The sequence below is a fragment of the Phocoena sinus genome, chromosome 7 (assembly GCF_008692025.1).
Source record: "Phocoena sinus isolate mPhoSin1 chromosome 7, mPhoSin1.pri, whole genome shotgun sequence".
NCBI lineage: Eukaryota > Metazoa > Chordata > Mammalia > Artiodactyla > Phocoenidae > Phocoena > Phocoena sinus.
The window spans coordinates 3601989-3674077 of NC_045769.1; the positions used below are offsets into that span (position 1 = coordinate 3601989).

The following is a 72089-nucleotide window of genomic DNA, read 5'->3' on the forward strand; positions in this document are numbered from 1 at the left end:
TTGAGGAGGGCTGTGGTCCCGAGGTTCCAGTTAGGGACACTCAGCACATTCTCCCACCCAGCCGAATCCACTGGAGCCTATGTGTCAGGAGACCCACAGACGATACAGTATTTTTGGAACAGCAAGGAGGTCTCCAGGGACTGACATGACGTTTCTGGGGCCATGGTCTGCTCTGCGGAGTCCTAGTGCAAAGGGGACCAGATCTCTACACTGGCCAATCCAGTCTACCCTGGTGCGTGACCTGAGGCTGCATCCTGACCTGATGATCAAGCCCTACTGTTCTAAACATCTGCTGCTTCTCCCACCCCTGGTCTCCTCAGCCACACAGGGAGACCCCAGCAGCACCAGGGTCAGCTCAAAGGGCCATGGGAGGTCTGGCCTCGGTAGCTCTCTGAACAATGTGTAGTTGGGTCCACCGCAGGTCTTGCCATGACCATGTTGGACAAATGGCTGGTTTGGAGGCCTGGAGGCTGGGTCCATGCTCCCCGGCCCTTTTACAGCTCAAACCCCAGAGCCCAGACAAGGGATTCTGGAGCTGGATCCCTCGGCACGACCTCTGTTGTGTGCCATCCCCTGAGCCCAACCACTTATTCTTACTAGAAATGAAAAACCTTATTTTCTCCACATGTTATCAAAGTAATTTGTGCTCATTCAGGAAGATTTACAAGACGCAAAGAAGTGGAAAGAAAAAAATACACAAAGTACCATCACCACTATGTATACTTTGGTATATTTCCTCTTGGTCTTTTAAACATGCATAAACAATGTATGTGTGTTCTGTACAAATGTCTAACTAACCCAGGATCTTCCTTTTAAAATGTATTATGTGATAATCCTTTTTAATGTTACGAATTTATTGGGGAATCTGCTTAATGGCTCTTTAATATTCTATCAAGAGTATTCGTAATAATTTTTTCACATTTCCTATGATTGGATATTTTGGAGTTTTTTCCCCCCTCAAGTTTATTATCGCAAAAATGCTGAAATGAACCTCTGCCTATTTTTTTTTAATTGTTTTGGTCCCCAGAATAGATTTCCAGAGAAGAAATTAAGAAGTAAAAGAATATGAACATTTTTCAGTCTCAAAATGTGTTGCAAAATTTATTTCAAAAATTCTTGAAATGATTTATTTTCCCTCCAGCAGTGCATTAAAGTGCCTATTTACACACATCCTCTCTGGTTTTGGGTTATCTGAAGCACAGGGGAAAAAACCCAACAACAACTTGCTATTTTAAAAACAACTCCACATACAAGATGCACATTGTGGATCAGAACATCCATCCACATATTTCAACAGGAAATCTCCCTCCCAAGCCAGAGTTAGAGTATTTCAATCAGGTGAACTGAAGCAAATCTGGGGGAAAAAAAACCAAAAAAAAACTAAGTTGAGGTGGTATTTGAAAGATACTAAATTTGATTGAGGAAAACTGTTTTCTCTCTGCATGACTAATCCCTTCCATCCCTAAAAGGTGTGTTTGAGACAGAGCTGAACTGCAAGCACAAGGTCAGATGGACTACAGGCCTCTCAGACCCGAACCTGAGGTCACCTGGGGACATCATTCAGGCTGCCTGCCAGCCAGGCTCTAGGACAGATGCTCCTATCCAGCTCCCTTAGGAAGTATGTCAAATTTGTCAAACATTCTATACTCTTAACATGTAAAGAAAGAAAGGGGGAAACGAGGTAGGAAAGTAGTTAGAAGTATTGAGCTCTGGCCTCCAACGGGAGGAGGTAAAACACAACTTCAGTGAAGGAAACTGAGACCATCTTACTTTTTTTCGACAAACAGAATGTGGGGGGAAACCAAAATGGAACACAAGTAAACACAAGTGACAAGTAAACCTAAATGAAAAATGAGAGGGCTGAGAAGAAGTGACATCCCAGTAGCAATGAACACACCCAGTACCCAGATCTTGGTTTCTAAATAAAATTGTCCAATTAAAGGAACAGGGCTCCTTGGAGAGACAGTTGACACCAGAGCTGGCCCAGGGAATGTACAAGACTAGCCGGGAACATTCTGTAGTGCCAGAAAATATGACAGTGATCCAAAAATGATGGGGTCACTGTCAAAAGAGGAGCTAACTCGAAGGATCACCAATGACTAAATCTGGGACAAGTCGAGCAATTAAAACACTCATCATATGATAGCCACGGATTATAACTCCTAGAATAAACTAAATACCCAAGAGGTCATATTAATACAAATAAATAATTGAACATATAAAATAAGAGAAAGAACAGTTCTCACAATAAAATTTCAGTTAATACATGTAGAAAGAATGATGAAAATAATAAATCATTATTTGGGTAACACATACTAATAATTGTTGTAGGCAAAAAGCATTCAATGGATGGTAAAATTGGTGAGTGAAAAGTCTGATGAGAAATGGGAGGTTTACCTAGTCTCATAGTATCTCCCCAGCAGATACTTATTAAGTACAAAGGGAAATATGCTAACATGACAGTAAAGAAACCTGGCAGAGATCACTTTAGGCAAATCATCAAAGTGACCATTAGCAGTAATAAGACATGGACCTCATGTACCCACAGCTATGATGCACTGAGAAGGGAGCAGCAGTTTCTGGGGTATCCTTGGCAAAAAATGCATAACCTCAGTCTCACCATGAGAAAATATCAGGCAAATACAAACTGAGAGACAGTCTGCAAAGTAATGGCTGATGTCCTTCACTCACACTGAGGTCGTAAAAGACAGACTGAGGAACGGTCCCAGATGGAGGAGACCAGGGAGACAGGACTACCAAATGCAGTGTGGGATTCAGAATCAGATCCTAGACCAGAAAAGGACATGGGTGGGATAATTGAAGTGAAATGTGAATAAGGTTTGTAGATTAGTTAATAGTGTTATATCAACATTAATCTCTTGGTGTTGATAACTGTACTATTGGTTATGTTAGAAGTTAATATTGAAGACGCTGGAAGAAAAGTGTATAGTGGAATTTCTGTACTATTTTTGCAATTGTAAGTCTGAAATTATTTCAAAATAAAAAGCAAGAAAAAAGATGGCATACTTTTATAGGGTTTCAAAGCTTTTCATTGGGAATTTCATTTATTAATCACTTTGGGGAAAATTGAAATTTTAAATATACTTAAACTTTCATTAGGTCATGTGACTTGATCTGTTGAACAACATAGAGCTTATGGAAGTAAAATTAGTTAGGAAAGGGACTGTATTTCATTTTACTTTTTAATTGAAATATAGTTGATTTACAATGTTGTGTTAGTTTCAGGTGTACAGCAAATTGATTCAGTTATAGATATATTCTTTTTCGGATTAAGGGACTGTATTTTAGTGTTGAGCAGTAGAACTAATAGCAAATAGTCATCCAAAAATAAACATGCTGACTATCAAGAGGTCAAGTTGAACTAATTATAGAAATCATTGACATGTTATCTATCTTGATTTAAAAAGAATTCAAACTAGCATTTATGGGAACACTTGGTAAAGATTAATTGTGAATCTCTCCAAAGTATGTATGTAATCAAGGCATTTTCAGAGACATACCTTGGATTTCCTGCAGCTGAATTAAGAAGCAGGTCAGTTAGCTCTTCTAGCTGAAGGCTACCTTCAGTTTCATGGATAATTAAGCCAGAGCTGTTGGATCACTCGAGTAAGATGTAAACTGCTGATGATTTCAGAATGAGCTAATAAGGGAGACCCTCCAATTGGCTGTGGGTTTTACTAGAAACTGAAGGAATAGTCAAAAGTCTGGGTTTTAATCACATTTAATCCTTAAATCTCTGAATTTGCTCTTTGGCATGCATTTAAATCTACAGATGGTTTCCATCACAAAGCTTCTACTAGATCTTCTCATTCAGGGTGATATTCTAACCTTTAGTAGTTTTTATATCCTTTACTCTACCAAATCCCCACTGAGATGACCTAACAGAATAATAAGGAAAATTCTCCATAATCACTGGGAATTGGAAAAGGCACCATCTAAATTCCTAAATTCCTGATGCTCTGAAATAAGAAATGGTACCAGAAAAAAAAAGAGATGAAAGGAAAATGTGGACCATCCCACCATTTACATCTTCCAGAGGGGGCTGCAGATTATGGTGGCTGAGTGCATAGGGGTTGAATTTCAGTCCTGCTGCAGCCAGTCTGGGGCAACCTCAGCCTATAATACCTGCTTAGAGAGAGAGGTGGGGAAGGCAGCTCTCTGCATGGAGCAGAAAATTCTGTTGCATCAGCTCCTGCTGACCTCTCTCAGGTGGCAATGGGAGTTAAAGGCTAAGTACTCCCAGCCAGCTGAAGACTGCCACAGCAGATGGCCCACTGGGAGGGGAAACTGTTCCCCCCCGAAGACTTCCCAGGTGTGTGCCACCTTCCATTACCTGCCTTGCACATCAAATTACATTAAATCTACCAAAAAGAGATGCCAAAATTTTCCATTCTTTTACCTGGAATAGATTTCCCTCTGTAAGGGTTTAAAAGAAAAGAAAAAAAAGCATCTAAAACTCAGTAGTTTCTGCAGATGAAAAAATGAAGACCAGTTGGCCCATTCAGGGAAATTGAATCTCTATGAAACAGGTATTTTAAGAAACAAGAAAACTTACCAGAAAGAAACCAAGGTTAAGAAATTTGAAATAGGCCGGGGGACCTTGAAGATGGCGGAAGAGTAAGACGCGGAGATCGCCTTCCTCCCCACGGATACACCAGAAATACATCCACACGTGGAACAACTCCTACAGAACTCCTACTGAAGGCTGGCAGAAGACCTCAGACCTCCCAAAAGGCAAGAAACTCCCCACGTAACTGGGTAGGGCAAAAGAAAAAACAGAGACAAAAGAATAAGGACGGCACCTGCACCAGTGGGAGGGAGCTGTGAAGGAGGAAAAGTTTCCACACACTAGGAAGCCCCTCCGCGGGCGGAGACTGCGGGAGGCGGAGGGGGGAGCTTCGGGACCGCGGAGTAGTGCACAGCGACGGGTGCGGAGGGCAAAGCGGGGAGATTCCTGCACAGACGATCGGTGCCGACCGGCACTCACCAACCCGAGAGGCTTGTCTGCTCACCCGCCGGGGCGGGCGGGGCTGCGAGCTGAGGCTCGGGTTTCGGTTTTGGACGGAGCTCAGGGAGAGGACTGGGGTTGGCGGCTTGAACATAGCCTGAAGGGGTTAGTGCACCACGACTAGCCGGGAGGGAGTTCGGGGAAAAGCCTGCACCGGCCGAAGAGGCAAGAGACTTTTTCTTCCCTCTTTGTTTCCTGGTGCGCGAGGAGAGGGGTTTAAGAGCGCTGCTTAAAGGAACTCCAGAGACGGGCGCGAGCCGCGGCTAAAAGCGCAAACCCCAGAGACGGGCGCGAGCCGCGGCTAAAACCGCGGACCCCAGAGACGGGCGGGAGACGCTAAGGCTGCTGCTGCCGCCACCAAGGGGCCTGTGTGCGAGCACAGGTCACTCTCCACACCCCTCTTCCGCGGAGCCTGTGCAGCCCGCCACTGCCAGGTTCCCGGGATCCAGGGACAACTTCCCCGGGAGTACGCACGGCGGGTCTCAGGCTGGTGCAACATCACGCCGGCCTCTGCCGCAACGTCACGCTGCCTCTGCAGCCGCAGGCCCACCCCGCACGCAGTGCCCCTCCTACCCCCATCCCCCAACCCCCGGCCTGAGTGAGCCGGAGGCCCCGAATCAGCGGCTCCTTTAACCCCGTCCTGTCTGAGTGAAAAAACAGACGCCCTCCAGCGACCTACACGCAGAGGCAGGGCCAAATCCAAAGCTGAGCTCCTGTGAGCTGTGAGAACAAAGAAGAGAAAGGGAAATCTCTCCCAGCAGCCACAGAAGCAGCGGATTAAAGCTCCACAATCAACTTGATATACCCTGCATCTGTGGAATACCTGAATAGACAAGGAATGATCCCAAATTGAAGAGGTGGAATTTAGGAGCGAGATCTATGATTTTTTTCCCTTTTCCTCTTTTTGTGAATGTGTACGTGTATGCTTCTGTGTGAGATCCTGTCTGTATACTCTTGCTTCCACCATTTGTCCTAGGGCTCTATCCGTCCATGACTTTTTTTTAAAAATTCTTTTTCTTAATAATTAAGTTTAACTGTGATAACTTTATTATACTTTACCTTCGTTCTTTCTTTCTTTCTTTCCTTCCTTCCTTCCCTCCTTTAGACAACGAATCACCCCAAATTGAGGAGGTGGTCTCAGGGAGCAGGATTTATGATTTTTCCCCCTTTACCTCTTTTTGTGAAGGTGTATGTGTATGCTTCTGTGTAAGATTTTCTCTGTATAGCTTTGCTTCCAACATTTGTCCTAAGGTTCTATCCGTCCCTTTTTTTTTTTCTAAATATTTTTTAATTCAATAACTATATTATACTTTATTTTATTTTTACTGTATCATCTTTCTTTCTGTCTTTTTTTCCTTCTTTCCCTCCTTCCTTCCTTCCTCCCTCCCTCCCTCCCTCCCTCCTTTCTTTCCTTCTTTGCTTCTTTCTTCCTTCCTTCCTTTCCTCCTTTCCTTCTTTCTTTCCTCATACTTCTACTAATTCTCTCTACTTTTTCTCCCTTTTATTCTGAGCCGTGTGGATGAAAGGCTCTTGGTGCTCCAGCCAGGAGTCAGGGCTCTGCCTCTGAGGTAGGAGAGCCAACTTCAGGTCACTGGTCAACAAGAGACCTCCCAGCTCCACATAATATTAAACAGCGGAAATCTCCCAGAGACCTCCATCTTAACACCAGCACCCAGCTTCACTCAACGGCCAGCAAGCCACAGTGCTGGACAACCTATGCCAAACAACTAGCAAAACAGGAACACAACCCCACCCATTAGCAGAGAGGCTGCCTAAAATCATAATAAGGCCACAGACACCCCAAAACACACCACCAGACGTGAACCTGCCCACTAGAGAGACAAGATCCAGCCTCATCCAGCACAACACAGGCACTAGTCCCCTCCACCAGGAAGCCTACACAACCCACTGAAACAACCTTAGCCACTGGAGACAGACATCAAAAACAACAGGAACTACGAACCTGCAGCCTGCAAAAAGGAGACCCCAAACACAGTAAGATAAGCAAAATGAGAAGACAGAAAAACACACAGCAGATGAAGGAGCAAGATAAAAACCCACCAGACCTAACAAATGAAGAGGAAATAGGCAATCTACCTGAAAAAGAATTCAGAATAATGATAGTAAGGATGATCCGAAATCTTGGAAGTAGAATGGACAAAATGCAAGAAACAGTTAACAAGGACCTACAAGAACTAAAGATGAAACAAGCAACGATGAACAATGCAATAAATGAAATTAAAATCACTCTAGATAGGATCAATAGCAGAATAACTGAGGCAGAAGAACGGATAAGTGACCTGGAAGATAAAGTAGTGGAAATAACTACTGCAGAGCAGAATAAAGAAAAAAGAATGAAAAGAACTGAGGACAGTCTCAGAGACCTCTGGGACAACATGAAACGCACCAACACTCGAATTATAGGCGTTCCAGAAGAAGAAGAAAGAAAGAAAGGGACTGAGAAAATATTTGAAGAGATTATAGTTGAAAACTTCCCTAATATGGGAAAGGAAATAGTTAATCAAGTCCAGGAAGCACAGAGGGTCCCATACAGGATAAATACAAGGAGAAACACGCCAAGACACATATTAATCAAACTGTCAAAAATTAAATACAAAGAAAGCATATTAAAAGCAGCAAGGGAAAAACAACAAATAACACACAAGGGAATCCCCATAAGGTTAACAGCGGATCTCTCAGCAGAAACCCTACAAGCCAGAAGGGAGTGGCAGGACATACTGAAAGTGATGAAGGAGAATAGCCTGAAACCAAGACTACTCTACCCAGCAAGGATCTCATTCACATTTGATGGAGAAATTAAAACCTTTACAGACAAGCAAAAGCTGAGAGAGTTCAGCACCACCAAACCAGCTTTACAACAAATGCTAAAGGAACTTCTCTAGACATGAAACACAAGAGAAGGAAATGACCTATAGTAGCGAACCCAAAACAATATATAAAATGGAAATAGGAACATACATATCAATAATTACCTTAAATGTAAATGGACTAAATGCTCCCACCAAAAGACACAGATTGGCTGAATGGATACAAAAACAAGACCCTTATATATGCTGTCTACAAGAGACCCACTTCAGAACTAGAGACACATACAGACTGAAAGTAAGGGGATGGAAAAAGATATTCCATGCAAATGGAAACCAAAAGAAAGCTGGAGTAGCAATTCTCATATCAGACAAAATAGACTTTAAAATAAGGACTATTAAAAGGGACAAAGAAGGACACTACATAATGATCAAGGGATCGATCCAAGAAGAAGATATAACAATTGTAAATATTTATGCACCCAACATAGGAGCACCTCAATACATAAGGCAAATACTAACAACCATAAAAGGGGAGATCAACAGTAACACATTCATAGTAGGGGACTTTAACACCCCACTTTCACCCATGGACAGATCATCCAAAATGAAAATAAATAAGGAAACACAAGCTTTAAATGATACATTAAACAAGATGGACTTAATTGATATTTATAGGACACTCCATCCAAAAACAACAGAATACACATTTTTCTCAAGTGCTCATGGAACATTCTCCAGGATAGATCATATCTTGGGTCACAAATCAAGCCTTGGTAAATTTAAGAAAACTGAAATTGTATCAAGTATCTTTTCCGACCACAACGCCATGAGACTAGATATCAATTACAGGAAAAGATCTGTAAAAAATACAAACACATGGAGGCTAAACAATACACTACTTAATAATGAAGTGATCACTGAAGAAATCAAAGAGGAAATAAAAAAATACCTAGAAACAAATGACAATGGAGACACAACGACCCAAAACCTATGGGATGCAGCAAAAGCAGTTCTAAGGGGGAAGTTTATAGCAATACAAGCCCACCTTAAGAAGCAGGAAACATCTCGAATAAACAACCTAACCTTGCACCTCAAGCAATTAGAGAAAGAAGAACAAAAAAACCCCAAAGCTAGCAGAAAGAAAGAAATCATAAAAATCAGATCAGAAATAAATGAAAAAGAAATGAAGGAAACAATAGCAAAGATCAATAAAACTAAAAGCTGGTTCTTTGAGAAGATAAACAAAATAGATAAACCACTAGCCAGACTCATCAAGAAAAAAAGGGAGAAGACTCAAATCAATAGAATTAGAAATGAAAAAGGAGAAGTAACAACTGACACTGCAGAAATAAAAAAAATCATGAGAGATTACTACAAGCAACTCTATGCCAATAAAATGGACAATCTGGAAGAAATGGACAAATTCTTAGAAATGCACAACCTGCCAAGACTGAATCAGGAAGAAATAGAAAATATGAACAGACCAATCACAAGCACTGAAATTGAAACTGTGATTAAAAACCTTCCAACAAACAAAAGCCCAGGACCAGATGGCTTCACAGGTGAATTCTATCAAACGTTTAGAGAAGAGCTAACACCTATCCTTCTCAAACTCTTCCAAAATATAGCAGAGGGAGGAACACTCCCAAATTCCTTCTACGAAGCCACCATCACCTTGATACCAAAACCAGACAAGGATGTCACAAAGAAAGAAAACTACAGGCCAATATCACTGATGAACATAGATGCAAAAATCCTCAACAAAATACTAGCAAACAGAATCCAACAGCACATTAAAAGGATCATACACCATGATCAAGTGGGGTTTATTCCAGGAATGCAAGGATTCTTCAATATACGCAAATCTATCAATGTGATAAACTATATTAACAAATTGAAGGAGAAAAACCATATGATCATCTCAATAGATGCAGAGAAAGCTTTCGACAAAATTCAACACCCATTTATGATAAAAACCCTCCAGAAAGTAGGCATAGAGGGAACTTTCCTAAACATAATAAAAGCCATATATGACAAGCCCACAGCAAACATCATCCTCAATGGTGAAAAACTGAAAGCATTTCCACTAAAATCAGGAACAAGACAAGGTTGCCCACTCTCACCACTCTTATTCAACATAGTTTTGGAAGTTTTAGCCACAGCAATCAGAGAAGAAAAGGAAATAAAAGGAATCCAAATCAGAAAAGAAGAAGTAAAGCTGTCACTGTTTGCAGATGACATGATACTATACATAGAGAATCCTAAAGATGCTACCAGAAAACTACTAGAGCTAATCAATGAATTTGGTAAAGTAGCAGGATACAAAATTAATGCACAGAAATCTCTGGCATTCCTATATACTAATGATGAAAAATCTGAAAGTGAAATCAAGAAAACACTCCCATTTACCATTGCAACAAAAAGAATAAAATATCTAGGAATAAACCTACCTAAGGATACGAAAGACCTGTATGCAGAAAATTATAAGACACTGATGAAAGAAATTAAAGATGATACAAATAGATGGAGAGATATACCATGTTCTTGGATGGGAAGAATCAACATTGTGAAAATGACTCTACTACCCAAAGCAATCTACAGATTCAATGCAATCCCTATCAAACTACCACTGGCATTTTTCACAGAACTAGAACAAAAAATTTCGCAATTTGTATGGAAACACAAAAGACCCCGAATAGCCAAAGCAATCTTGAGAACGAAAAAAGGAGCTGGAGGAATAAGGCTCCCTGACTTCAGACTATATTACAAAGCAACAGTAATCAAGACAGTATGGTACTGGCACAAAAACAGAAAGATAGATCAGTGGAACAGGATAGAAAGCCCAGAGATAAACCCACGCACATATGGACACCTTATCTTTGATAAAGGAGGCAGGAATGTACAGTGGAGAAAGGACAGCCTCTTCAATAAATGGTGCTGGGAAAACTGGACAGGTACATGTAAAAGTATGAGATTAGATCACTCCCTAACACCATACACAAAAATAAGCTCAAAATGGATTAAAGACCTAAATGTAAGGCCAGAAACTATCAAACTCTTAGAAGAAAACATAGGAAGAACACTCTATGACATAAATCACAGCAAGATCCTTTCTGACCCACCTCCTAGAGTAATGGAAATAAAAACAAAAATAAACAAATGGGACCTAATGAAACTTCAAAGCTTTTGCACAGCAAAGGAAACCATAACCAAGACCAAAAGACAACCCTCAGAATGGGAGAAAACATTTGCAAATGAAGCAACTGACAAAGGATTAATCTCCAAAATTTACAAGCAGCTCATGCAGCTCAATAACAAAAATACAAACAACCCCATCCAAAAATGGGCAGAAGACCTAAATAGACATTTCTCCAAAGAAGATATACAGAATGCCAACAAACACATGAAAGAATGCTCAACATCATTAATCATTAGAGAAATGCAAATCAAAACTACAATGAGATATCATCTCACACCAGTCAGAATGGCCATCATCAAAAAATCAAGAAACAATAAATGCTGGAGAGGGTGTGGAGAAAAGGGGACACTCTTGCACTGCTGGTGGGAATGTGAATTGGTTCAGCCACTGTGGAGAACAGTATGGAGGTTCCTTAAAAAACTACAAATAGAATTACCATATGACCCAGCAATCCCACTACTTGGCATATACCCTGAGAAAACCAAAATTCAAAGAGAGTCATGTACCAAAATGTTCATTGCAGCTCTATTTACAATAGCCAGGACATGGAAACAACCTAAGCGCCCATCATCGGATGAATGGATAAAGAAGATGTGGCACATATACACAATGGAATATTACTCAGCCTTAAAAAGAAATGAAATTGAGCTATTTGTAATGAGATGGATAGACCTAGAATCTGTCATACAGAGTGAAGTAAGTCAGAAAGAAAAAGACAAATACCGTATGCTAACACATATATATGGAATTTAAGGGAAAAAAATGTCATGAAGAACCTAGGGGTAAGATAGGAATAAAGACGCAGACCTACTGGAGAACGGACTTAAGGATATGGGGAGGGGGAAGGGTGAGTTTTGACAGGGCGAGAGAGAGTCATGGACATATACACACTAACAAACGTAGTAAGGTAGATAGCTGGGGGGAAGCAGCCGCAAGGCACAGGGATATTAGCTCGGTGCTTTGTGACAGCCTGGAAGGGTGGGATGGGGAGAGTGGGAGGGAGGGAGACGCAAGAGGGAAGACATATGGGAACATATGTATATGTATAGCTGATTCACTTTGTTGTAAATCAGAAACTAACACACCATTGTAAAGCAATTATACCCCAATAAAGATGTTTAAAAAAAAAAAAAAAAAAGAAATTTGAAATATATATTGTAAATGAGACATAAGGAAGTATTGTTTTCTTCATAACCGTTTCACTGGTGCAGTCGTAGAAAAAGAGCATTCTCCAAGTATTATATACCCAGCTAAACTACCAATAAAGAATAAAGGCAAAATAAAGACCTGTTAACATTCAAGAAATCAAAATGTTATCTTCTATATGTCCCAAAATGTGCTTTGGAATAAAATTCAGCAAAATCAAAGAAGAATCCAAGGAAAAAGAAACAATTCAAGAATCAGTGGGCATAAACAAGTGCAATGAAAAGAAACTCCAGGTACTAACATCAAGACAAATGACATATGGAGGGTGAAAAGGCAGCCCATAGAGTGGAGGAAGATACATATGCATTACACATATCTAACAAAAGGCTCATCTTCGGAACATATGCAGAGCTCCTAAAGTCAATAGTAAAGTAAGAAAACCAATCCAACAGTAAAATGGTCAAAAGACTTGGCAAAAAATGATATCCAATGACCAACAAACATATGAAAAAATGCTCAACTTCATTGGTCCTTAGAGTGGCGCAAATTAAAACCACTGTGAAGTTTCTTTATGCACCCATCAGAGTGACTCAAGTAATAAATTTTTGAAAAACACACAATACTGTTGATCAGGATGTACAACAACTGTGACTTTCACACACTGCTCATGGGAGTGTGAACTGGGATAACCACTCTGGAAAACTCCCTAAGTTAAACAGAAACCCTGGGATCAGGAATGCAGAATTCCAGGTCTGGGCTCTTCCTGCTGTTTACCAGGAGTGTGCATCGGGAGCTACTCTGCAAGGAGCTTGGTGTAGTGACAGTCAGGGTGCCAGCGAGAAACAGAGGGCACACTCAGGCTGGGGAGCGTGAGAGGGTTTAATAAAGGAACAGTGAGCAAGGCAGGGCCTGACTCACAGGCTGCCGCACATGGGCTAAGCCTTTAGCGGAAACCCGGTGCCCTGTGCTCAGCAGCGTGTCTCGTCACCCCCAGGGAATTTGCGCTGCCCATTGAAGTCCCAGCTTTAGGCTCCACTGCAGTATGGTCCTGAGTTTGCTAGGAGGTGCTGTAATGGGTCCACTGGGGTTGAGGCTACCATCACTTGTGTCCTCATGCCAGTGGCCAGTAGGTAAATAAAGGAATCGCTCTAGTGATATTTTGAGTCACATCATTCTTTGTGGTGGGGCTGTTCCGGGCCCTGTGGGGGGCATAGCAGCATCCCTGGACCCTGTGACCTCCACCACCAACTGTGACAACCAAAATACCTCCAGACATTGCCAAATGAACCTTGGGGGCCAGAATTGCTCCCGGTTGAGAACCACTGATTGAGGTTATCATCTTCAGCCACGGGGACATCCCAGGATCTGCACAAATACATTTTAGTTCTGACAGTCACACAGTTTCTTTGGATTTGCTTTATGATCTTCTCCCCTGCCGAGCATCTAATGCAGGCGAGGTCAGGGTTCTGGGTCAAAGTTCTCATAAGGGCTTTCACTGTCCAAGGCTACCTTCTCAGACAACCTCAGGCCCTCCCCAGCTCCAAAGATGGTTCTTCCTGTAAAATAGATAAAAAAGACAAGGTTTATGTTTTCTAATACCTTTTAAAATATTTGTTATTGGTATCCACTTGGCATTGCGGAAAGGATGGGCTACAATCAGAGGGAGTTTAGGATCTGGGCTGCACCATTCCCACCGTGTAGGGTCCAGCTTGCTCCTTGGGGTGGGGGGCAATTTCCTCAGGCTGTAAAACTGTACCGGACCCACAGCCTTCCCTGCGGGAGTGAATGGTCTCAACGTGTAAAGCATTCAGTAAGGCCTCACCTGACGCTTCTTTCCTGGTTGAGGTTGGGTTTCTAGTTTCCCCTCTTCTCCTTTTCATGGGCTGTTTCTCCCCCTGATTATCCTAGTGGGTGAGAAACGTCGTGAGAAGCGGCGAGCCTGCCCAGCTGCTGCATTAAGTCTTGCTTCTCCTTATGAACCGGGCAGAACCGACAGCGCCACGCCACTGAAACAGAACATGAGACCTTTATCAGCTTCCGAGTTACCACAGAATCACCCCTAAGGATACGGATTAGTGGGATGCGCTGAAGAAGAAGGCTTTGTGAAGCCTCAGAATCCACTGAGCCCAGGCTGGCCAAGGAGCAGGGGTAGGGAGGTTGACTTAAGTCAGCAGCCAATGGAAGAACCTTGTTTCAAGGCCTGTTCCTGAGAAAACAGTCTGGGGAAGGCTAAGGGGAATCAGGGAAATGTGTGTGCAGGTCACACATACACAGATATACATAGGAACACACACGAAGACAGTCCCACGTACACACCGCTTCTCACGCATGCACATTTGCTTACACGTACCTGTACACACAAGCTCACACACAGACTTAGTTTCTCAGTCTCACACACAGGCTAACACACATTCACATACTCCTGCACACACGCCCTCTCACACACACTCACTGACCCCCACACAGACTCTCACACGGTTGGGCCGCAGCCCGCAGCCCTGTAGGCCTGTAATCGCCTGGCCGCCAGGCGGAGGAAAGAGTCCAGAGACAGCAACAAGGACATCAAGTGTTTATTGGACTGGGGACCTTAAACGTCCGAAACTAAGGTCCTGGAGCGACACTCCACCATGGATGGCAGTAACCTTCCCTGCTCGGGGGAGAAGAAGGCTGCCATTTATACGAGGATTGATGTCGGATGGCCTTCTCAGTTACCATGGAAACCAGTCTTGGGTGGGGGGGCACATCCCTCAGCTTAACAAGCATCTCAGGGTTAGAGGTTTCCCTTTAGTGAACTAGCAGGTGGAGTGTTAGAACCGGCCGCCGGGGGGACTGGCGGGGGGGGGCAGGCAAACTTCTGTGCGTAGGTTCAGGTGGCGCAGGGGCTGGGCAAGCACAGGTGCAGAGAGCAGATCAGCCGTCTCGAGTGGCCTGACCGCGCACGCGCACACTGCCGCTCAGCTCTCGCCCCATCCATGCCCAGCTCCCGCTTCCCGCTTCCCGCTCTGAGTCAGGGTTCCCGTCATGGGTTTGGCAGTGGGTTCACTCCATCCTCCAGCCGCCTCATCCCGTGATGAGTCACAAGCTTCTTGTTTATTTAGCCACTTGGAGAACCTGGGTTTCTTCCAGGTGGTTTCTTGGGCGGCGGGAGACGTGAGGGAGGAGAGGCTGGGAGAGAAAAGCAGGGTCATTCTGGACCGGGGACTGAGGAAGGAGATGTGAGCCGAGGGAGTGCCAGCTGGTGCCCGGCCTGCTTTCCCTCTGTGGGTGCCAGGCCTCCAGGGCCCCCCACCTGCCCGGGGAACAGAGGCTAGAGGCCGGCCTATTGCTCTGCAACTGAGGAGGGAGCGGCCTGGCTCCTGCCAGAGCTGGAGCGGATGCCGTGCGGAACCCAAGAGGGAAGGGTGCCTGCCCCGAACCCGGGAAAATAAGAGCCCGCCACCCATCTCACCCCCGACACAGCTGAGCGAGCTCAGAATCAAAGCAGCTTTAGAAATGTTCTGCCTTGAGCTGATACGGCGTTCAGAGAAATCCCAGGAAACAGGAGGTTTTAGTAAAGATGCTGTCCTGAGACTTTGGCAGGCCCTTATCTGAAAGCCGTTGATAAGGATCAGGGAGGAACGGCTGGGTAACAACGATGCTTTCTGTCTTTGCTTCTTCAGGGCATTGGTTAACATTTTTTTAAGAGAAAAGGGAAAGTAGGACATTTTAGCCGCCAGAAATGTATGAACTTAGCAAACTTAACTGCTTCTCCAAGGAGCTTAAATCCAGTGATTTACAGAGGCCCAAATGCAACTCTAAAATTTCCTTCTAACCAGACCAGCCCTCCTGCATTTTGAGGCATTAGGAGTGAATCTGGCAGGCATTCATTAGCATAATGAATGCTAATTAGTGCTGGCGGCCCTGCAGGAAGGCTTCGTACCAGGTTCCGGGGGAAGTAGCCCAGCCCCGCATAGGAGCCTCTTTGGAGGAGTGTGGGAACGAGCTCCATAGCCTCGCCTTTCCTTCGGAAACTACAGAAAGCAAAACCCAAGTTGCTCGGAACACGGCTTGGCTCAAAGCGTGAATCTGAGGCCGGTGGAGTCGAGGCCGCTGCTCGCCCGGCAGTGACCCCCGCACAAGAGGCAGGGCTCCAGGCACTGACGAGGCCTGCCGCTGTCCAAGAGGCCCGGGAAACCCTCCCGTCACAGCCTCAGCTTCCCTTTATCAGTGGGGGAGACACTGGTTTCAAGGAAAGGGCCTTGTAGGCTGAATTTTACAAAACGTGGTTCCAGCTCAAAGGGAAACGGAGAAAGAAAAAGAAGAGGGGGTGGAGAGGGGCAATGGGGTTGGAAAGTAAGCATCAAAGAGAGGGAAATAGGTCCGAGTAGGGCAGTGGGGTGTGGAGGACGGAGAGGGGAGAGAGATGCTGTGATCCTCGGGCGGTGCCGGGGAGGGTGGCCCGGTGGCCTTGAGGAGGGGCCTTCGTGGGACCTTGGGCTCAGACTTCACACAGGGAGGGTCTGAAGACCAGATTCAGGCTTGACCCAGGAGAAGGTGGGATGTGAGGAACCCAGAGGGTCCTGGACCAGCCTCGGGTCTCCCCCGGTAGAGAGGGTTGGGTGGGGAGCCGGGCTGAGGGCTGACCCTCCGGGTGGCGGGAAGGTGCAGGGGCACGGCTGGCCTGGGCCCAAGTGCTCCATGCCTGTGTCCCCTGAGGATGTGGAGGGAGGTCACGTGCCCTGCTCCCATGGTTGCATGCATTTGCGGACCCGCAGAGACCCTGCAGCCCATGCCTGGACCCTGGTTCAAAGCCTGGGTCCACACGCGAAACTTTTAGCAATCCTTAAAGTGAAGCTCAGGCAGTGGCCTCGACTGGGCGCAGGAGGGAAGCTGGTGGGGACCTTGCGGCCGGGCTCCAGCACTACCCGTTCCCCTGCCCTGCACGCTGACCCACCCCTGCACCCCTCCTGAGAGGGATTCTGTCCAGAGAGGGTGCCCATGCGGCTGTGCTTTGGGGGACAGACAGCAGGGGTGCACGGGAAAGGGAGAGAACGTGTAGGGGAGGAAGAAGACAAGTGAGGTGGGTTTTGGTGACTTATTTCTGCTATGCTTGAACTTTAGTGGATGATCTGGTGCTTCGGTGTATGTACACACATCCATATATATATGTCTGTACGTGATAATGTATTTGTATTTGAACTCATTTTAAATTTGGACAATGCCAGAGCGGCTCAGGTTTACACTTCAAACTTGAAAGAAACAAAATCCTATTCCTGGTAGAAAGATTTAGTCAGTTAGACGAAAATGCTGGTTCTTTTTTTTTGAAAGGCTGAGGAGATGCATTTCTAGACTTGGGCCTTTTTAATTCTCAATTTTTGAAGTGCTGCAAATTCCTTTTCAGGGATTGACGATGTGGAGAGCCACCTGAAGAGTATTGCTGGGTCTCAGCAAGGCTGAGACCCCTGAAAAGTACTGCTGGGCCTCAGCAAGGCTGAGACCCTGAAAAGTGCTGCTGTGCCTCAGCAAGGCTGAGACCCTGAAAAGTGCTGTTGTGCCTCAGCAAGGCTGAGAACAATAGTGCCTGCATGGCAGGCACGGGTATGTACGTCATGGGAAAGCAAAGCTTCCCACAGCGTGGATTCTCTCAATTTCCCATGTATATAATAAAAGCTCTGAGTATTTGCTTGTATTAGTACTAATATTCCCATTACTCATGGGGGATTTTAAGAAAGGCTTCAATATAGAGTAAAGTGGGAAAAACCTAAAAATCCCCCTCCAACTACACCAGCTGTTCCTACTTGTTGACCTGCATATTGGATTAAAAGTAATGTTATAGGAATGTTTATATTGCAACAGCCTACGTTAATGGAAAAGTTAGATGATATATGACCAAAATGGGGAGTGTAAGATATATTTGGAGTACATTGGTATTGGCACAAGGGAAGTTTAATAAGAAATAAAGTTATGATGAAACACTTTTTAATGGAACATACAGCTGCAACGTTAAAGTTAAACTGTAAACCTGGGTTTACAGTATAAGGGACAATAGATCTATTGTAAATATTTTTAGGAAGATCTAAAGTCTAGATTAAAGATTCAATGTTTACCACCATGGCCCCCAAACCCACCGCTTTGGCTTCCCTGTACCTGTAGTGAGTGGCCACATAAATTGTGTCCACCTGTTAGTATATATTTTCGTGTTTTATGAAAATGTATATAAATAAAATTAAGAAGTTTTAAGAATGCTTTGATGAAATGCTTTTGATTTAATGATGATTAAATATTAAAAAGCTTTAAGAGTCTTTAGGTTAAGCCAAGAGTGAGACGTGACAAGGCTTTTTACCTGCACCACTGAGGCGAAACGTACAAAGAAAAGGGCGCTGACGCAGAGTATGTGGGAGTAAAGCACTGAAGCAAAGCGAACCAAGGAAAAGGACATGACGACTTTTGAGAATTTTGAGGAAACCACAAAGGACGTTTTTTAGCCACAAGGGACAATTGCTTTCAATCACAAGGGACAATTACAGACATAATAAGAAAATTATGTAAACTGCGTGTGTGAAATGCTTATGTAAAAGGTTCTTTTTGGTTTGAGAAAATGATGGTGATGATTGATAAAGTAATAAACTAAAATCAGTTTATTGTTTTGAAAGTATAAAAAAGTATAGTGTATGCAATAAAGCTTGTCAGAATTCCTGCATCCTAAGAGGTGTTGTGTCTTCTGTCCTAGCCGACTCCGTCTCCCCTCAGGCAATCCTGTTCTGCTGAGGCTGGACCTCGGTATGACATTAAGGATATTTAGTCTGTTAAAATTCACAATCTTATTATGATGTTAGAAAACAGACTGAGCATTTAATGCCCCCCTTAATTTTTGTCTACACCAAACTGGACACAGAAAATGACAGCATAGCAATTCAGTTAGTCTACACTGATGCTTTTTAACAATGGAAAAACCTTCAGTTCTTTGTGTTTTTAATTACAGGATGGGTTTGTAAATGCCAAAGTTTCTAAATATATTTTGAAGTTAATTGAATGACTAATTTCTCCAAGAAAGCTTCCAGTTCCCTGGCAGAAAAGAGGCAGAGGGAGGCTGAGGACCTTGGTCATGACCAGTGCTGGTGTCTGGGAACAGTTTCTGTTCTGTCATTGGGGTCTGGTTTCTCTTATAAATGAAGGATTAGTGGGTCACAGAGAGAAAGGGAGGAAGGGTGCCGTACCAGGAGCCCGGTTGTGGTGACTTGGGCGGACACTATTAAGGTTGGTTTTAGCCAAGCTCCATAGAAAGTGGACCCCTGGAGTCAGGGAAAGGGGTGCATGAGTCCCTCAAAACTCCTTTCAGAACACCAGCTCTATTCTGCAAATGTGCCCCCAAAAACACTCACCCAGCATCATGACACTCTTAGACGGAAAAACAGAGTTCTCACTCCAAAGGGCGCCCCTCTCTCTCCTGTGCTATCAGAGGGGGAAGCTGTTTCTGGCTCAGACGAGGGTGCACAGGCCGGGGCCCCCGGTGTGATGGGCAGACAGCCCAGGAGGACTAGGGAGTGTGTGTCTGTCCTGTAACGACTTGGTGACTCTCTGAAAGGACCTCCATTTTCACCAGTGTGAACTTTTGACCACTCATTGCCCTTCTCCAGATACTTATCAGGCCCTTACCCTAAAATAACTTGTGATTCCTTAAGGACAAGTATTTCCTGGTTTGTGTCATCGTCAGTCACCACTCTGTCCAGGCAACTTTAACAACTTTGTGGCTTTTGTCTTTGTAAACCCCTGACTCTTTTTCCTCCCCAGAACACTCTTGGGGATTTAGCCAAATCCGTGTCTCCTGAATTGCAATTCTTAAGACCCCAAATCAAGCTCTCTGTTCTTTGCAGCCCTGACAGTTGTCTGACGCCAGGAAAAGTCACTCACTTCAATGCATTTTTCTACCACATCCTTACACTGTTAGCAAGATGTATTAAAACGTGTAGACTGGTCTCTGCTATGCTGTGGAGGGGGAGATTAGGGAAGGCGGAGATGGGGTAGAGCAGGGTCCCCAGCTAAGCCCAGGGTGACAGCAGCGACAACGTGACTGGGGTGGACAGCTTCCCAGCAGAGCACGACTGCATGGCTGGGAAGGTCCAGGCAGCAGGGGCGTTGTGAACGCCGCTGTGAGACCCCTCGGTCATGGTCGGCCAGCTTTAAGGCAGGTTAACTAGGACAGTTAGGGGTAGCCCTTCAAGCAAAAGTGATTCTTCTCTTAAAAATGTTGACAGCAATGGGTTTCTTTTTCTAATCATTTTTCTTACCACTTGAAGCTGGATTTGAAACACCAAAGAATGATTTCGGTTAGAGAAGTGTACAACAAATAATGAGCACATAACTGTTCAGACGTCTGGAACGTGATGGGAGATCAGGATTCTGGGGCAGGGGGATCAACGGGAAAGCACGCTGAGGACTCATCAGGTGTTGGAGGCTGTTTGTCTAAAACCATGAAGACTTGTGCTCCCAAAGCTGGTTTTGGAAGTTGGAGTGAAAACCAGCCATGGCTGTTAGAAGCGTGTTTCAGTGACTGGGAGACACTGTGACTTTTCTGCATCACTATGTAAACCAGGAAGCAGAACGCTGATCATCAGGGCTGACATGGTGGTGCTGGACAGTGGCGAGAGCCAATGTCCCCAAGCCCGAAAGCCAGCTCTTCACGGAGGCAGCCACCCAGCCTGCAGGACAGGGTGCTCTGTCCACACCAGGAGCAAGCCTGCCCCCATGACCCCCAGGGGCCGAGCACGGAAGCACCCTTTGGGACTTTGAGACCATTAATTAATTTTAGTCCTTGCTTGTGTTCTTCACCCCAAGACGCATCTCCAAAGGAAGAAGAGCCTGCCCCGTTCAGCCAAACTGCAGCACAAGTGTGAGAACAGAGCCTTTTGCTTAAGCCATTCTTAACAATATATTCGCTTCCTTTGGAAATGCCATTTTAATTTTCTAAATAATGTAGTGGTAAATATTATCATTCCCAGAATCTTTAGCCACATCTGAGATGACTTCTTTAGAAAGAAATGATGAGAAAAATTACTGGATCACGTGGATAAGAAATTCTTGGGGTGTTTACATCTGCTGCCTTAATCTGAACATTTGATACTAAGGATTTCAAGATATCTCAGTTTTCTCTCTGAAACTTCCTGTCGAATCAATCGTCATCATCTGTGGCCTCAGAAGGACTCTGGCCAACCCTTTGGTCTCCTTCCTTTGGGACAGTGTGAAAGTTGAGATGACCAGCTCCATCACTGCTGTGTGACCTTGGGCTCACTGAAGCCACGCTCTTACCATTTACAAAATGGAGACACAGAGGTCAGCCCCATAATTTTGTGGGAATTAAACAATGTATATGGAGAACATGGCAGTGTGCTAAACTAAAATAACAAACCTTAGTCAAACACTAAATATATAAAAACTAACGGCAAAAGTTAACATCAATTCTGAGAGCTAGAGTGTCTTCCCCTTCTGATGACAAAAGGACAGAGGATCACAAATCCCATCTATTGTTTTGCACGTTCACGCCTGGCTCCCAGAAGCAGCTGCCGTGGTGGATGTAAGGCCAAATGTTGGGGTCAAGAAACTTGGCAAGTGGTCCTTTGAAAAATATCACGAAGGCTTCCTTTATCCATTGAGGAAACATCACCATCAGAGAAGACCATTTTCATGAATAATATTAATTTACTAATGGATTCCCCCCTTGTTCTAGAAAAAAATATGGAGGGCATTTAGAGGAATTCATTCAGGATAAAGAGAATTAAGTAAAAAAAATCAGGGTGTGTGGCAGTAAACAGAGGGATAGAAAGAGCAAGTTTAGGAAGAAAACCCAGTGTCATACGGAAACAGCTCTGAGCTCCCCGTGGGCCAAGGCGAAATGGCAGGTGTGTTGATTTCAGGATCACAGGATCCACCAGCTTCCCTCTCTGGACGCAGAGGTCTGGCAGAATTTCGCACTTGAGAAGCGTCTCATGTAGGCACGTTACTTGGTGATATGGGTGCTGCCTTCTCCCTAGTTTGACAAGGAAACACAAAAGCCGTGTCCCAAGGCTCCTCTTTATAGATTGTCTCAACGAGGGCAGGGCCAGCACGAGGGTAGAGCGAGGGTCTAGAACGAAGACTGCAAGTCCTTGGAGCCACCACCCTGGCTTTCCTTGCAGAGGATCACCTGCAGAGCTGGCTGAGGGCAGGTTTCCATTTAGTATGTCGGGACTGGGGCTCCTAGGTGATGCCCAACTTGTGGTCCAGGGAACACACTTTGAGAATCAGGGCTTTCGGGACTCCCTCTATGAATGTGATTTTTCACAACTGAAAATATGATGAAACCTGGATAGCAGAGCACTTGGAGTTAATTTCCTGATGAGAGCAAAGTGCTTTCACACCCTGGGTTGCAGTCAAAGGCAGGGCCACACACTTGAATGTGCAGGACCGATGCTGCCTGCCTGTTGGTGCTGACAGCCTGACCAGCACTGGACCTGCAGGCACGGCTGCTGCACTTCCCCCCCCGGGGGGGGCATGTCCTCAGTCGGCCCCCGGCTGGCGCTCCCTGTGCGGACTCTGCAGATGACCTCTCTTAGCGAACATCCAGGGTAATTTGATTTGGTTTTGTCTATTTTCTTTTTTGAGATTAAAACAATTATTTTTATTTTTAAAAATTGTTAGTTTTATTATTATTAATTTTTTATTATTATATTTTAATTTTTAAATTTAGCCTACATTTGGATTTGGTCTTCCAAATTTATGAATTCAGGTATATGACCACTGCCCCCCACCCTGTCCCCCAAGAATTACACCGTGGCTGGGTCTTTTAATTTTTTTCCCTATTAGGGATTCAGCTCTAAATTCGCCACAGATTTTCTATCTTGCCAAGTCTTAGTAAACTCATCCATTCCACTTCTATGACAAAAGGACTGACATCTCAAGGGCTGATCGAAAAAATTAAAAACTTCTCTTTGTCAAAAATATCTAGTATCTAAGGGCACTTTCTCCAACCTTTAGATAAGGTTTATTTCTCTAGGAGACTATGTTTTCAGCTAGGAGTGAGTGATAGTGACCTGATATCCACAAAGCCTGGAGCCACAGGAATGACCCTGCCCACCAAGTGAATTACAGCAGCATTTTTCTGACAATTAGAAGACCCAGTGACAGCAAGGGGAGGGGTAAGAATTAAGCAGACGTCTGGCTCTGCCTAAACCACGTGCTTCAGGCCATTCAGCGTGGACCCTGTGTGTCTGGCTGCCCTGGTTGGAGCCCCAGGCTGCCCCGAGGAGGGCGCGGGTGGACATGAAGAAACGCTTCCCTGCAGGGGATCCCGCATCGACAGCAGCAGCTCTGGGCACAGGGAAGACATCAGGTGCAGCATCAAAACAACCACTGAGCCGAGTTAACCTGCATCCTGGAAGACAGGGTGGAGGACAAAAGCCTCCTGCCCTTTTGAAATCAGTCCCTGTCAAAGCGTCTCTGGCAAGACGCAAGCGGCTTCTCCCGTATTTCCATCCATGTTCTTTGTGTTTTATGGTGACGTGGGCTCAGAAACCTGTGTAGCAGTTCTCTGGAAATCCAGATTTTACAGGAAGCCATCCAATCGGCTTAAGGCTGCCAGATGGATTTGGAAGTTCTTAGACCATTCTCCTTTGACATCACTCACCACACAACCTCACAAGCAACCTACTCCAGTTTTTAAACTGTTATTTAACTGACATGGGACACCTGAAAATAGGTTTTTATCACCATATGGATTATTACACGTGGGGCATTTTGCTGGCTGTCCTGAGTGGCTCTTCTTAGCATCTAGGCACTGGCACACAATCAGGAGAATGTTACTAAGTCAAAACTGACTTTTGGCGATTCCTCCCATCGTGTGACTCACGTGGAAAATGGCCTGGCTCCTCTTTTATTCAGAATGAAACCTCTGCCTACAGCTCCACCCAGGAGAAATCCTGTGATTCACATTCAGGGTTTACATGCTTGGGTCAGGTGGCTGCACACACGTGATCAGTGAAGTTCACTCGTTTTTTGTTTTGTATTTTTTACATATATCCACTTTTATAAAAAAATTTTTTTAAACATCTTTATTGGAGTATAATTGCTTTACAATGGTGTGTTAGTTTCTGCTTTATAACAAAGTGAATCAGCTATACGTATACATATGTCCCCCTATCCCCTCCCTCTTGCGTCTCCCTCCCACCCACCCCCATCCCACTCCTCTAGGTGGACACAAAGCACTGAGCTGATTTCCCTGTGCTATGCGGCTGCTTCCCACTAGCTATCTGTTTTACATCTGGTAGTGTATTTATGTCCATGCCACTCTCTCACTTCGCCCCAGCTTACCCTTCCCCCTCCACGTGTCCTTAAGTCCATTCTCTACGTCTGCGTCTTTATTCCTGCCCTGCCCCTAGATTCTTCAGAACCATTTTTTTTTTTTAGATTCCATATATATGTGTTAGCATACGGTATTTGTTTTTCTCTTTCTGACTTACTTCGCTCTGTATGACAGACTCTAGGTCCATCCACCTCACTGCAAATAACTCAATTTCATTTCTTTTTATGGCTAATATTACATTGTATATACGTGCCACATCTTCTTTATCCATTCATCTGTCGATGGACACTTAGGTTGCTTCCATGTCCTGGCTATTGTAAATAGAGCTGCAATGAACATTGTGGTACATGACTCTTTTTGAATTATGGTTTTCTCAGAGTATATACCAGTAGTGGGATTGCTGGGTCATATGGTAGTTCTATTTTTAGTTTTCTAAGGAACCTCCATACTGTTCTCCACAGTGGCTGTATCAATTTACATGCCCACCAACAGTGCAGGAGGGTTCCCTTTTCTCCACACCCTCTCCAGCATTTATTGTTTGTAGACTTTTTGATGATGCCCATTCTAACTGGTGTGAGATGATATCTCATTGTAGTTTGGATTTGCATTTCTCTAATGATTAGTGATGTAGAGCATCCTTTCATGTGTTGGTTGGCAGTCTGTATATCTTCTTTGGAGAAATATCTATTTAGGTCTTCTGCCCATTTTTGGATTGGGTTGTTTGCTTTTTTGTTATTGAGCTGCATGAGCTGCTTGTATATTTTGGAGATTAATCCTTTGTCAGTTGCTTCGTTTGCAAAATTTTTCTCCCAGTCTCAGGGTTGTCTTTTCTTCTTGTTTATGGTTTCCTTTGCTGTGCAAAAGCTTTGGAGTTTCATTAGGTCCCATTTGTTTATTTTTGGTTTTATTCCCATTTCTCTAGGAGGTGCGTCAAAAAGGACCTTGCTGTGATTTATGTCAAAGGGTGTTCTGCCTGTGTTTTCCTCTAAGAGTTTTATAGTATCTGGCCTTACATTTAGGTCTTTAATTCATTTTGAGTTTATTTTTGTGTATGGTGTTAGGAAGTATTCTGATCTCATTCGTTTACATGTAGCTGTCCAGTTTTCCCAGCACCACTTATTGAAGGGCTGTCTTTTCTCCATTGTATATTCTTGCCTCCTTTATCAAAGATAAGGTGACCATATGTGCGTGGGTTTATCTCTGGGCTTTCTATCCTGTTCCATTGATCTATATTTCTGTTTTTGTGCCCGTACCATACTGTCTTGATTACAAGTTCACTCGTTTCTTGAAAAGATGTTGGAAGAACTGGTTTCCCACTGTCTCGACTGACCCAGGAGAATGTCGTCCATCACTTAAATGAAGAACATTTCCACCCTAGTTTTAGCTTGTCTTTACATATTTAGATAAAATTAACCTGTCTTTTCCACCGGGTTCTGAAAAGTTCCTTTCCTTAGAGAAGCAACAAAATCACAGGAGTGTTATTACTTTGCTGGACCTTAAAAGGTGATCAGATTACCCGAGGTTATCAACTCCGTCAAAAAGGCAAGCCTCCATCTTCCTCAAATTGCAGTGTTATCAGTGGTTTGCAAGTGAGGGGATACCCAGGCATAGCATTTGCTTAAAAGGAGGTACAGTTGACCTTTGAACAACTTGGAGGTTAGGGGTGCCAGCCCCCCTGCCAGTGCAGTTGAAAATCCACATATAACTTTTGATTTCCCCAAGTTAACTACTAATACCCTACAGTTGACCAGAAGCCTTATCGATAACAGAAACAGTTAATACGTGTTTTGTATGTTTATATATATTATATATGTATCTACAATAGAGGAATCTAGAGAAAAGAAGATGTTACTTAGGAAAGAGAAAATACATTTTTAGTAAAATACTGTGTTTATCAATACCCTAAGTTTATGGCATCTGTTTACAAGATGAACTGTCTGTCTGTCAGGACCTACATCAACATTGTCTAATATGACACAAAACACTGTAGATGTTATACATATTACTAACATTAGACATCAAAAATTAAAAGCTAATGTGAAAAAATTCCTATTTATTTATAGGTACGACGATTGCATTGATCTGAAGCAGCAATGTGATTGCTTTATGGTTGCCTAGTGTAATCGATCTGATTGCTTCACAGCAGACTAGCCTATATCCTAATGAATGCATCATCATAAAACTTTTATAGCACGGGGTATCACAGTGACATTCACAATACAGTATCGGAAATATTGTTCTACTTGAAAAAAAACCACCTCTGATGATAGACTGACATGCAGTGTCCCCAGTTAGGAGAGAGGGACATATTGTACACTGATGTAATTCTTTGAAAGCGTAGTCATAAAATAGTAAGAAAACTAACATATTATTAATTTTATCCTAAATATCACTTACCTTACACCTATATAAGGACAAACTAGTACATATGTATATTTTATGCATTCATAACTTTTATTTTATCGATATTTCTAGGCTACGTGTGATTCATCTGCAAGTTTTTTCAAATTTTTGAAGAATCTCTTAACGTTTTTCCAATCTATTTATTGAAAAAAATCTACGTATAAGTGGACCCGTGTAGTTCAAACCCGTGTTGTTCAATGGTCAACCGTACTTACTCCTCATGAGCTGTCAAGAGTCGATAGATGCTTTTGTTTCCCTGCTTTTCAATGCAGTGTTGACTGCAGGTTGTTTTAAAAATCCTCCAAACTCACTGGAAGCTAGGAGACTTCTGGAAAACCGCTAATCCTTCCCAGAAGGCCTAACAGCCCTCACTGCCATAACTTGGGTGGACGGGGGCAGAGAAGATGCATGCTGTTAGGTGGGGTTCTGTTCTTCCTGTTTTTGCTACATAAAGTGGAGATGAGGCAAGTGGGGAGGAGAGACCAGGAAACGGCCCCTTTCATAACCAGTACATTCCTCTAAACGTCCTTAATGAGTGGTTACCTAACTTGGTTCCAATGATACCTGATTGACAGGACTCTCTTGGTCTCTGAGACAGTCCAGACCACTGCTGTGTAATACGCACTGGGCACATGTGGCCGGCTGGTGAACACTTGGGTGGTCCAGACTGAGATGTGCTGTGAGTATAGAATCCACATGGGATTTCAGAGACTTACTATGAAGAAAACAATGTAAAACATCTCATTAATATTTTTTGATATCGTTGACATTGTTTAACTGATAACACTTTGGACTGGGCTGAATAAAATATGTTAAAATTAATTTCATATGTTTTCCTTTGTCACTTTTTTTTTTTTTTTTTTTTTTTTTTTGCGGTATGCGGGCCTCTCACTGTTGTGACCTCTCCCGTTGCAGAGCACAGGTTCCAGATGCACAGGCTCAGCGGCCATGGCTCACGGGCCCAGCCACTCCGCGGCATGTGGGATCTTCCCGGACCGGGGCACGAACCCGTGTCCCCTTCATCGGCAGGCGGACTCTCAACCACTGCACCACCAGGGAAGCCCTCCTCTGTCACTTTTTTACAGTGGCTACTAGAAGATTTAATATTACATGTGTGACTCACCTTCTATTTCTATTGGATAGGGCTCGTCTAGACAGTTTGGGTTGAGTCCAAACTGGCCTTCTCTAACCTTCAATCAATTTTGCTTTTGGAAGCAATAAAACTTTTCCACATGGAAGTCCAATATTTGAGGATTCTCATCATCCCCACCCCATCTTTTCTTCTCATGCTGTACAGCCCCTCCTCGAAAACATTCCTTCTACGGCATGTGTTAAAGATTATTTATCCAAAATTTGGAAAATGATTGCTGCTATCTTGCTTAAGCCTAGTGGACTTTCACTGGGCTCTTCCAGGGAATGTAACTTGGATTTTACAGTGCTGTGAAACATCTGGGTCCTTATCAGTTGTGGACCATTACTCAAGAGCTTAACCTGCAGAAACTAGAGAATGAGTGATGTTCTTACAACCTTAAGAGAAAAGCAAAAAAATCTGGACATGTATCTCCTGGAGTTATGGGGACGGTACCCAATGATGCTCTGTTCTCATGCTCCTGCCTTCCAGCTGTTGAGGACACAGCTTCACATTAGTCGTGGTTCGGTTCGGTAAATGCTCCACCTCTTGCAGGGAAGCCTCCCGATCGGCAAGTTGTTGTCCCGAAGCTGGCACACTAGCTGAGCCTTGACTAGGACATGCCACCATTCTATTAGGCTGGGTACTCTCAGGTAAGGATTTAGAATCAATGGAATAGCTTAAAGTCAATGGATCACGTGGTCATGTACCCAGCGTCACATCTTCTTTTGTATATAACAGACTAGGCAGTGTTCGGCAGGATTTTTATCAACATCAGGTATTTTGGATGTTCTTGGAATGTGATGCTAGAGAAGACACTGTCAGCATGGAAGGCGAACCACACCTGGACTAGACGTCACTTCCAACAAGGATGCAACACTGCCCTTTGCTGCACGGTGGAAAGGGCCAAGATAATCAACTTGCCACCGGCCGGTTATCTGCTTTCTTTCAGGAACGGTGCTCTTTGGAGGGCTCAATGTCACTTTCTGCTGAGGCCAGGTCAGCCTTGGTGATAGAGACCTCAGACTGCCTAGCTCACGCGTGATCTCCATTCCTGCCGCCGTGGTGGCTCCATACAGGGGCCCATTGTGCCAGCAGTAGGGTGACTGAACAGAGCCCGGCTTACATCCAAAAGAAAAGTTATCTTGTCACCTTGGTAGTTGAGATTGTCCTCTCTGGTGGGTGCTCTCTGGTGGGCATTAACATTGAAACCCAGGGATTTACCTGCTATGTGTCTACTCCCTTGAGTTTAACCATCTTTCCCAGATGTCTGTATCTCCAGTTTTCCAATCTTGCTTTCAGGACCCTGACAACCAGCCTAGCCATTTGCTACTGTCTTTAAGTCTGTAACATAGGCTCCTAACTTTGCTCAAAGTGAATCGCCAAAAGCATTGCTCAGAAATTTGCCCACTGGGACTATTCCCCTCACTGCTGTCCTTTATGGTCACCACTAAATGGTCTGTAATACAGCAGCCATGCATTTTTGGCTTGTATCAACACATCAAGCTGACCTAAACATGAACCAGGCATGGGGTTTTGCCTCTTTCATCCGCTTATCAGAAGACACCTCCCATAAAACTACAGGCATGAGTTGAGGGAGAGGAGCTGGTACCATAGAGGCAGGAACTATCCGAGTCTGGGTTACCTGTTTGTGTAATTTCTCTCTACCTCTTGGACCTGCTATCACATTTACCATTTTCATTGAACAGCAAAGGACTGCTGTACACCTTTTAATCTGACAGTACCAAGCTATAGCCCATCCACTGAGATTCTAACTATTGTGCTTTTCTTTTTGCGAGATTCTAGCTCTTTTTCATATATGCCAGGTATTTTTTGATGTCTCGTTCGTTCTTCACACTTTCTGTACCTTGACTTCCGTGCATACATTTAAGAAATATAATGTAATAAATTTAAGTAAACTGTTTCATAAACATTTTAACATATATGTATACTTGTAATATTTTTATATGGTTATAATTTTGATAGCTAGTGTAATGTCTTTGCGAATTTAATCCTCTAGTTTTCAGTTTATGCTGATTCTTTCTCCCCTCCCTCCCTCCCTCCCTCCCTCCCTTCCTATCAGTGGCCAAAAGTAACTCGGGTTCTAGGGCATCAAGATTGGCAGGTGCCCCAAGAACAAATGCAGCTCCAGCACTGGAGTCCAGTTGTTTCTGGCCTTTGAGGATTTGCATGCGAGCTCATGAATGTATATTAAAAAATAATTTTAATACTCTAAACCACACTTTAGTTGTTCTAGACTTAGAGGTTTTCTCCATTTAGACAAGTATATCGGCAGAAGCAGACGTTAACCCTAGAGTTTAACGTCTAAAATTAATCTGTATCTTTCCTCCTCCTTGAACACTTCAATGATTTAGGATTAACATACTGGACAATAATAGTTTATAAGTTTGGAGACATTTTGTTTTTAGATGTCTTTATTTTAATAATTCTCAATTAGAGGCTGGGAGTATCAAAATCTTCAGGAGACCTTTCCAAGTATTACAAATGCATTGATAGTCAGTTACGTGCATGGATATATCTCCTAGTTCTATCCACTGCGAAAGCCTATGCTCCGTCCACTGAGAGAGCATACAGCAATGACACCCCAGCAGCAAAAAGCACACCTACCCTCAGATCATTGCTTCTGGAAGCATCTCTAAAAGGAACTGGAGAGTTCCACATTTGTGTGCCTTCTGATACAAAACACTGAAGAGAACACAACATCACTTTCGTGGTGTTCATGTCAAAGATGTATATCCCGAATCTAATAATTAAGAAGCTTCAGACAAACCCCCCAATGAAGGACATTTTACAAAATAACTGGCCTGCACTCTTCAGGAACACCAATTTCACAAAGCTTGAAAAGCTTATGTAATGAATGTGTTGCATATCCTAACAGTATGAAGGCAACAAAACTTTGAGAATTCAGTGCTCTCATTGAGTAAATCATCTTATAAAAGTAGCTCTAATATTTACTACTGACAAGTACATATATGTAAACTATGTACACATATATGTATGTGTATATATATATATGTTTATAAATATTTCATTTTCTAAGTAAATTTATTTTCTGAAAACAAGGATGCTCTCTTCTGTCACTACAGTAAAATCAACAAAATCAAGAAAATTAATGTTGAAACAAAATTATCTAAGATTTGGGAAAGTTTCTATGAAGGGCCAGACAATAAATATTTTAGCCTTTGTAGGACATACAATCTGTCACAACTACTCATTTTGCTCTTGTGGGTTGAAAGCAGCCACAGACAGTACACACACAAATGGGCATGGCTGTGTGCCAATAAATCTTTATTTACAACAGGCAGTAGCCCGGTTTGGGCCACAGGCTGTACTTTGCCAGCTCCTGACGTAACCTATAGTTTATTCCGATTTCATCTACTTTCCAATAATGTGCTTTATGAGGTACTTTTATTTGCTATAGCACTGCATTTAGCTGTTGTGCACCTTTAGTTTCCTTTGAACTGGAACAGTTTTTCAAGCTTTGTTTTGTATCAGAAGACACATGAAAGTGGAAGTCCCTAGTTCCTTTTAGTGGAGATGCTTCTAGAAGCAATGACCTGAGGGCAGGTGTCATTGCTCTACTCTCAGGGGACAGAGCTTAGTCTCTCTCAGTGGATGGAATTAGGAGATGTATCTATGTCCCTCTCTATCCATGCATCCATCCACCCATCCATGCATCCACCCATCTTAAAACCCAGGAGTTTATGCGACATCTCTAGTTCAGTCCAACACCACAGGATTCAGTCTGATGCTTCCTCTTTTCTCTAACTGTAACTCCTCCAACAGTGGGCAAACTGGATCCTATTATTTACAATATACTTATTTGTTCAATCCTAGAATACACACAAAGTAGTTTTAGAACTGCTAACTTTTACTTTTGCACAAAAGAAACCCACTAACTGGAGTTCAACATGTTTAAAGTTCTTTTGTCTTTAACCTCTGGACATATCTAAATAGCGTGTTCGAAACCTACTTGAGTTACGTCCCTTGCCTTCAGGGCAGTTACCTTATTCATTTGAAATGCAGACAGGGTCACTCCTCCCCATACCTCCATCACCATTTATATTATTTCTTCCTTGAATATGTGAAACATTAACATAATTCCAAAAGTCAGAACCGTACAAAAGTGACCCTAATTCCCCAATTTTTTCTATCCTTTCCATCTCATTCCTTCCCATACCCTGAAAGCAAACAATTCCATTATTTTCGTGTGTGTGTGTGTGTGTGTGTGTGTGTGTGTGTGTGTGTTTCCACTGAGGAGCAAATACAGGTATATTTTATTTCCTCTTCTCTTACACAAAAAAAATAGCATACTCTAGGCATTTTTATGCACTTTGCTTTATTTTCCTTAACAACATAGCCTGAAAATCCCTCCACATCAGTGATTGTCACTATCCTTTATTACAGATACGTAGCGCTCCCTTACATGGATATATGATCATCTATTCATGTATAAGCAATTAGGTTGTTTCCAAATTCTTTACAGTCAGAAACAATGCTGCAATAAATAACCTAGAGTATGTGTGTGTATATTTATATTTATATTGTGGGAGTTGAATCTTCAGGGTAAATTCCTAAAGATTAGTTGCTGGGATAAAAAGTAAATGACTATGTAGTCCTTAGATATTGCCAAATCCCCCTCTATAAGAACCGTTCCAATGCGAATTCCCACCAGCAAAGCATGAGAACCAATTTCCCCAGAGTTTCACAACAGAATGCAGTCAAACTCTTAGTTTTTGCCAATTGGATGGGTTAACTCACTGTTTCTAATTTGCATTTCTCTTACCAATAAAGTTGAACATCTATTCATGTTTAAGGGCCACTTTTATAAATTTTTTGTGAATTGTGTTCACGTCTTGTGAATTGTGTATTCATGTCTCTTGTCACTTTTTTCTGTTTTCTTCCAATTCCCTCAATTTACATATTAGGAATATTACTAGTCCTTTACGTTGTAAATATTTTCTCTCAGTTGTCAGACATCTGTTTGAGTTTATTTTTGGCCATGCAAATGTTTTATTTTTAGGTAGTCAAACTGATCATTCTTTTCTTTAATCTTTTCTTTAATCAGGGAGCCAGAGGCCCTTCCCTTGCCCAGGTTAAAGAGGAATTCATCCATCTTTTCTTCTAGTTCTGGCATCAAGATCCCCGATCTACCTGTACTTTATTCTTATGGATCTTTCTAGGTTTCCAACGGCTAACCAGTTTTCCCAGGACCATTTGGTAAAAAGTCTGCTTTTATCCCAGCGCTCTGCGATGCCACCTTTATCCTATAGCACATCCCTGCATGTGTCTACTTCTCGTCTCTGTTCCATTCCACTGCGCTGTCTGCTACTCATGCTCCAGTGCCTTGCTCTTAATAACAGAGGCTCTGCACTGGTTTAATGTCTGATAGGATAGTGATGCCCCCGCCCATGACTGCAGAGGACTCCCAGTTGTCAACTCTTGCTTGATTAGACTTAGTTTCAGATTTAATGATACATTTAGAATTACATATTCCTGTTGCCTGTTGAACTGATTCCTGTAGTAGGAAGAATGGTCCAAAAGACATCCATATCCTAACCCCTGGAACCTGTGAACATGTTAGGTTACATGGTAAAGAGAAATTAAGATAGCAGATATAATTAAGTTTGCTAATCAGCCTATTTTAAAATAGATTATCCTGATTTCCAGGTGGGACCAATGTAACCAACCACAGGGATCCTTAAAAGTGGAAGAGGGGGCAGAAAAGAGAACCAGAGAGAGGGTAGTATGGGCTCAGCCCGACGTTGTTGGCTTTGAAGATGCAGGCAGAGGGCCACGAGCCAAGGAATGTAGGCGGCCTCTAGAAGCTGGAAAGGGAAAAGAGACAGACTGTCCCTGACAACCTCCAGAAAGAACGCAGCCCTGCTGACAGCTGATGTTAGCCCATGAGACTCATCTCAGATTGCCGAACTACAGAACTGTAAGTGTATATACCCCTGCTGTTTTAAGCCATCAAGTGTGTGGTAATTTGTTACCGCAGCAACAGGAAACCAATGCAACCTTTTCCACAAAAAATTCTTCTCTGTAATAATGCTTCTCGCCTTAAAGTCTACTTTTTGTAATATTACCTAAGCTGCACCAGCTTTCTTTTAGTATTTGCATTGACGTATCTCTTCCCAACTTTTAACAACACAGGAAGATTGAAAGTTAAGCATCTCTCATAAATAGGAGTTTTTTCTTTTAACACTTTAGAAATGCCAGTTCACTGTCTTCTAGCTTACTGTTGCTTCTTTGAAGAGAAAGTCCCCCTCCCTGCACCCCCATGCTTTTAATATTTTGCTTTTTGGTTTTCAGTAGTTTTACTATGATGTGTCAGGGTGTGGTTTTTTGTATTTATCCGGTGTGGGGTCTTCTGAGCTTTCTGAATCTGTGGCCTGATTTCTTTTATCAGTTTTGGAAAATTCCTGGCCAGTACTTAAAGTATTATTCTCCTTCTTTATCCTCTCTCTCCTTCTTGGATTCCAATTACTACATGGTCTGTCTCTGCACTGTGTACCAATGCCTTTCTGTGCTTCAGTTTGAATAGTTTCTAGTATCCTCCAGTTGCAGTTTTACTAATGGTTTACTCTAGTCTATGCTTACAGGTACCTCGCGGCCCCGAGCCTTTCATGTTGACTGAAGCCCAGCACAGCGGGATGAAGAAAACCAAGCTGTACTCAAATGGTTTTTTGGATTTGGCCTGTTGACTTCCTACCCCAAGGAGCCTTACTTAAAGTTTACCAGATGGATAAACAGCAGTGTGGTTTAGCCCTCTCAAGTCCTGTTTTTAGCACTCCAGCCCTGTGAAAATACCCAAGTCCCACGGGTTGCTTGGTTCTTAGCAGTGGCACCAGAATCGGCACACACCCAGGAAGAGGCCGCTGCAGATATAACCTCTTCATGAGCCTCTCTGCTCTCAAACCTCAGCTCCTCATTCTCCAGGCGCTCTCCAATGCCGTCAGATTTGTATTTTATGCAGCCCTCTTTCTGTAGTTCTCGGCACATTGTGGGTGTGCCTGAAAGTACTTCAGCCAGGAGCAGAAATACGCACGTCCTTATCGCCATCTCCACCTCTCTTTTTACGTTATTTATTTAAGGAAACTCAGTTCTTTGTCCTGCTAAATTCCCCTCATTCTAGATTTGGCTGATTGCTCCTTAGCGGGGTGTTTAACTTGTTCATCCGATTCCCACATTTCGTGTAAATGAGCAGGTAAATCTAAAACCTTGATTAGATTCACATTCATTTTGTGGGGAGCGGGGCTTGCTTTGACAAGAAAACTTATGGCTGATGCTACGCGTTTACTATGGCTCCACACCAGGCCCACTTGTGCCACTGTTAGTGATGCTAAGCCTCCATGCACAGGTGGATCACTGCTCTCGATTCCAGGGAAGAGATGGAGAACTGGGAAAAGCAAAATGAAGAAGAAACAGTCCAAGGCCGTGCTGCAGACAGGCTGGTTACAATGGGCAACCGAAGCTCAATCTTCTTGGGGTCTTTTCAGGAACGAGGTAGAGCACGTACCCTGGAATTGTCTTCCTAAGACAAGGAAGGGAGTGTTTACTCACCATACCACGTGCCCAGCTGCTGAAGAGCTAACTCTCATCCCCGGGTTTGCGAGGGCAGCCCCTGTGGCAGTGTCACAGTAGCCCCCACTGGATGTGCAGCAAGGTGCAGTCAGACCCCTGCGTGCTGGCAGTCTCGGTGGCAGCCAGGGCACAAGGATGGGCTGATTCCCACCCCGTGGTCTCAGCAGCCACGGATACTCATTCCCCTTATTTCACGAGGGGCGGCAAGTACTGATTTTCTATCTGTATTTTAGGTGGAATTCTTCCATAAAGAATCTCCCCTCACTGGTTAGCCGGCTGCTTTGCAGGTTCCATTTTATTACTGTGGAGACTGCTAGGGCATCAATTCATTGTTCTGAAAACTGATAAATAAGCTAGTGTACTTTCTTGTATATGATGAGGTTTTTCTAATATTATGATTATGACCTTGCGATTAAAAATAGAAACACATATACCTAGTTTTCATGCTCAATTTGTCTCACGTTTAGCCAGTGGGAACTCCTTCAAATTATGGCGAGCGGGGGCTGCTCTTCGTTGTGGTGCGCAGGCTTCTCATTGCGGTGGCTCCTCTTGTTGTGGAGCACGGGCTCAAGGCGCGCGGGCCTCAGCAGTTGTGGCTCCCGGGCTCTAGAGCGCAGGCTCAGTAGCTGTGGTGCACGGGCTTAGCTGCTCGGTGGCGTGTGGGATCTTCCTGGACCAGGGCTTGAACCCAGGTCCCCTGCATTGGCAGGCGGATTCTTAACCACTGCGCCACCAGGGAAGCCCCGATCTACAATTATTGCCCCAGACCTAGTATTAACCATTTTGCAAATAAGTTCTTGTTCTATGTAGTTGAAAATGGAATTTAGAGACCACAACCTGGACATTAGTGGTTCTCATTGTTACTGGCTTATAATTCTTCTAGGCCTTTACAGATGGGCAGAGCTAGGAAATATTTACTGTTTAGAAAGAAAAATAAACCATATGAGGTTGTTGAGTCAAATTTAAGATTAGCTTCTAACATTAAATTATGTAATTTCCAATTGGTTTTATCCTATAATATACTTTTAGTAATAATGGTAATTATTATCAAATAACGATTAACAAAATCGTTTTTGAAATTAACCATGAAACCATATTCAGTAGTTTGAGATTTTTTTGTCCTTTGTATGTATCCCATTGATAATGTAAAACAAAATACTATGAAATACTATGAGTCACCTGAAATAATTTTTTCTCCGTGCTCGACTGTCCTCCCCTTCCATTTTAGGGAACCATTTTTATTAGTTTTTGGTTTATCCTTCAATGGCTTCTGCTTGAAATACAGGTAAATATGCATGTATGGACAGTTGTATATCCATTCACCCTTTCTTACCCTCAAAATAACAGTATAAACCCCCGGTACTTTGTGCTTTCACTTGAGATCACTTTTAGTACACCGAGGTCTTCACTCACTCATGCATGCATGCATTCTACAGCTGCATGGCGCCACCGTACTGTACACTACTGTTTATCAACTAGTCTCCTATTAATGAACATTTGGGTTGATTCCAATCTATTAAAACTAAGACCCGTGGATACAATCTGTCCTTAAACCTAGAAGTTCAAAGACTAGCAAACTAGCATTGTTACTTTCCAGCTATTGATCCTCTGATTTCTTGAATTTCTATTTCCTCAACTGTAAAACAAGAAGTTTTAACAACATGACTTATATCAAGGTTAAATAAAACATTAATTTAACAGGTATTTCCATAAATGTTAACAGTAGCTGAAATAGCCGGTAAAGTCTATTTAAAATGAGTGAAAAACATGAATCATGTAATTACCACTATATAGGTCATTTCTATTTAATTAAGAAATTTGTAATTTAAAAGAGACAATGACAAATTAGAACACATCCACAGGAAGACAGAATAGTGAAACTTCTAGAAACTACCTTTGAAAAAACAGTTGAAAAATTCAATTAAATATTTATTGAACAAATGCAGAATAAATGAACTAGGGGGTGGTTTTAACCTGAAGATACAATAAACAACTTCAAATATTCAGAGGGCTGTCACACAAAACATGAAAGACTTGTTCAGCATTTCTCCAAAGGGCAGAACTTGACCCAAGGGCCAAACATAAGCAGCCAGGAGGCTGCGGACAGCTGTACAAAGTGTGTCACTTAATCGCTTCTTCCCCAAACAATGCATTCCACACTTACGTTTCCCTTCTGAAAGGAAATATTACAACTTAATACTTCTCATGAATGTCTTTAACAAGTCGCATTTTCATGGCAAGCCCTCCACTGCCAGCAATGGATGTACTCACTCTTAGAAAAAAATCTAAAGTTAACAAGCTGGTTTACTAGGGAGATGGCCTTTGTTCCTCAGCTCTATCTCAGCATTTTACATTTGTGATTCTCAGGAGGGGAGAGAAAAAGAGCATATTCTCCAAAGGGGGTGAATTAGAGTCCCCAGCACTTCAGATCCTGCCCCTGGGGACAGTCCTCCTCAAACCCCAGACGCATCACTGCAACTATCAACCTGTGGTAGAGATGGGAGTGTGCTGTGTGCTGGGGCAGAAGAAGACAGCTGACAACAACTGTTCTACACGAAGCAGGAGAGCTGTACTTCACGAGTCACTAGGAAATATAAACTGACTGCCTAATACTGACGGGCTCCATCCAAACTGTCAAATATTACAAAATGAGAATTGTTTCAACAACCATTCAGCATGTTTAAGGACAAAATATATATAATATATTTTATATTATATACGTATTTTATCACATACTCAGTAAGGAACGCTCAGGTGCTTAATCCATCCAATAAAACTGAAAATAAAAATTTTACATTTTTCTGTCAGTATTCAGGATGCTGAAGGTGGATCTTGAACTCAGAATGATAAGTCAGTTTTCGAGGAAAGCCACATAATCGGTGAGTCTGGCTAACTGCTGTTCATTGGGGATGGGTGGAACGGGGGCAGGCTCTGTGCGTTGGAGACAGAAACACACTCAAGTCAGACACCAGGGTCACAAATCTTTGGTACTGCCACCCCCGCCCTCCAATGTCTTTAATTTAACAATACGGAAACTTTCTTAGCTTTGCCTTCATCTTGGACATTTAAAAGAAACAAGCCAAGAAGCGTCAATTTTTATGAGTAGTTTTCCCAAACTGGGAGTAAAGGCATGTCTGGCTTTGCTGTTACTGAAGTTTTCCATGCGAAGGTTAAAAATACTTTTAACAGGTAATCCGTCTACCAAGGGAACATAGCCCTTCTTGGAAAGACCCTCCCCACATGACATTTACTTCCATAGTCACCTAGTGCTAGCCACATGCCAGGCACTCCTCTAGACTACTCAATTGTCAGTGAACAAAAAACCCACAAAGGACTCCATCCCCCCAAAGTTTACTTCTAACTTTTAAGCTACTACGTGTCAGCCTGGGGCTGCGTCTGTGTCAGTGCTGGTGAGATGCTCGATCACACCTCCTCTACAGGACATCCTGCGGCCAGGCCAGAGGGGATCACTACCTCCAGGTAAGCTACAGAGGGGAGTCCACACGTTCACGGTTGTAACCGGATGTACTATTATAAATACCAAGTTAGGATTTCATCCCTTTGTTTATAAGATTAGAGCTAAGAAAAATAAATACTACAACAGCAAACAAGAAAAACGATGAAACAATTTTTAAATGAGCATATGAAAATACATACCTGAAAAGGGAATAAACCTGTTAAAGGAAACATCCAGGGCCCCTGCAACTAAATAAAATGTAGAGCCCAATTTACAGAAGTCATTGTAAAGAACCTTCACATAGAACGTCTTTTTTTTTTTTTTTTTTTTTTTTTGCGGTACGCGGGCCTCTCACTGCTGTGGCCTCTCCCGTTGCGGAGCACAGGCTCCGGACGCGCAGGCTCAGTGGCCATGGCTCACGGGCCCAGCTGCTCCGCGGCATGTGGGATCTTCCCGGACCGGGGCACGAACCCGCGTCCCCTGCATCGGCAGGCGGACTCTCAACCACCGCGCCACCAGGGAAGCCCAGAACATGTCATTTTTAATGCAGTGGCGTTCAGACAGAGACAACAGTTACGCTCTATTTTATTACATTGCTTTTTACTGCAGCAGCCTTCTCTCCCCATCTAGACTGACAGGGCCCCCTCTCATCACTCCTCTGCACCCTCGCAGGTCCGAGCACATGGGGATTTGTGCACCACTTTACTGTGCGGTCAACAATGTCTAACAACAGGGGTTCAGAGCAGACGGAAGGAACTCTGGGATGAGGCAGATCAGAAGGTTTATGGATGTGGGCACTGAGGCCAGCTCTAAGGACAGGGCAGGAAAGGCCACTCCTGGTAAGCAGGAGGGAGTGGAGCCTTCTTGCAGGAAGGAACGTGGCTCATTTCAGAGAGGAAGGCCGAGGGACCAGGAATTCAGGTGGAGACAACAAGGACAGGCCAAATCATTTAAGGCCTGTAAAGGCCAGAGACCTTAATTTTGTGAAAGCTAAAGCCACTGAAAATCTTGTTTAGGAGAAGAGTCTATGTGTCTACAGCATGAGGAGAAAAGGGGAATTTCTGAATATTTTAAATATCTTTTTAAAAGGCAAAAGATATTAAGAATAAGCAGTTAGAAATGGCCCCATAAATAAAAGAACGAGAGATTAATACTTATTAAAAATTAAGTTGTAATAAAGATTATGAAACACTCACATAAAATAGTTTATGTATGAAATACATTAAAAAAAATTAGGGTAAAACCAGGTGACTTTTTTTTTTTTTTTTTTTTTTGCAGTGTGCGGGCCTCTCACTGTTGTGGCCTCTCCCATTGAGGAGCACAGGCTCCGGACGCGCAGGCTCAGCAGCCATGGCTCACGGGCCCAGCCGCTCCACGGCATGTGGGATCTTCCTGGACCGGGGCATGAACCTGTGTCCCCTGCATAGGCAGGCGGACTCTCAACCACTGCGCCACCAGGGAAGCCCCAGGTGACCTTTAAGATCCTTTCTACCCTAAGTGTCCATCCTATATCTGAACTTAACATGAGTTACTCTCATTTTGTTAGTATAGCAGAATTTTATGTCAAACTATTCAAATTCAATGCCTGAAAAACTTCAGTGATCTTACAAGAGCTCAGTGCTGCAAGATGGACGAAGAGTTCCACCTACCTGGCTTTCTGGGCATGACCATCCTCGTGGCGGAGTCGGCCTGCCATCCTTGTTCTAGGATACCTAAAAATGTGTATTTAACACAGAAATGAATTAAAAAAACCAAAAACTTTTCATTTACAAGATTCACAATCTGTCAATGACACTACTTGTACGGGAGACCTGACGTGTGTAGATTAACCTGTAATGTGTATTTTTTAACTAGAAGGGTATACTAGAGACAGCATTCTCATGGGAACTTATTTTTGAAATATTTCTGAAACGTCTATGATTTTATTCTATCAGACTGCTATAATCACTAACAGATGATTAGTTTTCTATAATATATATATATATATTATAGTATTAACCTGATCAAACCTTATTAAAGACAGACATAAGGAAGACTTATTTAGTATTTTCTATAATCATTACATCAGTAATGACAAAGACGATGGTGATAATAAAAACAACAGCATACATACACAACACAGAAGGCTGGCCAATAGGTGCTGTGCTAGGTGCTTTTACAGGGATCACTTTATGTAATCACCACAACTCTGTAGAGGGGACACAGCACCATAATTGAACAGACATGGAAAAGGAAGTTTAGAGAATTCCAGTAAATTGCCTTAGGTCACGTAGCTAGCATGGGGAAGGGTACCAGGATTCACACTCAGTCAGTTAAGAGTATGGACTCTGGGATACACTATTTATTAGATAATAAATGATGGATCAATTTCAAAATAGTCAAAACAAATAAATGTTTGTATTAGTAAGTAACAGTATGCTTTACTATAAGAACGTTCATTAACCTGCCGTCTATGCGTCTAGAACTGTGCTAGGCCTTGGAAATTTATAATCTGTGGTGCTTAGTGGAGCTCATATTTTGACTGGAGAATCCAACACATCCATCATCGTAAAACAATGCCGCGAGGCACATGCAGTATTAATATTCTACAGCAACCTAGCGACGGGAGGGGACAGTTTGGGCATGACCTGAAAAATGAAAATGCAAAAGCACATCTGGAAACCAGTGGCTAAGAGTGGGGCGCAAGCACCCAGGTTACTGTTAAGAAATGGTGAGGGAAAAGTTGGGCTGAAAAGGGATACTGGGATGAGACCGCCTTCACCACGGAAGGGTGAAACAGGGATTTCTAAATGCGAGCTCCAGACCAACTGAAACTTCCTTCCCTGAGAAAACCCGCCAACCAAGCCCCCACCTCGTGCTGATTTTCAAAGGAAGAGAAATAATTTAAAGACGTTACAAAGTTTAAGCTCAGAATTATGAATATAGTGTGGCCCACCTGGCACGCTTAGAAGCAAATTATGTGCACATGCTTTATTTTCTTGCATCTCACATTTTCTACCACTTGTAACAACTATGCTGTAACCTGGGGCTCAGATGTGGGAATGTTATCGAATGCTTGACTCTGTACCCCCATTCGCTACCTTTCTCTTCCAGTAACTCACTGTTCTCACCACCTTCCTTTTCCCTCCCACTCTTAGTTAACAGCAGCTCTAATTTTTCCTTCCTGGCATCAACTTGGAGGGCTCACTATCACTTAGTAGGGCTTAGGAGTTGATCAAAGGTCTTAGAGATAAAAGTAGAAAATATTCAGGGGTCAGACCATGGGTACCATGATAAGAAATAACTACAGGAACATTAAAGAGGTTCCATAAGTTAAGAGCTAGAATAATCACATGCAACAAGGGTACATCTCGAAGACACAGTCAAATGTTAATTTCATAAAAATGGCCAAGTATTCCTTTACAACGCTCCTGTTCTAAGACATCTCTAACTGGTGCCTGTCTTTGGCAAAAAGTGCTTTAGTAAACACAAACCCGAAATTTCTCATCCACACGCAGGAGTCAAAAAAACTCTATGAACCGAAAAGTCTTCTTTAACTCACATGGTGGCGAAATCTGATGTGAAGCCCCAAGCCTTTTCTGTGCACTCCTCCCTGGCGCCAGCTGTGTGCGGGCCTGCCCTCTGTGCGGGCCTGCAGAACCACGACGGGCTCGGCCACACGGCGCAGGTCGCTGCGGTTTGTGCAGTGCAGGTCTGCTATCACCTTTCTAAAGAACACACACAACCTGAACTCCAAAACACATCCTGTTCCAATGGTTTCAGATAAGGGACCGTGGACCTATAATTTACACTTCCGTTTTTCTTGCAAGTAAAAAGTAAGCCCCAAATACCTTTCACAGCCTCTTCCACGGGAAGTCCAACAAAGGCTGCGAAATCGTCGGCGATGATGGAGGTATATGCCTGAGAGACCAGGGCGAAGGCTCGCCTCCGGGTGGCATCTATTGTGGGAGGGGAGGTTTGGCAAACAGTGAACCACAAGAGCTGGCATTTTTTGAAACACACAATTAAATTATTACAGCACTGTCCTTGTCCAAATTTGATAAGCCAGACTACATCAGCCTAAATTTCTGTGTTTACAGATACAGCTGTAGGCGCCTAACATGTAAGAGGGGCTCAAATATTGCTGAATAAACACATGCACTTCCTCTTAGGTCAAAAACTCTCAGGTGACAATAAAAATTACAGAGATGGAAAAAAGTTAATATACACAAGACTCCAGCTCTAAGAAAATTTCATTTAAATTTGGGATGTGCTGGGGATGTATATTTCAAAATTTTTCTTTTATCTCACTTACAAAAACTAGAAAGAATGGAGCAGAAATTACCTAGTCCCATAATTAGCTGTCCTTTCTCATCAGGGCCTCTGCTATAGGACCACACCTGGGAGTTGCAGAGCAAACCTTGTAACTAGAGCACCTTCCTAACTTTCAAGTCTACTCTGAACTCTTGACGTCATCAGGTGCAAATCCTGAATGACTGAGCCTCACAGAAAGGGGCTGCAAGCAATTCCAGCAACAAAACCTCCTCCCTGGAGACCACATGTGGGATTTCCGCCCCCCCAGGCTTAAATTTCCACATTAAATAATTCAGGAATGAAGCAGAGACAATAACCAAATGGTAGAAAGTGGAGCCCAGCTGGCCTGTCTTCCCGCCCACTGCTCCTTGAGTAACACCAAGCATCCTCCACCTGTCTTCAACATGCTTAGCAAGTATTCAGGATTTTACTTTCCACACTTAATAGGCAAGTATACACGTACAAGATAGCCCTGCAACGTAAGAAAATCCGCTCTCCACTCCTGGGACACCGCCTAACAGCCACATCGATCCCCGTAGACACACTTCGCTCCAAAGTGGCCTGCTGGCGCTCAGAGAGGAGCCTTACACCTTCTCATCCCTGCGGCGTTGGGTTTATGCTGCTGTGTGGTCTGAACCGCCCTCCTCTCTTCTAGTCCCAGGTCTGTTTATAAACTCTCCCTGTGGCACTGGCGTCACTGCGATCTCCGCCCTTCTCTGAACTCACAGTAACGTTTACTTATTGAACGAACAATCTCTTACCACCTATGGTGTACGCTCCACCCCTCCCCACCCCATCGTCTCAACAACATCCCGAAGTTCTCTGCAGGAGGGCTTTTACACCTTTATATCCCCCGAGGGGCCCAGCATCTCTAAGGAAGTATGTGCTGCACACAGGCTTGTGGAAGGTCTCACCAGGACCCAAGGGGGCCCGACCCCAGCCCTAGGCTTTGTGCTCCCATCTGCCTGAAAAATCGCGGGCAGTCAATCACCTTGCGTCATTTCTCACTGAGGCTGACCCCCTCCCCAGCTTTCACTGAGCCACTGTTTGCTCCTCTTCCAATTCCTTCCTTCTTGCTACCAACTCTCAGCAAACGACCTTAAATCAGACTTCTAATACAGCTTAGAGATGAAGGAACTTTTTCTGTTCAAGGCTACAGACATTCAGTGGAAAAGAACCGAGAGCAACAACGAAAGAGGCAAATACAAGGGTGCACCGAAAACTACACTCATTTGGCAAGCTTACCATATTGTAGAAACATTCACTTTAGTTCAAGTACTCTGGTCAGATTTTCAGATTTGAAAAAGATGGGGAACAGAACAAGAATAGAATGTGAATGAAAGAGAAAAACAGAATGGAGAGAAGAGAAACATACAAGGGGAGGCACGGCAGACTGACAAGGAAAGCAGAAATCAAGGCTAAGTGATCCACAGCACCAGTTAGACACTCAGGCGGCTTTTAACCTCTCAGCACGAATGAATCTGACATCTGCATTCTCACCAGTCACTATGTGGCCCGGGAGATCTGAGCCGTGTAACCTCAGGAGGGCACGCATTACAACGACAAGCTGGAAGGTGGCGTCGGCTGAGCTCGCCCCTAATATTGCTGACAATTCATCCTGGGACAGTCCTGGGGAGGCCCTAAGAGAATGCTCATCCTTTTGTTCAACAAATACTTAAATGTGCCTATTATCTACCGGGAACTGCCAACTGCCGGCACTGGAGACACAAGGGAAGGTGAGCTTGCCGTCCTTCCCAACCCATCTCTGCCCTTAAATTCCAGGGCGGACGGCCACCCAGGCCTGAGGCACCTGGGCTCCCTTACTCCGTGAATGGGATTCTGCAGGGCAGGGAGTGTATTTCCTCGGCCCCCTCCCTGTCTTGCTCTGGCTGAAGCTCTGTATTCCCTGCTCCTCAGGGCTTATGCGACGCAGTTAAGGCTGCCTCCAGTGCGGAGATCCAAAGCTGCCCCCACTGCGCCGGCACAGCAGTGACCTCACACGCCTCCCTCCCACCGCGGCCGGCCCCGTGCCCCTGCTCACTTCCCCCACGCTGAAAGGAAGCGCCTCCTGTTTCCTCGCTCTCACTGCTCTGCTTCACCACGCCAAGAACCAGGTGCACCTCAGAAGCAACCTTCCCCTCCTGCCCCTGAAAAGCTGACATGCCCTGCCAGAGTGATGAGCGATTCTCAAGAACTTCTGCTCACTGATTCCTCCAGAGCAGAAGGGCGGACAGTGAGGGCAGGTAGTGGCCAGAGAAACAAGGTAACAAGAAGTGAGGGTATAACAACATATAAGAGGGAGAACCAAGAGACTGGAAGCAAATGCTGGGGATGGGAGAATGGAAAGAGAGAAGCACGGGGGAGTTTTGTTGCAGGATCAGTGCTATGTCGCACCAGACTTGCAATCTTTCAGCGTGATTAAAAAAAGTCTGAGCATCTGCGTACTGAAATGATTAATCACAAATCCAGAAGCTGGAGACAACCCCATCAAATGCTGAGGTCCACAGAGTCCAAAGCAGTCTCTACTTTCAAACATGCGGGCTCGAAATCTTATCCAACTCATGACCTGGACTTATTAGAATATTACATTTCATTTCAGTAGCAAAAAAAACACCTCTTACTGACAAGCAACTTCACTTCTAGAATTAAATTAATAGACAGTGAGGTCCTCAGTTGCCGACATAAACTCAAGCAACGTGAAATCAAAGCATGATTACAGCAAATCTAAAAAAGACTTCTGAAAACCCTACTCACTTAGCAGAGCGTACCTATTTTCACACACATCATCGACTTACTTCAACACCCCGGCACCTTAGGGGAACAGGTCTAGTCTGACTTAATTCTGAGCCACAAAGAAACACTACCTCTAAGTGCCTCCATGATTGGCTGGACCGTCTCAGACCACGGGTGAGCGCTGATGGTGGTATAGATCCCGGGGAAATCTCTCTGCCAGATTCTTTGTCCTACCGACCAAATGCCCCCAAGTTCAGAATTTGCCTGCAATAAATATCATTGCCTCATTTGAAGATATTCACTCCGCACATATACCAACAAATGTATCTTAAAACATAATTCAACATTTCTTTTAAGAGGTGTAATTACTTTTTCAGCCCAACCACTATCAAAAAGGTTTTCAAATGTTTTGAACAGTACTGTAGAATTTACTTGCACGTTTTATTATAACAGAAAATTAAGGCATGAGAAATTAGTCCAACAATATTTCACAAATAAGTTTAGGAATTAGTTATCTGAAACATTGTTTTCTGAAGATTTACATTTATTTACATTTCATATATACTTATGTATAGTATACAGAACATGTGCTAATCCACATATACATGTACATAAAATACACACAACTATTCTTAGGGCAAAAATAGTAGCAAAATGGCTAATAATATAGACTCCCAATCTAAGACGTCATAAAATGTAGCCTAAGGATAAAGTTCCCACTAATATCACTGAAATATCATCTAATTTACAGCTTTATTTTAAACCAATAAAGCTGGAGGAACATTCCAAACTTACTTAATAGAATGTGGAGGAAAGAGAGTATAAATGCTAATCTGGTCTGCTGCTGAATAGCAATACTGAACAAAGGGATTCAGGTGAATTCCCATTAATGCTCTGTGATGTACAGAAAACTCACTTCACATTTATGCTAGACACAGTGAATCACCTGAAATTAAAAATTTACTTCATTCCATCTTGGAAGAAACTTTTAAGTGAGTTCATCTATTCTCACACGAAAAACAAGAAATCCAAAATCCTAATTAGCAAAAGTCTTAATGCTCTGAATAATTATTATTTTTAGAGTGTTCTTGTAAATAATACCAGTCGCAAAATAAATACCATTGTAGGAAACTGCACAGATCAGTTAAAAAAAAAAACCTAACAAACAAAACCCAAACTTCTACCTAAACTGACCCAGTTGTTTATTGCGTAAATTGACACTTCTACAAAGTGTCTTAAGAAACCTGATCGGCAGGAGCTGAGCACAGATTTCTGTACCACCCAAGGGAAATTACAATTTCTGATGAGAGGAATCTGTAGATCTATTCTTAAACCTTAACACCAGTTTAATAACTATTTCTGTGATCCACATGAAAAAGAAAACAGAAACTTTTAAGAGATTGCTTTTTAAATGAATGTCATTACGATATTAAAGTAATAAGGTATATTGAAGACTACTTACAGATTTTATAGCAGGTGGTATTCTTTTCCAAAGATATCTTGCATTATTCCTAATTTACACCCCCCCAAGAAAGAATAAGCAATTTAAAAAAATCACCTCCGTAAATGTTTAGAATTCTAGATCCCAGAAGCACACTTTAAAATACTCTATAAAATACAGAGTGAAATTCACATAATGAGTTTATCCAGGGGAAGTAACAGTGGTTTTCCAGAGAAAAGACATGAAATATTTTTTCCAAAGTAATGTTTTACCATTTTTAGTGAGTTTTTTAATTAATAATACAGATCTTAAATTGAGGCAACACTACAAAGCCTTAAATAGAACTGCCTAAATAATTTATTCATATATAAAATAAACAAATTCATACACTTTCAGGGTCCTGGCATTCCCTGACAATATACACAGTACACAATGCTTTTCTCCTTATCATGACCCCTCGTCCTACTAGTGGATATAGAGCCACCAAAACTTCAAGGTAGTTCTCTTTTTTTTTTAAAGAGTTCACAAGCCTGAATGACATCAAGCATATGACATAATGAAAATCTCGGTTTAGTTTAAAAGGTATGAAATGAAAAGGTTTAGAAGAATTTAGAACAAAATTTAACAGTAACCATCAGTGGGTTGCAGAACTACAAGGGACTCTTTTTGCACAGCTATACTTTCTGACTTTTCTTCAATGAACGCGAATTAGGAAAAATTAAAAAACAAAAACCTTTCAAGAACTGTCATACATGTTAGTAACAAACTCCTCTTAGTCTTCTCAATCTTCCCTTTCAGTTTCTCTCAGTCTCAATAGAGACTGGGAAGTTAAGTAAACAGTTTAAGTAAACAGTAAAGTAAACTTTACATGTGCAGTTAAGTAAACAGAGGTCATAAAAGACAGGTTTTATAACAAGAGAATAAAGAAAAGATCAATAGATTTAAAGGAATTTACTGACAATGCAGTTTCTCCTAACAAACTGGAATGTTTTTTACAAGGTATATGTAAAACAGGTGTATTTAAAAATAACTCAGACTAATCATAATTTCTTAAGTCATGATTCAATATACGAAATAAACATATTAAGTATTACACTAAAAAGCATAGCTCCTTGTGCCTATGCTTTAGTGTTGGTACTTCAAGGCAAGAATAACTTCTCGAGGAAAACGCTTCTCTTAGCTTTAGGTAAAAGGTACTCACATGTCATTATAAAGCAGATATAAAGCTAGAAGCTGACCATACACTGGGGGTGTAGCAATTCCTCCTGGAGCCTGTAAGACCAAAAAACAAAAGAAAAAATACCTCATTTATTCTTATACTTTTATATTTTTAGAAGTGTTTTCTTAACTCATCTAAAAAGTAAGTATATTTTATAGTACTTACTATTACAGATGGAGAAACAGCTTAGAGAAGTATCACAAACTAAAAACCCAGAGTATTAAGTTTAGATCTGTCATCAGATGTGATTTCTCCCCCTCTGGGCCTCTGTGTCTTCATACGCACAAGAGTATTTAAATGGGATCCCTTTTCCAGTTCTCAAATTCTTATTTAAATAGCCTCACTATTATAGGACGTATTTCCAACAGATTCCTAACGCAATATGATTCTGCCCATTATACCGAATATGTTAAATAGCTACATAAATGAGTAATAAAGAGAAAAACATCACAGCTGAGTTACAAAGACACTACTCCCCTCATTCAATTTTAATTCATTCAGGAGACATCTACTAAGTGTCTGTTAGTGAGCGGCTGCTTCTTCGCAGTCGCCTCCTTTGGTTAATTAGCTTTTTAGATCAATGCTATAAATGTCTTTAAGGGCCTTTCTAAGAAAAAAAAAACAAACCCTTAATTACTTTAGTAGTTGCATGATATAACCTTCACCTGCCCTACTGAAAACAAACGGTAAGCTTCAGTGATCACAGGAGACTAAGGGCTTTCCGAATTAATAAAAGGTTACAAGTTACATCTTCTTGGTCTGTGTGTAGGCCTGCACAAACGTCTTTAATAATATACATATTCTCCACCTCTCCCCACAATGGGGAGGAAAGAGATTTAGTTTAATACGAGAAGCATAAAGGATGTTAGGAGCAAAGATGCACAGTGTTTTCGGGCTCACTAGCTGAAGACAAACAACAGAAAGCTCCGAGCGAGTTGGGGGAGGCCAGGCCTGGATGCTTAGCCTTCGGAGCAGGCCCCGGCGGCCCAAACTCCACACGCCCAGCTCCCGCGCCCGCAAGGGGCCGGCCCCAAGCCCCGTGGGCCCCAGGCCCCGTTACCCTGGAGACCGGCGCGGCCCGAAGCCACGAGCGACCCCACGAGGCGAGTGGCTACCTCGAGTTCCTGGTTCTCGCACTGATCCAGCAACTTTCTGAAACTAAAGGAACTTTCCGCCATCACCGCCACTGGCATTTTCCCGGCCGGTCCCGCCACCGAACCTCCCCGCCGAGCCGGACCTCAGACTGTCCCTCGGGGCGTCGCGCCCGCGATGACGTAAAAGCCGACGGTGCGCCGAGCGCCCATGCGCAGGCGCCTCGTTGGTTCCGCCGCGTCAGCAGACATCCCTGCGGTCGGGAGGGTATGCCGCCGCTCTGGCCGGCGCTCTCGGTGCTCTGGAGGAGTGGCCCGGCCTCCAAGGCAGCCAGTCGCTTTAAGAGCGTGCAGCCAAAGTCGGGACGGGAGGGGTTTTGTGCATAGTTGAGGACCATTAGACGTCTTTGCTTTGAGGCCATGCAAATTTAAACGTTCAAAACCTAACTTTTGGTTCCTCCCGCACCTACTCCTTCAGCAGCCCTGCCACATCGGTGAAGGCGCTGCGGTGCCCTGCGGGGCTCCCCTCCAGCGACCTCACGTCCCCACCTCCGAGGGAAGCTGCGCTGGCCTGGACCTCCAGCACTGCCTGAACTGCAACGTTATCCTGACTTCCACTCCTGCCTCCTTCCAGGCTACTCCCCACACAGCCACCGAAGCCGAAACGATGCTTTCGGAAACATAAATCAGATCTTGTTGCTCTGATGAAGATGATAGCATAACAACAAATTCCTAAAATCCAGTCTTTCACATTGCTTGCAAAGGGCTTCAAGATCTAATTCCCAGATCCCCTCTGACTTGATCTGGCCATCCTGGCCTCCTTAGTTTTCTGCCCGGCGCTTATCGTTAGCGAACATTATGTTGTGAATTATTTATTTACATCTTTGTTTTGCTGCCCTTGGCTACACAGCCAGGGAAGTGACTTCCATTTGTCCCATGTTGCAGGGCTGGCTACACTATTTATGGGCCCAGAGCAAACTGAAAACGCAGGTCCCTTGTTCAAAAAACAGGGGAAAGTACAATTAAAGCTATGTAATATAAAGCTTTTCCCTTTATTCGCAGTGTGTCTCTCAGATTTTCACATCATTTCAAAAACTGCTATTCAATATCCTAAGAAAAAGTAATAAAATTTTAAATTATTAGCATGAATTTTACCATCCATTTTTATGCAAAGCCCGTTAAATTTTATTTTATTTTAATTAATTTGTTATTGAAGCATACTTGATTTACAATGTTGTGTTAGTTTCTGGTGTACAGCAAAGTGATTCAGTTCTATATATGTGTATATATATTCTTTTTCATATTCTTTTCCATTATAGTTTATCACAAGATATTGACTATAATTCCCTGTGCTATACAGTAAGACCTTGTTGTTTATCCATTCTATGTAGAATAGTTTGCAACTGCTAATGTCAAACTCCCAATCCATCCATTGGGAAGCCAGTTTTAAAAGCAAATATAAGTGCATTTAACTGATACGTGGAATCACAGAAATCACACAATTTGTATTTCATAGCTCGTACATGTGTGTGCATTTTATCCTTATCAGAACCATGGGAATGCTTCACAAAATGAACTCAACTGTTTTTACCACACTTTGTTTTTTGCACAAGCCCTACCAGCACTCCCTACCTTAGTTAGGCTTATGGATGTGTGAGGGAGGACGAAAGCAAAAGGAACTATGGGTTGCCCTATCTTGCCCTTCACTGTTACGTTATTGTTTTCAAAACAAAGGAATATTTAGCATCATACAAGGAAGTAACACAAGTAAGAAAGAATATGATCAGGTTCCTTGATTATTCATGTTTCTTAGGACACCGTTGTCTACATTATGCATTTGAAGCCAGTTCAGGTTCTAAGGGGAAAAATGTGGCCTTTCAGGGATGTCAGCACCCAGCGTACTCTACTGAAGACATAACACAGTTGCCTTGCACTCATGTTGAGTCTTGGGTGGGTGAATTCCCACCGTTGGGGATCCACTGAGAATTCTAGGTTCATGGGGTATTTTAAACACGCTCTGGAATGGCAGACAACACACTGCATGTGTCTCTTTGCTTGTGTTTCCACTGTCCCTGTGGACTTCATTTACCAAACACAAGCTAGAAGATAAAATTATTAAGGATGCTAAGACAGTGATGGCTTTACTGATTACTTTTGCAGAATCAACACTGTTTCCACGTGGAAATGATTGTGTTTAGTAATGCATTGGATGGAATATAAAAATAAAAAATGACTACAGGGCTTCCCTGGTGGCGCAGTGGTTGAGAGTCCGCCTGCTGATGCGGGGGACACGGGTTCGTGCCCCGGTCCGGGAAGATCCCACATGCCGCGGAGAGGCTGGGCCCGTGAGCCATGGCCGCTGAGCCTGCGCGTCCGGAGCCTGTGCTCCGCAACGGGAGAGGCCACAACAGTGAGAGGCCCGCGTACCGCAAAAAAAAAAGACTACAAAAGTCCCTCGAAGAATAGCCAACCTTAAATAGGAAGGTATCAGATAGCTAGTATAACTAGATATTTTGAAGGGATAAAGCAACAAAGTTTCATTAATTATGCAGAAGAGAGAAGGACTCAGGGCAGAATGATTCTGAGATCATTCCGTAAAGTTTGAGGAGCCAGATTTTGAATTTTCAACATGTGATAGTGGCTCCCAACCTACTTCTGACTAAGAAGGATCCGGTGAGAAGATGGCTAATTCAGAACCCTGAAATTTCACCTGATTCCAGCAGTTTGATCATTTAAAGGGAAAACTATGATTTTAAAGCTTTGGCAGGTAATATGGGTTGCTAAAAGATGAAGACAATGGATGAGTTTTTTGCTGAACAGAAAATCACAATAAAGCTTTGGAAATACAATCACAGGTTAGAGGTAGAGTTTGGGGTGTCAGTCAGAGGACCAAACTCTTCTTTAACAGACAGGTACAGGGATTTGGGAATTGGAGGCTGGGAGCTACAGGGGGGAAGGAAGAGCGTCTTGGAGAGGGAAAGAGGGCTCTGAGTGTGAGGGGAATGGAGTAATTGGGGGCCTATGGTGAGACTTGGCTTACATGCAGAGAATTCCAAGTGACCGTGAAGGGCTGATGGATTTCCAGGGCTGCAGTGGCTGACATTCAGTTTTAAGTTGTTACTGATGGTGCTATACCTATGTTTTTACCCCCAAACTTTCAATAATGGAGTGAAAGGGTATGATAAAGGGCACTGTGGTATAGAAGGCAGTAATTCCAGGAGGTAGGACTCAGAAGAGACCTAGAAATGCTGCAAAAGCAAGGCAGTAGAGAAGAGGCCACCAGAAGCAAGCTCTGCTCCCCGGAGGTGCTGCCTTGGGGCTGGCGGGAGGCTGTTTTTCCCAGTGCGCTTGGGATGAAGGATGGGTCATCATGCAGCAGGGAAGCGTGGGCTCCTGAGGCTGGAGAGTGTAGGTCTCATACCCATTACCCTTAGCTTAGCCCCCACTTCTGCAAGTTGCCCCTCCTTTCCCAACGGTTCTCAGAGGAGAAGCACAGTTGTCATCAAGGGGTTGGAAATGGGAAGATGGCTAATTCGGGACTCCAAAATTTCATCTAGTTCCTAAGGAATCCACTGAAAAAAACTAGAATTAATAAATGGGCTCAGCAAGATTGCAGGAATAGATGATCAATATACAAAATAATTGATTTCTACATAATAACCATGAACAAACTGAAATTAAGAAAACAACTTCATTTACAATAGCATGGAAAGAATGAGATACTGCAGAATAAAGTTAACACAGTAAGTGCAAAATTTATACTCTGAAAACTATAAAGCACTGTTCAAAGAAATTAAAGAAGGCTTGAAGAAATGGAAATGCATATCTTGTCCATGGATTGGAAGACTTTACATGATGATGGCTACACTACTCACATTCAGATTTAGTGCAAATCCTGATCAAAATCACAGCTGGTTCCTTTACAGATATTGACAAGATGATCACAAAATTCCTATCCACATTCAAGGGACAGGGAATAGTCTAAACAATCTTGAAAATTAAGAACAGTAAGTTTCAGACTTCCCTGGTGGCACAGTGGTTAAGAATCTGCCCGCCAATGTAGGGAACATGGGTTCAAGCCCTGGTCCGGGAAGATCCCACATGCTGTGGAGCAACTAAGCCTGTGTGCCACAACTACTGAGCCTATGTTCTAGAGCCCGCGAGCCTCAACTACTGAGCCCGTGAGTCTCAGCTACTGAGCCCACGTGCCACAACTACCAAAGCCCACGCGCTCTAGAGCCCGTGCTCTGCAGCGAGAGAAGCCACCACAATGAGAAGCCCGCGCACCGCAACAAAGAGTAGCCCCCGCTCAACGCAGCTAGAGAAAGCCCGCACACAGCAATGGAGACCCAGCGCAGCCAAAAATAAATAAATAAAGTAATTAAAAAAAGAACAGTAAGTCTCACACATTTCAATGTAAAAACTTAACTACAAAGCTACAGTAATCAATACATGGTAGATATGTAGGTCAATGGATAATTAGAGGAGATGTATAGATCGATGGGACAGATTGAGAGTGCAGAAATAAACCCTTGCATTTACATTCAATAAATTTTTGACCAGGCTGCCAAGACCATTCTGTGTGTGAAAGAATAGTCTTCTCAACAAATGGTGCTGTGACAACTAGATATCCATACGCAAAAGAAAAAAGTTGGACTCCTATCTCATACTAGATACAATAATAAACTCAAACTGGATCAAGGACTTCAATGTAAGAGGTAAAACTATAAAACTGTTAGAAGAAAACACAGCGTTAAGTCTTCATGACCTGGGATTAGGCACTGGTTTCTCAGATATGACACCAAAAGCACAGACATCAAAAGAAAAAATAGATAAGTTAGATGCTATCAAACTTAAAACCTTTTGTGCTTCAAAAGACACATCAAGAAAGTGAAAAGAAAACCAAAGAGTGCAAGAAAATTTTATAAATCATATGTTGGACAGGAGACTTCGGTTTAGAATAACTCAAAAGTAGAGTGGCAAATAACCAAATTTAAGAATAGACAAAGGGTTTACATAGTCATTTCTTCAGAGAAGATGTACAAATGGCCGATAAGCACACGAAAAGACGCTCAACATCACTACTGGTTAGGAAAATGCAAATCAGACCCAAAATGAGATATTACTTCCCACCCACTAGGGTGGTTATAATAAAAAAGGCAGAAAAATGTGTGAGGATATGGAGAAGTTGAAACACTTATACACTGCTGGTGGGTCTGTGACACAGTGCAATTTCTTTGGAAAACAGTCTGGAACTTCCTCAAAAGTTTAAACATAGAGATATCATGTGACCTAGCAATTCTATTCCTAGGTATATATCCAAGAGAAATGAAAATATGTCCACACAAAACATTTACGTAGACGTTTACAGCAGCATTATTCATAACAGTCAAAATCCCCTCTTAGGATCAGAGTTGGTGAGCAACTTTGAGTGATCGGGGTGAACAGGTTGGTGGCAGCCTTCATTCCCGCACAAGGATGTCGTGCCCCATAGGTTTGATCAGCGTCCCGATCTTGAACATCTCCAGAGGTGGAATCGAGACGGTATCTTCCTTAAGCACTTCTCTCCCTGTTCATCCTTCTTTCCTGCCTCCTGTTTGTTCCTGCCAAAAAGTAAAAACAATCCAAATGTCTATCAATTGATGAATTGATAATAAAATGTGATATATCTGTACAGTGGAATACTATTGGGCAATAAAAACAGTAGAAGTACTGACATACGCTACAACCTGGAGGAATCTTGAAAACGTTGTGTTAAGTGAAATAAGCCAATTGCAAATGACCAGATACAGTATGATTCTCTTTATATGAAATATTCAGAATAGGCAAATCCATAGAGACAGAAAGGAACTGGCAGGAGGCAGCAGGACCTGGGGAAAGAGGATGGGTCACAAAGGACCAGAGCCATGGGTGGAGTTTGCTGACAACACAGGTCTACATCAGAGTTGCAGGGAAGCAGCGGCAGCAGTGGGCCAGTCTTGAACCAGCCCTCCTCTGTGGCAAGGACCTGGGCTTCACACTAAGGGTGGAAAATAAACTCAGCTCATGGGCAGCTGCCTCTGTCACAGGGTGAGCAGAACAGGCAGGGAGGGAAAGGGATGCATTTTTAATTCCTGAGCCATCGAGAAGTCTCAGCAGAGTTGAGGAGTGTATTAATTCTGACGGATCATCCTCTGGAGGCCCAGGGATCTGGGGGCTGCCCATGTGGCCAAGAGCAGGAAGGTAGTATTGATGTACTCCATTGGCCCATTGACGTAGAGGGTGTGTGGATCTCTGTGTGGTAAAATCACAAATGGAGCTCTCGGCAAAGTCATGCCCTGTAGGTGGCGTCGCTGGTGGATGCCGCCATTTTGGAAAGTAAGTTAGCAATACGACCTTAGCCTCAATGTAGAGTTCTGCCCCTGGGAAGTTATCCTGAGGGGGCCATTGCAAAAGAGGAAGTAAACACAGCCAAACATGGCACAGCAACACAAATACAACGGCTGAAGCCCTTACCGTGACCTGAATGTTTAATAGGTCAATGGCTACACATGTCATGGTCAATCAATTCAAGGGGATTTTTGCAGCAATTAAATTCATAAACATAAAGTCTTTGTAAAAGTAGTCTTTCTGAGGTAATATTAAGAAAAACATGGAAAGTGATATTATATATACCTCTTGGCTATTAGTATGTTCCAGACTAGATTTATGGATAGATATTGGAAGGGAACATAGAATTGAAAACTCTTGTAAGGTTAGGGGGATAAATGATCAGTGAAACAACATTTTCTTTTAAGATTTTTTAAAATATTGTAAAATTATTTTAATGATTTTTTTTGCCCCAAGTCTTAACTTTAACAATCCAAACTTTAAAAATAGGACATTTCTCTTTCTTTTCTTTTCTTTTTTTTTTTGGTCTCTTTCTTTTTTCCCCCTTTTGACTAATGCTTGTGTTCACAGTTGAATAATAAAAGAGAACATTTTTGCAAAACTTCTGAAAGGCCCTGGAGCTAAGGGCAGATAAATGTTAGGGAAAGTTTGGAGGAATAAAGAAAAGTGGTAAAAAAAATGATGGCAGTGGTAGAAGCAAAGGCATTATAAATAAAGCAGGGAAGAATAGAGGATGTACAAGGGAAAGCGAGGCCAGGGATGGACCGGGAACAGGGCAGTCTTCTAGAAAAATGTCATCATTTAAAGCCCCTTCTCATACTCATTATTTATTTCCTCGGTAAAGACGAGTCTCTCGGCTAACAACATGAGAGGGAATGTAAACAGTTCATTGTGCTTTGTCGTTGCTGGTTTTATTTTAATTCTGTAAGCTCCATGGGGCAGTGCCACATTCTTGTATCGCGAGCACATCGTAACATAGTAGGTGCTCAGTCAATGTTGAATGAATGCTGACTACATGTGTTCACTTTCATTTATTCCCTGAGACCAGGACCTGGCCTTGCTTGCCCTTCCTCTCTGTCCATTAATTCTTGCTTCATTTCCTTTTGTGTCTTCATCTCTTTGCAACAGGGTCTTCTGGTACTTTCAGCTCCAGTGGCCACTTGATGAAGAGGACCTTTCTCAAGACAAAAGAGTGTCTGGGTACTGCTCTGCCCTCCCCACCCGGGGGGATCTGGCTCCTTGCATGCACCCAAACCTCAGGACAGGGTTGTGGCTGGAACTTCTCTTGTTTTCAGGGAGCCCAGCACAGGACATTCATGATGTCACCTCCCAGGATCCCCCTCTGCCCTCCCCAGTAGCACCCAGAGCCTCTGCCTGGACATCTGCCTTCTGTCCTGCAACACTTCCTCATGGTTTATGCTGATGGCTTCTGTCCTCTTCACTCTTCCTGGACTGTAGGACCACCCAGGACCCAATCCATTCCCACTGGGTTAGGACTCAGTACTCCATCCAGTGCCCTTGATTTTCCTCCCCTTGCATTAGGTTATCTCCTCCATTTCCAGCCTGAGTACAGACAGCTCTCTTGGAACCAGAAAAGGCAAATTCATGGCGTGGATCCTGCCCCTGCTGCAGCCATTACTAATCAATCACAGCCTTCTTTCCAATGGAGCCTGGATATGGTCTTAGAATCCCCTCTTAGGATCAGAGTTGGTGAGCAACTTTGAGTGATTGGGGTGAATAGGTTGGTGGCAGCCTTCATTCCCGCACAAGGATGTCATGCCCCATAGGCTTGATCAGCGTCCCAATCTTGAGCATCTCCAGAGGTGGAATCGAGACGGTATCTTCCTCAGGCACTTCTCTCCCTGTTCATCCTTCTTTCCTGCCTCCTGTTTGCTCAGGGCTCCCCAGGTCCCAGCAGACTTTGTGCCGCAGTGAGTCGCTGTGACCCGCAAGCCTGACCCAAGGCTCACAGCCACAGCATGCACGTGGTAATGAACCCTGGGTTTCACTTGATTTCTCAGCTGGGAGTCTGATTGTGGCCATGCTTTGGAGCCACCAGAGTCACCCGGGTGACCCTATGCCCACTGGACTGTGCGAGCCGCTCGCCCAGAATGTGAGGCTCCTGCTGCTTGCTTTCCCACAGCGCCTAACCCAGCTCCCTTGCAAACTGCATGTCATCAATACTCTCTCTCTCGGAGGGATGATTTATACATTCCTAAAAGCAGACTGGAATCCGGAGTTGACTAACAGAAAGTCAGTTTTTGGTGGAGAAAGAAATGTAGGAATTCTGGAAACCAAACAGAACTCATCGTGTATTTGTGGAATCAAAGTTGAGACCATCACGTGTTTCCCACATAACTTACAGCAGAAGTTTTGGGATCCCAGCCTTAGAATCCTATCACTGACCTTGGGCGAGACCCTTAGCCCCTCTGAGGCTACTTCTGCTCCTGTCAAACCGAGGCAACACCGGGGCTGCCCTGCAAGGCCGCTCTGAGGACTGGATTAGGTTACTCTTAGTCCAGCGTTTGTGCTAAAACGAGGTGATAATTGTTAACCGGATGGAAGCAGCCAGATGGACGCTAGGTTGGGATGTCCCATAACCTTATTCACACGGGGTTTTAAGACACAGCTTCTTTAACCTTTAAGAGTGGAAAGCAAACATTATACTTACGTTTTCTGGAGGCAACAAGATCGTAGGGAAGTAATTTTCAGCTTTCTCTCCTCCAAAGCAAAGACGGGAGCCGCCTGGAAACCTTCTGGGTGCCATCTCAGGATGTGCCACTAGGGGGCGGTATCGCACCGCGAGGATCTTTAATTTCCCTCCTACCGGGAGGAATTCGGGCAGGCCTTGGGTTGAGCAGTTTGACACGCGGGGCCTTATCTCATCCTCTATTTTTCAGTTCAGGGCAATTAATTCCTCCTCCTCCTCCAAATGACGTTTTCAAGTGGAAACCTGGGGCTTTGTGCTTCTGAGGAGTCCCCTTCTGTGTGCCTTATATTTGGCTCTAAATCTTCCGGCTTCCTCAGGCCTGTAGTCCCCTTTTGGCTGCACTGACGGTCCAAGCAAGTGGACGTGTGTACGAGGCTCGGGGTGCAGGTCAGGATCAGCCTGGAGCGTCCGGATGCAAATCCGATGAAGGTTTTGGGCGAGCAGAGGGGAAGGAAGCTGCTAGGCAGGTTCCTCTGGGCGTCCTTGCTGGGAAGGGGGCGTTGCCAGCCGTCCTGGGGAGGCTGATGGGCTGAAGGAGTGGCCAGTGTGAAGGAGCGTGAGGCTGTGAAAAGGTCACTGCTGCATGTCTTGGAGGTCGGGGGCTGAGTCCGATAAAGCTGAGGATGATTTTTGAACTGGATTTAACTAGATTTGAATGACTATGTATTAAGCTACCTTATTTGCAGCATCTCGTGCAATCTTCTTCCAAATGAAGAACCAAGGCTCAGAGAGGTTAGGTAACTCTCCGGAGGTCACACAGCTAGTAAGTATGAGAGGTTTGAACTCACATTCTCAGCAGCGTTGCACAAGAGGCTGGGGGGACCCCTCAGTACCAATGGGCACTCTCTCCAGCTATGTGACTCCTGCAGATCAGTGCCAGAGGCAGCCTGGACACAAGTTTAAGCCCAGGTCACAGCTGAATTTCTGAGGTCATATTATGAATCCACATCCCTCCTGATCCTTTCAATTCCGTTCTCTCTCCGCACTTAGATCCACTCTGCCCACTACCCCACCAAGACCTACTCACTCTGCCCATGTCAGCGCTTCTCCCTCCTGGAGCAGATCGTGTACCAAGTGCCTACTGTGTGCCTGGCACCGCTCTGGCTTCTGAGGCACAGTCTCTGTCCTCGGGCCACCCACGTTCCCCTGAGGCATTTCTCTGGGGTCTGTGCTTTCTAGAATTTACTCTCCATTCTGTATTAATTATTTACATAACACACAATCCCAGAATGTAGCAGATGACACGATAGACTTTTATCATCTCATACTCTCTGAGGTTTGGGATCCTGGTGTGGCTCAGTTGGGTTCTTCTCTCAGGGTCTCTCACAGGCCGTCATTAAGGTGTTGACTCCTCTTGAGGGCCCTGGGGAAGGAGCCCTTCCACGCCCCTTCACGTGGTCCTTGGCAGGGTTCAGAGCCTCAGGGCTGTTGGTTGGAGGCCTCCCTCAGTTCCCTGCCAGGCGGGCCCTCCGCAGATCAGCTCACGGTGTCAGCTGGCCACCGCAGATGGGAGACAGCACCACAAATTAAAACCAGAGTCTTTTCGTAACTGGATATTGACATGACATCCCATCACTCTGCTGTCTTATGTTCTTCAGAATCAGGTCATTAGGTGCAGGCCACACTTCCTGGAAAGGCTGTGAGCACTGGAAGAAGGTGTGGCTACCTGAAGTGGGGCGGGGGGGGGCACTGAGGTCATCTTAGAGGCTGCCCACCAGTTTGCCCTCTGGCCCTCAAAGATTCACATCCCTTTCACATGAAAAATACACTCAACTCCTCCCAAGACCCCCAAAGTCCCATTCCATTTTCACATCAGCTCAAAGTCCAGAATCTCAGCGTCTGAATCAGATCTGGGTGTGAACAAGGCCCCAGGGTGTGGTTCAAGTACAGTTCCTCTCAATCTGTAGATCTGTGAAACTAAAGAGACACATGCCCTGTCCCCTGTGCACTGCAGGTGGGACGGGCACAGGACAACCGCTGTAGATATTCCTGCTCAAGAAAAGGGGGGAAATGGGGGTATGAAGGAGTCACTGGTCCACAGCAGTTCTGAAATTCAGTCGGGTAAATGGCGACCATTCCTGGAATAGTTTCCACATCTCTCTAGCTCCTGAATCTGAGCCATCCTTCCTTTATTCATGAAAGGTAAAACGTGGTTACAGCTAAATGGTCTCCTCAATCTGTTTCCTGCTGGTCTAACTCTTCCTTTCTTTATGTGTCTTCAGTCCAAGCTGGCAGTGTTTCTACTGGTGTGATTGGGGGAGGGACACACACACAGAGGGATTCGGCTGTTACAGTGAGTTTTTTCTTTCTTAGCTGGGTAATAGGTATACAGGTCGTCATTGCCTCACTCTTTAAACCTTTGGGTATGTCTTCAATATTTCACAGTAAATGCTGTAAAAAGAAAGTATTCTTTTAAAAGAAAACTCAGGATGTTGGTGCGTGAATAGAAAGAATGATCCACAGAACAAAAGTCCAGAAATAACCCAAGTACACAGGGAAATTTAGTCTATGATAAAGATGACATTTCAAATGCTGGAAAAGTGATTGGCCTTTTAACAAATGATGCTGAGAAAATTAAATAACCATTCCTCATCTCAGACACAACAATATGCTTCAAATGAATTAGAAATATAAACAAGAACAATGAAATCATACAAATTCTAGAAGGTAACATGAGTGAATTCCTCTATGGAGAAAAGTTTTTTCATTATGAATCAGAATCCAGGTGTCACGAAAGAAAAGGTGAGTAAAATAGAACACATAAAAATTACTAAAGAACCTCTGTAACCAAGACGTGTCACATGTACTGTTTAAAACACACACACACACGATTTGCCAGAAAATACTTGCAATGTATCAGAAACAGAAACAGGGACAATTTCAGGAGCCCATAAAGAATTCTTCAAGATTGAGCAAAGACAGGTGAAGGTGGCCACGTTGGCAGTACTCTGGTTTTTCATTCTCTCTGAATTCCTCCATGAGACTAGCTAGAGCAACTAGACAGAGAAGCAGAAGCTACGGGTAACATTTATAATAAAACTGGGTCACAAGATAGTGTTAAGAACTTCAAAATACAAGCAGATGGGAGCAGACCATTATCAGTACGTGAAGACTCGTGTGTTTTTGTGTCTGTGCAAGGAAAAGCAGAAGAAGTAATGGGGCTTCTGATGGACCCAGGAAGGGGAAAACCCCAGAATAGCCACGGGGTTTTCACGATAAAGCACAGAAGCGTGATTTGAGCGCGGAGGCAGGGGCAGTGCCAACCTCAGCAGCCAATGACTGCGGTGGTCCCTGGTGAAGGGGGGTGGAGCCTCCTAGCCCCAGTTGACTCTTAAAGTGGACCCCTCAGGGCTTTCTTCCAGGACACCCTGCACCCGGGAGAAACTGCTGGGAGTGGAATAAACAGTTTCCAGAAAAGGGGCAACTGAGAAACGGGAAAGAGAGGGTCTGCATACAACTGAAGAAGAGGAACATAGCCAGGGAATTTCAGAAACCAAGCTGCCGTATTTAAAAAACGTTTTACAGGAGTAAGGGCAGAGAGCTCTGTGGATTAGAGAAGCTAGTGTGAGCCACGATTCCTTCTAACTGGTCGTGAAAACTTCGCCACACGAAAAAGAACAACAAAAAAGAATTGAGGGAAAATCCTGGACAAGTTGGATAGGAAAAATTGAGGGAAAAAGACCAGAGCTCCTTAGAAAACATGGGCAAAGATATGAACTGTCCAAAAAAAAAGAAAAATGTGCAAATCGACACATAAGAAAAACGCTCAACTTTATGCGTAATGAAAACGGGAACACTGAGTACTGTTGTCCACATGTGAGGTTGGCAAAATTTCCAAAGCTTGACAACACACCTTGTTGCTGGCTGTGGAGAAACTGGCGCTCCCGTACACCGCCACGGAGAGACCACCACGGGGTAACTCCGTGGTGGGGAATTCAACACAATATCGCCAAACTACATACACACTTACGGGACTGGGTTGAATAGCTTCTCCCCAAATTTCTGTGCACCCAAAACCTGTGAATGGGACCTCATTTGGAAATAGGGTCTTCGCAGATGTAATCAAGTTAAGACGAGCTCATCCTGGAGCAGGGTGGGCCTTAAACCAAATATGACTTCCTTATGGGAAGAGAAGAGACACAGACACAGGAAGAAGGTCAGGTGATGATTGGAGTGATGGGTCCATAAGTCAAGGAATGCCAGGGGCTGCCAGCAACACCAGAGGCTGCAAGAGGCAATGAAGGATTTTTCCCTAGAGCCTTCCTAGAGAGCATGGCCCTACCAACACCTTGATTTTGGAACTCTAGCCTCCAAAACTGTAAAAGAATAGATTACTGCGGTTTAAAACCACATTTTTTTTTTTTTTTTTTGGCCACACTGCGCGGCTTGCGGGATCCCCAACCAGGGATTGAACCTGAGCCCTCGACAGTGACAGCACGGCATCCTAACCGCCCGGGAATTCCCTAAAACCACACATTTTGTAGTGTTAGGCAATATTAATACTAGTATGTATTAGGTAGCCCGAGGCAATGAATACATGTACCCTTTGGCCAAATAATGCCTCTTCTAGGAATTTATCATGAAGACACACCTCCAACGATACAACAAATAGTACATGAACTATCTTATTCATTGAGGCATTCTTTGTAGTTGAAAACCATCTAAATGCTGAGACGCAGAAGCTGGGTTGGCTAAACCATGGCACATACTCTCGGTGGAACGCTTTTTAGAGGTATATAGCTCTAAAAAGGAATGAAGAATATCTTCACTGACTCCAAAGATGGCACCGTCAATTCCATGAGTCCCAGTATGAACGTGCAGCTAACTGCATGCAGAATCTGGGCTGACCCTGAATCTTCCTTCCTTCCTTCTACTGTGCCCAGTAGAACATAGAAGTGAATTCTGTCAGTTCTTTAAGGGGACTAGTCTTCAGGAAGACTGGCAACTTCCACCTCCTCTCTCTTGGATATCACATAAAAGATTGGGGGCAGACATGGAATATGGTTGGTGCATCCAACAAGGTCATGATCAAGGGCACTGAAATCATGGTTTCTTTGGCAAGTCTCGTCTCTAGGGAAGGCAAGGAGGCCCTCAACTCTTTGAGCCAGGGTAAGGGAAATGGTGAGGGGCTTTTCAAAATGTCCAAGTCCTTCGTTCCCTCTCTCTAGCACCCAAAATGACCTTCCTGCCAGAAAGGTATCCACAGGTAGAGAAGGGCCTGGAGGGAGGGGTCTGGTCCCTCTAAGAGCTGACATTTTCATTATGGGGTCTTAAAATAGTATTTTAGAGGACACTTCAGCCTTTGAAGGCTTTGGATATGTTACTCTTCTGAGCTGATCATTGCTGGGTCCTAACCAGATGGTTTCTCCGAACTGCTCCTCTGGGACCTGGGTCTTTTGTTGCCACCATCAGCCAAGGCTCTGCCCTGGAGGCTCTGAAGGGCCCCACTGCTCACAGCCCTCCAACCTGTGAAGCTTGGATGATGACATCTCATTTTCTTTCCCAGGAGGCACTGGAAATTTTCCACATGGTTTGACCTCTTTGAAGGGTTCAACCATTGCTGACATCATCTGGGGCAGATAGCAAACCATTGCCCCATTTGCCCAGAGGAAGAGGAAAGTGTATTTTTTAGAAACATACTAATTTCCTTTTAGAGCTACTGGGTCTGCGTTAGCTGGTGAGTGTTGAAATCCTCAGAAGAGCTTTGTGGGAAATGACTTTCCTGATATCCAATAGCACATCCCGTGGCCCCCAGGCAAGGGCCAGCTTACACGAACTGTTAATGTACTCCCTAATTGAGGGGACAAACCAGGGTGAAGTTTCTGAATTTCAGGGTGATTGATAACATCAGCTCTGGCAAAACAGAGAGCCTTCAATAGAATATGATACTGATATTAAATATGGGCTTGGAGGAAAACAAAAAGTTATTCACAGAAAGTGGGCGGGCCAAAGAGGCATTATGCATATGATTATGGGGCTACAATCTTGCTGTTTGGTTAAATACTTATCCAGTTACGGAATTTAAATGTTAAGTGTTCCTGCCCCAGAGCCCTAATCACCCAGAGGGATGTCAGTAGCTGGTTGTGTAATAAGGAATCTGGTTGGCCTTTATCTTTGGTTCCCAGGAGGGGAGGTAACCTCTAAACCTTTGGAATCTCCTGAGTGATGGGAAGGTCTTTGTTATTCATGGTGGGCCTTTTAGACCCCACCTGGTAGGTGATGCCAATGAGGTGACTCGTGGGGGACCCTTAGATATTTTATGTTTATGAGATGACTCAGGATTCGGGCTGGCCATGCCAGAAAGAACGATGATGTGATTAGCAAGTTGGAGGTTTGATCCTCAAGCTGTCAGCCCAAATCCAGGGGGACAGGCAGGGGCTGGATGTGGAGTTCAGTCATGCAGGTGGTGATTCCATCAATCATTCCTCTGGAATGAAACTCCAATAATAGATTCTGGATACGGAAGCTTGGGTGAGCTTCCTGGGCTGGGAAAACTCTGTGTGGATCGTCACACATCAGTGACAGGAGGGTACTGCGTCCTTGAGGATATAGAAGCTTCACGTTTGGAACGCTCCCACGCCTAGACCTGCCCCATGGGTCTCTTCCTCTGGCTGGTTCTGATTTATTTCCTTTTGCTATAATAAAACTGTCATTGTAAGTGTCGTGCTTTCCTGAGTTCTGTGAGTCATTCTAGCGGATTATCAATCCTGTGGGTGTCCATAGGGAGCCCCAAATTTGTAACCAGCTGGTCTGAGTGAGGGTGGCTCTCGGGACTCCTAAACTTGCAGCTGGGGTCTGAATCTTCGCTTGGAGTTTGGCAGAACCTGGGTGGTGGTGATGAAGACCCAGGGGTTGGAAAAGGTGTGATACCCAGACTGGGTGACCACGTGGGTGAGGAGGGGCGGGGCCTGCAGATGGTGGAGGCGGGGCCTGCAGATGGGCGGGATGTCCTGGGACCAGCTCAGACAATTTTTCCCCGGGTTCCGCAACACACAGGGCAGAGGCCTTGGAGGGAGAGACCTGTGCTACAGGCGGGGGTCTGTGCAGTTGCTCAGCAGCCTCGCCCCTGCCATTGCAGTGGCCCCAGGTGACCTCACGGTTCTGTGCTGGTGGAAAGGATCGTCTGGGTCCAGTAGACCCACCAGAGCAGGGGTAGTGTTTTCCCAGGGCCACAGTGCCCAGACCCAAGACACAGATCGATGCCAATCACAGCGGACAGCTGAGCTCTGTAGGTAACCAGACAGAGGCCCCCGACCGCCTCCACCGGGTGGTGCCAGGCCTGCTTTGCATCGGGCGGCTGCCCTGCCCGTGCTTGGAGGTCTGGTTTTCAAGTCGAGTCAGTAAGTATGCATAAGCTGCCTGCTCGGTGCTGACAAGGACTAAGTGGCAAAGGGAGTCACCTCCTGCCCCGTGGGCTCTGAGCAGGTAGATGACACAGATTCCTGTACTGGGGCTGCTGGGAAAGAACAAAGTCAGGGTGCGCGTAGAAAAGCTAAGTCCACGGGGAGAATTGATGAAAGAAGTGGGAAATCTATAGGACCTCAAAGGAGCCTTAGGGTCTGGCTTGTCGGAAAGCTGGGCAGGTGGGCACAGGACTGGGGGCGCAGGGGTAAAGCAACCGCCAACAGAGACAGCCCTTGGGAGGTCTGGCCGGCAGGGGGCGGGCGTGAGACCTGCGCACCCCCCCCCCCCCCACCACCGACGTGAGAAGCCTGGACTGCGGGCTGATTGGGGCTGCCTCGAGCGTGGTTCTCGTTGGTCAGGCTGTCACACAGGCTGGGCCCTGGGCCCCTCATCCATCATTAGACTCGGCACACGGTGCGTCCAGTTTCCTCCATCTGAAGATGAGGCTGGTGAAGCCCCGATGTGTTGTAAAGCCTCTTCCAGAGTCACACAGCTTGTCCTCAGTAGAGCTGGTGTTTTATTATATTTCTTTTACTATGGTAAAATATTATAAAAGGATTTACTTAAATAATATACAATTTGCTTTTTTAAAAAAAATTAATTAATTAATTTATTTATTTTTGGCTGCGTTGGGTCTTCGTTACGCCGCGCGGACTTCCTCTAGTTGCGGCGAGCCAGGAGCTACTCTTCCCTGCGGTGTGCGGGCTTCTCATTGCGTGGCTTCTTTTGTTGCGGAGCACGGGCTCTAGGCGCGTGGGCTTCAGTAGTGGCAGCACATGGGCTCAGTAGTTGTGGCGCGTGGACTTAGTTGCTCCGCAGAACGTAGGATCTTCCTGGACCAGGGCTCAAAGCCGTGTCGCCTGCACCGGCAGGCGGATTCTTAACCACTGCGCCCGGGGAAGTCCCCGATTTGCTATCTTAAAGTGTTTAATCCATTAAGTACACGCACAGTGTTGTGTAATCATAATCACTATTTCCACAATTTTTTCTTCACCTCAAATAGAAACTCTGTACCCCTTAAACAATAACTCCCTGCCCCCTCTCCCCCATGCCCTGGTAACCTCTAATCTACTTTCTGTAGAAAGATAGAAGCCTGGAGGCATTGCCCTCCCTTGAACATGTCAACTCCACTTGCCCTCACCCCGCGGGTCCCTCCTCCTGGGGGTGGCGGGGGGAGAGTGAGGGAGGGACGTGGGGCTAAGTCCCCTCCTCAATGCTTTCCCAAGAAGCTCCCACGCTCTGGGTCAAGATACAAGGAAAGGAATTCATTTTCTCAGATACATTTTATAATCATACTTTGTACATTACCGTGTCAGTTAGGACTTTTCGTGCCAGAAATCCAACTACACCGTCTCAACCGACAAGGAACAGAGAAGCCCAGAGTCGGGGCATTTCAGGCAGGCTTTCTGAGTGGGGTCTTATGCTGCCACCTGAACCTGGTTTCTCCCGTCCCACCGTGACTCAGTTTCCCCTGAGTTGGCACACTGGCAGGCAGGCCCAGCCTCACCTTCTCAGGTTCAAGGGCAGCAGGAGAGAGTCCCACGGGATCTGGCACCCAGTAGGCCAGTCAGCGCGAAGATGTTGTGAGGCTCTGATTGGCTTGGACCCAGGTCACGTGATCGACCCCACCCAGAGCCCGTGGACTTGAGGCAGGCCGCGTGGCCGTGCTTTCCAGGCTGAAATCTGGAAAGGGCCACCGGCAGTGGGGTGAGTGGCTGCCAGGGGTCCGAACCAACAGAAAATGACCCGCAGTCACTGAGCCCAACCTCAGGGCTACTGAGTGGCTCATTGAGTTAGTCCCTGTAAAGCACTTAGAAAGGCGCGCTTGCGTGGCACGCAGCCACGTCCTAGGTCAATGTTAACTCGTATTACTATTTGCCAAGCACCATTCTCAGCTCCTAACTTGTTCTCTATCGTTTCATCCTTACAACAGCCTCAGGAAGTGGCTCTTATTTTCTCCAGTTTACAAACAAAGACACCAAAGCTCAGAAAGGTTATGCAGCATGGTTCAGGTGGCACAGCCAGCGAGAGAAGGGGCCAAGATTTGAACCCTGGAAGTCCCATTCCAGAGCTTGCGTGCTTGTAGAGGGATTCAAGAGGGAAGCCCATTCCTTGCCTGGGGGCCAAAGGCAATGGCAGTAGGATAAATAGCAGTGTATTTAAACATCCCAAAATAGTGCGAATCAGGTTCTCTCAGGAGCCGATTTTCACCCTGGTTTTAATTTGTAAACCCTTTAAAACTACATTAATGCTCTTAAGATGTAATACTGAAACACAGGAGAATTAGCAATACCTCCCTATCACTATAGTAGCCAGAAAGAGTTAATGTAGCTTCTAAAGCCTTGTAACTTACAACGAGGAATTACACTCCCAGAAAGTATAATTCAATGAGTAATGGGAAACTGGATTAATTCCCAAAATAAAGCTGTTATCATAAGAATTTATGAACAGAGGAATAAAAGACATTTAGCAGAATCTCCAGAGGCAGATATTAGACATGAAAATCAAACTTTGCAGTGGTTTAAATATTATTTATCACATCTTGCTCTCTTTTGTGGTCCCGCGCCTGGAGCTCTAGGCGTGTGATCATATTGTTTTCAGTGGAAAGGATCACAAGTGGCTGCTTTCACATGGAGGTAAAAGGACAGGGAAAGATAAATGGGATGGAGATGATTCACAGATGTGAACACACAACACAGGAGGTAATAGTCTATCCAGCTCAGGTTCAGTGCTTAAAACTTTCTCTGGAAGCTTAACATCAGGACTTTTCCATTAAAACAGCCCAGAGGATGTTGGCTAATCAAGCCAAGTATTCCCCTCTACTCTGTTTTCTATGTATAGCCCAGGACCAGTGGGGCTTATCAGTGTGTGAATTGGGGCAATGGGGTCCCAGCTTTGTCCGTCTCCTTAGTGGTTCTGCTCCACTTCTAGAAGTCTCTTTGGAAGTGAGAGCTGCCCCCCATCCAAACAGAAGCCAAAGCAACTGGCCTGTGGGCTGCTAAGCTGGGATCAGTGTGTGCCCTGTCACCTTTGCACGGCTTTTTTTTTTTTTTTTTTGGTACGCGGGCCTCTCACTGCTGTGGCCTCTCCCATTGCGGAGCACAGGCTCCGGATGTGCAGGCTTAGCGGCCATGGCTCACGGGCCCAGCCGCTCCGCGGCATGTGGGATCTTCCTGGACCGGGGCACGAACCCGTGTCCCTTGCATCGGCAGGCGGACTCTCAACCACTGCGCCACCAGGGAAGCCCTGCGTGGCATTTTTGAGAGGTCCCAAAGGCACCTGGTCATTCATCCCAACACATCTGCGATCCTGGGGGGCCGTCCCTTCAAAGCTAGTCCACTGATAAATGACGTGCAAAGGCTCCACCTTCCTTCTGCTCAGCTAGCTGGTTGGATCTGCGCAGCGTGTCGTCCTCCTGGCCACAGCCTGCAAGCCATGCTTCAGTGGAGATGAATGCTTTAGGCCCACAGATTTGGAGATATTGGCTTCCTAGTGATGGAAGTACCTCTGCTGGATGCAATTCAAACTTCTTGATCCAGGATGGGTCTCCCACATACACAGTCAGCAGCATTCCTTCCGGACGTGATTCGTCTTAACTGGGGCCGATACAGCCCATGGGGGAGCTCAGCCCTGACTACCACCTGGGTCTTCATGTTCAGTTCACTAGCTACACATGAGTCACATAGTCACCTCCCACACCTCTCCTTCTGGCATATTTCTTACTGCCTGCAAAGCCCTTGAAAACCATCATTAGGGCTCTGCTCACCTCACTGTTTTGCCCTAGTCTTCACTCTAGTACAGATCCCATAAATATCCTCTGTTTTGCTGTATTACTGTTTCCATGACAATTTCCAGCACAGCTGTGTTATTCTGCTCTTTTTTTCTCTAACCATTTTTTAAAAAACATTTATTTATTGATTGATTTAGGCCGTGCCATGCAGCTTGTGGGATCTTAGTTCCCTGACTGAGGATTGAACCTAGGCCCCAACAGTGAAAGCACTGAGTCCTAACCACTGGACCGCCAGGGGATTCCTCTCTAACCATTTCTGGATGCCTCCTTTTGCTCTCCTAAGTGTCGCAGTCTGCCTTTGCCTGTCCGTAGGTGGCCTCGAGTCTGGGTGGCCAATGCACACCCTGTCCCAGGTACGTGGGCCTCCTGCATAGGGTCACCTGAGAGTCTGAGAAGTGGGCAGACATAGTTACAGGAAATGTGGCAGGACCCCAGCGCTGGTCCATCACTTCCCAGCCCGGCGGGGGGTGATGGAAAGGGCTGCCAACCTTTCTCCTGCTCCAAACAGTTAAAGACAGCGGCAGCACCTGCACCTCTTCTCCCAGAGTCACCTAGGGCCACCCTTTCCCTCCTGACTTCCCACGTTTGTCTCCCCAGTTAATGACCCCCTCCCAGCTTTCTGCTCCACCTCTGGGTGCCTGCTGATGGCCTCTCCATTTTTCAAATCTTCCAGCCCCTCTGCCCAGTTTACATCAACAGATCCAGCCCTCCTGTCCTGTCCATTAGCTCTTGGCTCTGAGCAGTCCCTGGATCTCAGCAGGATTGACTGCTCCAGGTAGGGGTGTACCATCTATCTGACTCGGTCCCCCAGTATCCGATGTTCCCACATCATTGGGAGAGCAGCTGACTGGTGAGTAGACCTCATGGTATGCGGGAACCATTCAGAGATGAACAGGAGCATGGTAGAACTTTGGGGACAGTGGCAGGAGACACACAGAGTGACAGACTGAGAAATAAAGATTATCTGCTTTCCGTAAAATAGTGACCAGGGAGAAAGGGCTCTCTGTCATCTGAGGAAGCTGGATTTGAGTGATGATTCTGAAGACCAAGAACCCATCTGCATGCCACGCTAGATATCGAGGAACCTCAGCCCTCTGAAGGACATCCTGTTAATCCCATTTGTTCTATAGAAACTAGGAACAGGCTTCAGAGGACAACCAACAAGAAAACAGGGACGTCGGTCCTACAACCACAAGGAACTGAATTCTGCTGACTCCTGAATGATCAGGAAATCGACCCCCCCTCCCCCCCCACCCCCGGCCCAGGCTCCAGAAAGAAGGGCAACTGCCTACACTCAGTTTTTAGTCGGGCGAGATTTGAACTTCTGACCTACAGAACAACAGATTACACACTTGTCTGGTGAAACCACTAAGCTTGTGGTGATTGTTATGGCAACAGTAGAAAATGAATACAGAGTAAAGAAGAGGAAAGCAGTGCCTGTGCCTGGTGGCCGCTGGTCTGAGCCCTGCAGCAAGAGGGCTCTGGACAGAGCGTGACGGAGCGTTTTCAGCTTAGATGCTGGTCACCACACATGCTGCCTGGGAGGACAGGAAAGTTTGCCCAGTTCTGTAAGGAGAACAGCCTCGCTGCAGCATGGAGAGGGCTGACGGAGCCCTGCATACGTGGGTCCTCCTGAGTTTGTCCAGATAGTTCTTCCAGAACCCACCTGCAGCCGTGGTGAAGGAGGTGCTGACCCCCACGGTTCTGCAAGCAGAGGTGTCAATGAGGAGAGCCCGTGTGAGATACCCAGAGACCAGAGACACCCAGAAATGCCCACATATAACTGAGGGGTCCCGGTGGGATCGCTGATGCTACTTCCATTTGAGGGGAGTCACAAGCCAGGAGGATTTTCCTGAGCCTCTGTTTCCTCATCTGTAAAATGGGGGAAATAATCACTACATTAAACTGTTGTTGGGGAGAATGAATC

General features: G+C 44.4%; 1 protein-coding gene across 2 annotated transcripts; it reads right to left on the reverse strand.

Moving 5' to 3' along the window:
* Positions 1-36859: 36859 nt before the first annotated feature.
* COPS8 (COP9 signalosome subunit 8) lies at positions 36860-50078 on the reverse strand. 2 transcript variants are annotated; one of them, XM_032638018.1, is made up of 8 exons: positions 49914-50078; positions 48781-48851; positions 47601-47649; positions 46270-46402; positions 42943-43050; positions 40762-40824; positions 39313-39360; positions 36860-38586 (listed from the first exon to the last, which is right to left on the reverse strand). In XM_032638018.1, the coding sequence occupies exons 1-8, from the start codon at positions 49989-49991 to the stop codon at positions 38507-38509; spliced, it is 630 nt and encodes a 209-aa protein (XP_032493909.1). In that variant the 5' UTR covers positions 49992-50078; the 3' UTR covers positions 36860-38506. The 2 variants fall into 2 exon arrangements, with proteins under 2 accessions (XP_032493909.1, XP_032493910.1); XM_032638019.1 differs by lacking the exon at positions 39313-39360 and having other exon boundaries at positions 49914-50055.
* Positions 50079-72089: the final 22011 nt, after the last annotated feature.

Coding starts and splice junctions, on each gene's coding strand:
- COPS8 (XM_032638018.1), bottom strand. CDS start 49,991: ATGCCAGTGGCGGTGATGGCGGAAAGTTCCTTTAGTTTCAGAAAGTTG. Junction 48,852..49,913: donor GCGAGAACCAGGAACTCGAG/GTAGCCACTCGC, acceptor TTGGTCTTACAG/GCTCCAGGAGGAATTGCTAC. Junction 47,650..48,780: donor TATCTGCTTTATAATGACAT/GTGAGTACCTTT, acceptor GGTGTAAATTAG/GAATAATGCAAGATATCTTT.